The sequence below is a fragment of the Canis lupus genome, chromosome 24 (genome assembly GCF_048164855.1).
Source record: "Canis lupus baileyi chromosome 24, mCanLup2.hap1, whole genome shotgun sequence".
NCBI classification, from domain to species: Eukaryota; Metazoa; Chordata; class Mammalia; order Carnivora; family Canidae; genus Canis; species Canis lupus.
The window spans coordinates 37,533,789-37,605,877 of NC_132861.1; the positions used below are offsets into that span (position 1 = coordinate 37,533,789).

Here is a 72,089-nt window from a genome sequence, read left to right on the forward strand (position 1 = left end):
TCTCACGAGATGGGTTTTGTGGTGAAACACGCAGGAGGACTTTCCGAAAGTTAAACACTTTATAAATTGAAGTCATTTATCTTTACCATACACATATACCCAGATATCAACTGGTACAATTTCATGCCTTGTGACTGGATAGCCAGGGAAAAATTGGGTGGCAGGAGGTCTTACTAAGGTCTCTCAATTCACCTCATGTACCTGGCCAGCTGCTTTGCTCGTGTATGCGACTGACTCTGCTTTCACTGGAGGCAGTATGCTCTGGGGTGAACTGCCCTTGCGTTGGTTGTCATGAGACCTAGTTTTATCTCTGCAAATAGCTGTGTGACCTGAGCAAGTTAAATAACCTCTCTGAGCCACAGATGCCTCCTCTGGAACATAGGAATAATAGCCTGTTTCTTCTCTGCGCACTTGCCAGCATCAAATGATGGAGCACATAGTTTTCAAAGGACATGACAGGAAGGTGATGGTGATTGCTATGGATTGCCATCTTGTATCTCCATCAAATTCCTATCTTGAAGCCCAACTCCTAACGTGGTGGTATTAGGAGGTGGGGGCCTTTGGGAGGTAGAGCTCTCATGAGTGGGATGAGTGCCTTTATGAAAGAGACTCCAGTAAGCTCCTTACTCCTTCCACCATGTGAGGACACAGAGAAAAGATGGTCATCTCTGGACCAGGAAGTGGAGCCTTGGGTTCTGCTGGTGCCTTGATCTTGGACTTCCCTGCCTCCAGAACTATGAGAAATAAATGTTGTTTGAAAGTCCTCTAGTCTGAGGTATCTCTGTTACAGCAGCCCAAATGGAAGGAGGCAGTGGTGATGGTAATGATGGCGATAGGGACACAGAACATGAAGACTCCTAACTCTGGGAAACGAACTTCGGGTGGTGGAAGGGGAGGGGGGTGGGGGGTGGGGGTGACTGGGTGACGGGCACTGAGGGGAGCACTTGACGGGATGAGCACTGGGTGTTATTCTGTACGTTGGCAAATTGAACACCAATAAAAAATAGATTTATTATTTAAAAAAATGATGGTGATAGTGAACGTGACAAAGATGAGTCTGCTCCACCTGGCCATCAGTAGAATTCTGAAAAATCACAGTAGAGAGGGTGGCAGGTGGATGGAAGAGGATAATGGTACAGGTGGGAAATCTGTGAACCCTGAGGTATGTAACTTATGAGGGGGTAGATGTCAATGCAGCTGAGAGGAGCGCTCAGAGAGCTATGGGTAGCCGTTTCCTCAGCGCCCTACTGCACACCTCCTGAGTGGACACAAGACCTCGTCACATGCTTTGCTCTGATGCATTCAGAAAGGGTTTCAGTTCAAGTGGATTTTTTTCTCTTAACCCAAATCCGATCTGAGTTGCCCTAAGCATTCAATTCCAATCCTCCCTTTCCTGGATCTGCCCGTATGGCAGCAGAGCACTGGACTTGAGCCGAGCATTGCGTATTTCTGTATTCTGTGTGAACACCCGGACATAAAAACTCTTTCCTGACAAGTGTACCTTTCTCCACAAAATCAATGTTCCTCTTAACTTTTTGTAAATTGAGTCATATTATTAATATGGTAGGAGAGCTTGCTAGCTGCATGAATCCCACGGTGACCTCTCAGGTACAATAGCTAAGCGGGTGAGGAATAAAGGTTGGAGTGTGGCTAAATCAGATTCTTCAGTGTAGAGCATGCTATCTGTCCAAAATATTTCCTTCCATTTCTCATGATCCTTCCCTCACTAGTCCTGTGTGTTCTATAGGTAGGAACATTAGTTCCTCATCATGCTGGGCACAGCCATGGTCCAGCCCAGTAAACTCCTACTCAAACTTAAAAGCCCACTCCAATTGTCCCCTCTTTTCTGCAGCTTTCCTGGACTATTCTATGATTAATGAATCGTTAGGTTTATTTTGATCCCCTGGAAGTTTTCACTGCATGACTTAGAGTTATTTGTTTACTTTTCTGTCTCCCTTCCTTTGAATATGAGTTTCTTAAGGGCAAGGATCATGTCTTAAATATCTTTGTTATCACCTGCACTGGCAGGATGCCCTGCATACGGGAAAAGTAATCAATAAACATTTGTTGAATTAAATTGAATTTGTAAGTTAGATTTGCTTAAGGGAGAACACACCTGTATTCATTTCACAAAAGGATTCTTGGCTATGATTATGCCAAAAGATCTCTTTAAAGGGTAAGCCCCCTGGTGTATTTACAGCAGGATGTAATTTCAAATTCCGCATCACTTTTTTGCAGGAACACATTTCCTGTTTAAAGTGGGATGGGCCAACATTCACACTTTGAGCCCACAATCAGCGCCTTGCTCACACGCAGGCACAGCTTTCACAAGATTAATAGTTCATAGATTGATAGTTTTTTCCCTCTACCCTCCAGCCTCTGAAGGGAACTCCTGGGCCTGCAACCCTGGTGGGTGGGGGCATCCAGGGCACAGCCTGAGCTCCTGCCTACAGTGTGCTGAAGACAGGGGCAGTGGTGGCAGGCCGATCCTCTGGAGTGGAAGTGCATGTGCTGCCTCCGATCTCTCAGCTCCCATAGCAGCCCATTTCGATTCACCCCAAAACTGCCAGTCTGTCATCACCCATTAAAGGTGTTTGTAAGGAACTGCAAAATATTGAGGTTGATGCTTTTTGGCACTAATATTGCTGTTCATGCTAATATCCCCTGTAATGCCAGCATCATATTAATATTTCTTGTAGACACCCAGACTTGTCCTCATCTCCACTCTTCTGATCCCTCGTCTTGCCCTGCAGCTTATTTTTAAGGATTTTAAGAAGTTATTGATCACATGATAAAGGGGAGCAAGAAATCAAACTTGGCCTTTACTCGGCTGTAATATGGCATGTGGTGGAATGGTCCTTCTCTAAACGAAGCTGGAGGATGGCTTTCCTCTTTGACCAAGGCACAATCTGGTGGATCTTTATTTACTCATTTATGCCCTGGAAAGTTACTGGGCTCAGCTGTTGCTCAGGTTCTGTGCAAGGGGCTGGGGGCCAGAGACAAGAGTCAGGATCCTGCCCTTCTGACGGTGGTGGTGGTGGTGGTGGTGGTGGGGTAGTTAGGTGAGCCGTAAGGCGGTGCAGGGGAGTCCCCCCCCCCGCCCCCCGCCTCCCCTGACACAGAAGGCTGCCCTCGGCAAAGATTGCCTGGGGTTACTGACAGCAGACAGCAGGCCTGTTATGCACTGAATTATGTCTCCTCCATCCCTGGCTTCAAACCCCAATGCTTCAGAATGTGACCATATTTGGAGATAGAGTCTTCAAGGATGGGATTACAATAAAATGAGTTCACTAGGGTGGGCCCTGATTTATGTGACTGGTATCTTTTTTTTTTTAAGATTTTATTTATTTATTCATGAAAGACATACAGAGAAGAGAGAGAGGAGAGACATAGGCAGAGGGAGAAGCAGGCTCCATGCAGGGAGCCCGATGCGGGACTCGATCCCAGACTCCCTGGGCCAAAAGCAGGTGCTAAACTGCGGATCCACCCAGGCATCCCAATGTGATTGGTATTTTTATAGAAAGAAGGCATTAGAAGAGAGACACACACAGGGAAGGCCGTGTGAGGATCCAGGGAGGAGACAGCCATCACTAAGCCAAGGACAGAGGCCTCGGGAAAACCAACCTTGCAGAGCCTTGATTTTGGACTTTCAGCCTCCTGAACTGTGAGAGAAACCCCCCTTCCGTAGCACTTTGTTATGGCAGCTGTAGCTGACTAATACAGGCCTTAAGGCCTGTGTCTTCCCAGCTGCATCAACTAGACAGTCCCTATCTGGGGGTGATTTGGAAGCCAGAAGGGTGATCGAGATCCCACAGGGAGAGGATGTTAGTGGAGAAGAGAATAAGGGAACACTAATACCCCTTGTGAACTGGGCATCTCAGGCTTCTCTTTCTTTACAAAATCTAGCGTAGGGTGCAAAAACACAGTCAAAGCTATGCACAGAAGGCATGATGGATCTTTACTTGCAGGCCTGTGCTAAGTGAGTGCTGGTGTCACCGAGTGGGCTTTCTGGTGGGCACAGACAGAAAGCAGGCAGTTAGTGTGTTGTGTGATTTTTCCAATTATTTGTTAATGCCTTTATGTTTATAAAGTTCTTCCTTGTATCTTAATCACGTGCACCCTACACTTTGTGTGCATAGAGTATGTTATTTATCATCCAGAATTTATGAAGGGGGAAACGTAAGTTCAGAGATGTCCCTTGGAAGACCCCTGCCTGCCTTCTTAGCTGGGAGGATTGCTTGTAGGGACACCTTCTGTCCAGAGAGCAGCAATGGGTCAGGCCTATGTCCATCAGATGACCTGGAGCAGGTTACTCCTGTCCAAATTCTACCCCATATGGCCTCCCCAAGCAGGGTGTATCCTGGCCTCCAGTGGAAACCGAAGCAGTTATTTTATTATAGTAGATTTTAGGATATAATTTGCTCCATTATTTGGTAAAAGGTGGGATTTTCTTGTAAAAATGTCCTTATTCCAGCAGGCTCTTCCCCCTACCCCCCGCCACCAGCCACCCCTATTTTATATTTCTATTCTTACATTCCTCCCCATTTGGGTCCTGGCCTTCTATGCCATCATCTCCACCTTTACCAAGCACCACCAACCAGATCCCAGCCCCAAGCCCTGTGTGTTGTATGTGCTGCAGTCCTGGGCTTGGGCAAACACTAGCAGGTCTTCCGTGGCTCAGCCTTTGCTTACTTTAGAATGGGGAGAGATGAAGAAGCCAGAGAGAAGCCTCAGAAGCTTCAACTTCAGAGCTGCGTCTCTACTACAGAACCACTGCTGGTGTCCTTCCGGGAATTCCTGAAGGCAAATGGAACTTGAAAATAAATCCTCTTGCTAGACCCTCTGGTCTAAGCTACATGAGGACTCCTCCCTCTGGTCTAGGAGGAAACCAGCTAATGTGTACCTACTTCTTGATGAATAATAACCTCGACCTTGTTTTGCTCAAGGCACATTCTCCTTTCATCCTGGCCTGGTTTTCATTGCAGAATGTTCTTGGATGAACTCTGGGCCATCTGGGGTGAATGGCATCATGTGCAGAATTTTTCTCTGATCTCCAGATTTCTCTCCTGATAGCAGGGGAGGAGATTTCAGTGCACACTCCCCTACGTGCTTTGTCTAGGAAACTGTTACTCTGCTGGGGCTGGAAGCCAGGCCTTCAGGTTCCAATCCCACATCCTTCCTTGCCTATACATTTTGAAAGGATGTCTAGCAGGCAGTATGATTCTGGGTGAGCTTTGACTTGGTGGTAGCTTTCTTTTTTTTTTAAGATTTTATTTATTTATTCATCACACACACACACACACACACACACACACACACAGAGGCAGAGACATAGGCAGAGGGACAAGTAGGCTCCTTGTGGCAAGCCCCATCCGGGACTCAATCCCAGGATCCTGGAATCATGACCTGAGCCAAAGGCAGACACTCAACCACTGAGCCACCCAGGTGCCCCGGTGGTAGCTTTTTAAATCCTGGCATACAGGGGGTACTCTTTTGTTAATCCAGACTGCAGCACCTTTGTATCATGGTTACCAGATGATGATCTAAGTGTAGGCAGTATCGAGATAAATAAAACAAAATTCTTCCTCTCATTGAAAATAAATTAGGGATGAGGAACGTGTAAATTAAAAATTGCAATAGAAAGCTCATGGTTCTGCCCTTTGAGAATACCACCTTCCTCGGTGAACCTCAGGACGAACATTCTGAAGGAGCTCAGACATAGAAAGGAATAATCCCTTCATTTTAAAACTGCAAGGTCTGAGGCCCAGAGAAGAGAAGAAAGAAGGAAACTCATACCTGGAGAGCTAGTGTGGCTGGCAGTGTGCTGGGCTCTTACTTGCACAGTGACATGTGGGGAGTGGCTGGTGTCAGGGCAAAGCAGAGACTGGACTGCAGGCTCAGTGCTCCCCTCAGGGCTTGGGGTAGACTCTGTGTTTTCCAGGGGGACCCTTCCCTGCAGGCCCTCCAGTAGTCTCCAACACCTGCAAGGTCCATTACAACGCCTCAGGGGGCAAACGAGCTGCTCTCATTTACCAGGGAGCCCTACTCTCCTAATTTCTCCTTCTGGGAGCAGTCCCGCCTGGCCAGCTCAGCTGGAGTCCTCTTCAGGCGCTGCCACCCTTCAGGATGAGGAGTTCACCTTTCTGCCTTCTCCCACGCTGCACGTCCTGGAGGCAGGGCTGGAGCCGCTCCTTCCATCAGGCAGATGGGGAAACAGCGGTCTGGCACAGGCTCTCGGCCGGTAGGGTCAGAGCTGACAGCCGCCTTCTATTTTGGTTCCATTCCTGGGCTTGCTCTTTCACCCCTGGGTTTGTTTCCTAAGAACTGCTTGGTGTGGCCAGACTGAGGCTTGGTGTCCAGCACCCATGAGCCATGTGTGTCTCCCAGTGCCTGGGCAGGGAGGGTGGCTGTTCCTGGGCAGCAGGGGCAGTTGTGAGCAGCATGTGACAGTCAGCAGCTCCCATGTCCACTTCCTCCGCCCTTTTTGGGAGATGTGTCTGCACCTCCCCACCCCACACCACCACCACCAGCCAGGGCTCAGCTCTCTGCACCCCCAGCATGACATTTCCGCAGTGGTGCGGCTGGTGCTGATGCTGAGCAGGCTACAGTGGGCTGGATGCGAGGGCCTCTCCCCGGTCCTACCCCGTGGGGAAGGCCGGGGCCTGCGGGTCACAGCGGCTCCAGGCCAGTGCATGTGGCCGGACCCTCTGCTTGGATCCCACCTCAGACTCCGGCTTTATTATTTTTCCAGGCACCGTGATTATCCCCCTAATCGTGCCAGGAAATGAAAAGCCACAGACGCTCTCTGTTCGGCGGCCCTGTAGAGCTCTGTTGTATTATGAATGTGAAAGTTGATTGAACCTGGGGAACAATTTGAGGGCAGAGTTTCTGAAGCGACCTTGATAAGAGGAGGCCTCACCCGAGGTGGATGGCTGCTCAGACCGGCTCCGAGCGCCAGGCCGAGATGCGGAGCTGCCCAGTGTTGCCCCCCGCGGCCCCGCCTCAGCCCCTGCAGGCCCGAGTGGCACAGAAGAGGAAGAACACGGATCCCCCAAGACCGACTCACATGTTCGGGCCTCTGCAGAGTTAGGGGCCCCCTGCTCCGACTCCTACCTCCCAGCTCACCTGTCTGGTGATTGACTCATGTCCACAGTTTTCTTCCCCCATCGTGGGGAGGGGGCTTTCTCTGCTTACTTGCGTTCCCCAGTGCCGGCTTTCCAGGGTGAACGAGTGTCCCCTTTATAAGTGCAGTGATGATGATGACCAGAACGGGGAAATAACACTGACCATGTGCTTTGGGTGTTTTCAATATCACAACTAATTTAGTCTTTGTAACAATTTCAAGGGAACTCAGGTTCATTGCTTCCCAGTTTGTCACCTGCCCACCACCTCCTTTCCCACACTCAGGTCATACCGTATCTTTTTTTTTTTTTTTAAAGTATTTATTTATTTATTTATTTATTTATTTATTTATTTAAAAGATTTTATTTATTTATTCATGAGAGACACACAGAGAGAGGCAGAGACACAGGCAGAGGGAGAAGCAGGCTCCTTGCAGGGAGCCTGACGTGGGACTCAATCCCAGGTCTCCAGGATCTTGCCCTGGGCCGAAGGCAGGTGCAAACTGCTGAGCCACCCAGGGATGCCCAAGATTTTATTTATTTATTCATGAGAGACACACAGAGAGAGGCAGACACACAAGCAGAGGGAGAAGCAGGCTCCCTGCAAGGAGCCCGATGTGGGACTCGATTCCAGACCCTGGGATCACGCCCTGAGCTGAAAGCAGATGCTCAACCGCTGAGCCACCCAGGCGTCCCTCTACAGCACCTGGTACTCCCAGGTGGTCTCCCATCCAAGTAGTAACCAGGCCCAACTCTGCTTAGTTTTTGAGATCAGATGAGATGGGGTGCATTCAGGGTGGTATGGCCGTACAGGACTCTATCCTATCAAGACCTAATTGCAAGGGAATGGAAAGAAGGGGGAAGGTTCTTCCCTTCTGACCTTTAATCTAAAACACAAATTTCTGCCGGAGAATTTCTGCTTATCTCCCCTCTTTTCCTGTCTCTCTCTGCTCGCCCTCCTCCCTCACCTCATGTCCCCAGTGTGTCTGCAGGCGCTCCTGGACTGCCTCTGCAGCCAGCCGATCCCCTGCGATGTGTACTTGCTGGAGAGCTCAGACAGACCGGCCGGGCGAGCCCCGCTGCAGCCTGTGTGCACTGCTCCACGCTTTCTCTGCTCTTTGGCTCCCGCCATGAATATCTTTAATTTCATCATTTACCTCCTGCCTCCTCTACTGAATGTCATGAATATTGTTTCCACAGATAGCCTGCTCATTTTTAAAAGTGTGTTTGCTATTCTGTGGGCTTGAGATGGGACAGCCCAGGTGCACACAGAGAAAACAACTTATAAAATGAATATTGTGAGGACCATCCTTCCTCCCTGAGGCAGAGAAGGGCTACCAGGCAGAAAGGGGAAGGGGAGTTAGGCTGGATCATTTGGGCCTGGGTCTGCAAGGGCTCCCATACTACAGCAAACCCTATGTCCATGGCTTCTTTAAAAAAAAAATTTATTGGAGTTCAATTTGCCAACATATACCATAACACTGTGGCTTCTTAAAGCTATTTTCCCAAGTATACAGCAGATGCTCATTCACAAACATGTATTGAGCATGCATTGCAGGGGACATGCTAACTGTCTTATATGCCATATGTGCTAAGTACTGTTCTGAGTGTCTGACCAGCAGTCACTTACTGAATCCTGGTAACAACCTGAGCAGCTGGGTAATGGTGTATCATCCTCAGCATGTTACAGATGAGGAAACTGAGGCACAATGAGGTTAAGTAAATTGCCCAAGTGTGCAAAGCTATCAAAAGGCAGAGCCGGGAGTCAAACCCAACTGGTGGGACCGCATGTTGCCTGTCAAGGCTCTCTTGCTTCTTACCGGCCACATAACAGTCCTGGAAAAACCAACACGGCGAGGCATGTGTGAGGGGTACACACATGAGGTGCAGCTGGTGTTCTGAAGAATAAAGCTCTCCTGGGCTTGGGGAGGCAGAGGAAACTTCTTGCAGAAAGTAGCACTGGATCTGGGTGTTCGTGGAGGGATGGGATTCAAAGGGGTAAAGGAGACGGGCATTTTAGACAGGAAGAATGGAAACATCAGGGACAAGGTTTGAGGGGCCAGAGAGAGAGAGAGAGGAGGGGATGGGGAAAGAGAACTTGTGTGTGTTGACCTATGAGGAAGGGACAAGGATGAAATCCATCCAATCTATCTCCTGACATTCTGTTGGCAGAAGGTCTGAGATTCCTATTTGGGGGATCTGAGCTGAGGTGGTGAGGAGGAGCTCTGGGCTGATAGGGGCTGACAGGGAGAGTGACCATGAGCCTTCTCTAACCTTATCATAGATTTGCTACAATGTGTTTTCTGCTTTCTCCCCTGCCTTTCCAGATGGAAAGCACCTGCCTGGTGCAGACTGCCATTTCCAGCTTTCTTCACCTGTCATGGTATTAAGTGTAAAAAAACATAACATATATTTATTTTATGTTATTTACAAACTATAATGTTCGGAGGGAAAACAAATTGAGATTTCTGGGCAAAGAGGAGGCATCTGATGTTCTGATTCACTCAGCTAGCAGTTGCAGATGCCTTTGGAGGAGAATGGTCCCACCTGGGGGTAGGAGGGAAGGCTGTGAGGGACAATGGTGAAGGATGGGGCACCCAGAAGGAGGAGAGTGGGCAGTGAAGCCTTTAGTGTGGTGTTCCTGGGATCCAGCCCTCCCAGGTCGGAAGCACACCATTTGGTTGCAGTAATGAACAATGATGAGTAATGGCAGTGCTCTTGTTGGTGAGCCTGGCTGGGCAGCATGTACTCTGTAGTGTGTGTGTGGGTGTGTGTGCGTGCACGTGCACATGCACACATGTGTATGCTCTTTGGTGTTGTTGTGTGTGCCTACTCCCATATTTCTTCCTGAGAAATTCCAACCTACTCCCTGTAGCACAAATCAAGTAGACCTCTCATTTTCCAAGCCTCATTTGGTAGCTATGACACCTTTCCCTGATGGAGGAGACAAAGAAGGGGGAGAAAGTAGAGGCAGGACATTTCACTTTATATTGATGCAAGATTGTATTAACTAAAATTGCAGAAAAATGGTCTTCATATCTCCTTTCAGTGGTTGCTTGTTTACACTGGGTTCCCAGCTCTCCTGAGGTATTAGGAAACACAGCATCCACCTCTACCCAAACTTTGCTACATCCTCCGTCTTCCCTCTCATGAGGGCTGGACTCCTGATCTCGGCTGATCTGCACAGCTCAAATCTATGGTCTTTGTGGGAACTCTTGGAAGAAAAACCCTGGATAGCCACCTAGAATTGAGGCAGTAAGAACAGAAGAGTTGTAGTGACCTATTAGCCCCCAGACGAAAGAGCCTATGTGCAGGTGGCCCCTGAACAAGGGAAGGTTAGGGTGGTGAATGATGAATAGGGTCCTCATAAAGTCACCGGAGCCTCTGGATGAGTCCAGGCATGAAGCTAGTCAACTCTCGGACTTGGCAGGTGAGGAAGGAAATAGATAGTGTTTTTCTCCTTTCCATCACAGTTTATGTCACTTGCAGCTGTCCTAAATGGTGCTGTGCTGACCACAGTTTGGTGAATTGAGCAACTGAGTTGGAGGAGAAAAGGTATCAAAGGAGGCCTAGGAGAGAGACCCATGCTTGCTAACCTGAGGCTGTTTCTGAATGACTTCAGAAAGTTGCTCATCAGCTAATATGGGGCTGGGGGAGCAGGGGATGGAGCATAGTGCGTAGCTCCTCTCTGTGCACCTGTCAACATACTACTGATGATTTAAAAAGCGAAAGAGTGTAAAAACTGGCAGGAACCTTGCAAACTGCTTGTCCCGTTTTGTGGCTGGAGAACTAGAGACCCAGGAAAAAAGCATGACTTATCCAAGACCACACAGTGTGTCAGTGATGAATTCTTTATTTTAATTGGATTTTTCCAGGGCATGGAGTTGTTGGGGGTACTGAGGCTGCAAAACCCACTAGCGTTGGTGCCTTTCTAATAGAGCAGCAGACAGTCCTGGGGGTGGAGTTGGGCTCAGGGGTGTGGAATTTAAACGAAAGATTTGGGGGCTTAGGGATCCTACCCAGTCACAACTGTGTTCCCTCCTAGGATTTCACTTAAAAAAAAAAGATTATTTATTTATTTGATAGAGAGAGAGAGAGAGAGAGAGAGAGTGCAAGAGAGAGCGAGGTGGGTGGGGGGATGGAGAGAGAGGGAGGCAGAAGGAGTCTGGTTGAGCAGCCCTGTTACAGGGCTCAATGCGGGGCTCAATCTTACGGCCCTGAGATCATGACCTGGGCTGAAACCAAGAGTCAGATGCTCAACCAACTGAGCCTCCCAGGCACCCCACCTGGGGTCCACTTTTAAAGCAAGCCACTGCCAGCTCTACTTTTCTTCTGTCACTTGCTTCCCAGCTCCATCTGGAACTCGCCCCCTCCTCTTGGCCTCTCATCCTTCCCTCTGGGTGAAGTGGAGCTTCATTAGTGGCTGAGTGTGAGGATGGCCCAGGTATAGATCTGGAAGGAAATTGGCTATAGGTTGGTGGTCAGGACGGACAGAGCCAGTCAGGGGAGTGACATGAGAGAGGGCTCTGCTTGGGGTGGCTTCCAACCCCCAAATGGCAAAAATGAGCATTCACGTAGATCAATCCATTGATCTAAGCTCAGAATCACTCTTGGAGGAAGACAGTTTCTGCCCCCTGAGGTCTGATTTAGTTGTCTCTGACCTTCTGAAAGAAATGACCAAAGATACAAATACATACACACGTACACACATGTATATACACACATTCACACACACACACATACACACACAGAGCAGGCTGTCTTTTTTCTCCTCTGACTCTGGAGCTGAAGCTGAAGTCCAAGCTCTCCCACAGGACACAGGAAAGCCTGCTGCTAGGGCTCCACAGTGTACAGCAGTTCCCCCCCGCCCCCCGCTTCTTCGTGGCTTCACTTTCTGCGCTTCCAGTTACTGACCATCAACTGAAGTCCAGAAGCGAATGATCCTCCTTTTGACGCGTCATCAGAAAGTCAGTAGTTGCCTGCCAGGAAGTCACAGTGCCTGTGTCATTCCCCTGCCCTCATCTCACCACAGAGGTATTTTATCATCTTGTGTCATTACAAGAAGGATATGTACAGTGCAATAAGATATTTGGGGAGAAGGAGCAACCACATTCATGTAACTTTATCACAGTATATTGTTATAATTGTTCTATTTTATTATTAGTTGTTAGTCTCTTATTAAACCTCATTTATAAATGAAACTTTATCACATGTTTAGGAAAAAACTCTATATAGGGTGTAGTACGGTCATAGTTTCAGGCCTCCACCAAGGTCTTGAAATGTATCCCCCATGGGTGAGGGCACTACTGTGCTCAAGAGGTCAGCAGTTCCATTCCTCCTGATGCTTCCAAGCCTCTCCTGTTTGGGTCTCCCAGTTTGCAGAGGGTGTGTGAGTCCATTTGCCTGGAAGGTCTGAGGAAGTCGAGCTGCAGCACCACTCTATTGTCATTGCTGCATCTCAGGCAAGTCACTGTCCTTCTCCTGATCCCAGGCTTCTTACCAGCCACTGTTGACTTCTCTGCCTATCTTTAAGGTTCTCTGTCTTGACCCCTGGCTTCCTTTCTGGTTACTGATTTGATTTTCACAGCCTGGCTCCTCTCAGCTCTTCTGGCTGCTTCAGGGCTGGGGAGAGTGGCCCCCGTGAGGTCTGAGGGGCAGGGGGCACACCTGACAGCACCTCACCACAGGAAGGGCCTTCCGGGCCTGTGCAGTGACCCAGGAACCTGAGGGCCCCTGGGGGGGGGTGAGTCGAGCAGGGCCGAGTGGAGGGGGGCAGAGAGCATTCAAGTTAGTTGCATCTGATTCCAAATCCTGCAAAGATAAAATTCAGATGATTTCAAATTGTCACATACAAGCGTTGTTAGATTCTGAACTTTTGCAATAAGAGTAGTGCGTGCATGTGTGTGTGTGTGTGTGTGTGTTGTGTGTACATGTTTTTAATCTACTCACTCAAAAAGTTATTCACTCCTTCTAAAAGTAGAGGCCAAGCCGGTGATAAATTGCTGACTCTTCGACATGAATATTGTTCAATTATTCACAGATGTGTTTGGCCTGACAAAAGCCTTTGCTTCAGCACATTTCTCCTGTTAACCAAAAGCATTCATGTTAATGTAGAATCAGCTATCATTAGCACAGACTTTCAGCAGCTTTCAGCTACTCCAGTGTCTTCTTTCTTCACTCTATCATTTTCTCTTATGATTTAATTAGTGTGAGGCTGGAATCCTGGATCTGAATTTATCCAGAAAGTTGCACGGACTGAATTTTGACACCTGCTGATTCCCCAAGCTGGGCTGTCTGCTCCATTCCTCACCCACTAAACTAAATTGTGGGATATTGGCTTTGCAGTTCTCCCACACTGGCCTTTGGGGAGACCAGCTGGCCAGGCCAGAATTTTGGGTTCAAGACAGAGGCTTCTTTCTGTAGGTGTGGCCTCTCTCCTTCCCCTTTGGATTAGATTGACCCGAAGGGCTCTGCTTCATGAAGGGTGTGCCTTTCACCACCCTTATCCTATTGCTTCAACTGTCTGCATGGTCTCCTCATGTCCCAGGATGATCAGGTGCCTCAGAGATCACCAAGGGCAATGGTTTTCAAGCCTTTCATTTTCAGCAGCGCAGCTCTTTCAAAGGAAATTTTGTACAGAATGTTAAATGTCTGAGACAGAAGAGAAAAGCTATCCTGGAGGAAATAAGGTGATGCCATGTGCTCCCTCTTCTCCCCAGACCCAGAAGCCTCTGTCAGGAACTCCAGGGCTCTGCAAGTCACAGGCCTGAAATCTATGACCAAGCAAAGCCCAACTGAGGAAGGCTGAGACTTGCCCAAGGTAAGACACTGGTCACTGGCAGAGCTGAACCAGGATACAATTGCTTTGAGAGCTCGGTCGGTATTCTCTCTCAGTTCCTTCTTCCAAGACTCTTCCTAAATACCATGTCCTTCATTAGGGAGATCCTTCAACACTTAAAATAGGTTTTGTTCATTTTTTACTCAACAAGTATTGAGCTCCTCCTGTGTATGAGGCACTGTTTTATGTTCTAAGGAAGCAACAGGAGAGAAAATATGTGAAGATATTTGCTCTCAGGAAGCTTATATTCTACTGGGGAGAGAGAAAAAAATGAACAAATGAATAATTAGATAAATGAGGAAAAATAAAACCAGGAAAGAAATGCCAAGGATCAAGTGGAGATTACAATTAGAAACAGGTGTTCTTTTACTGGAAGATGGCATTTCAATGCTGACTTGAAGGAGGTGCAAGAGTAAGAACATATGAGTATCTGACTGAAAAATGGCCCAAAGAGAGGAGACAGTTCACACAATGGTGCAGAGGTAAGAATGTACCTAGAGAGTCGAAGGAAGTGTGAGGGGGCCAGTGTGTCTAAAATAAGAGATTCAGGGGATCCTTGGGTGGCTCAGCAGTTTGGCGCCTGCCTTTGGCCCAGGCGTGATCCTGGAGTTACGGGATCGAGTCCCACGTCAGGCTCCCAGCATGGAGCCTGCTCCTCCCTCCTCCTGTGTCTCTGCCTCTCTCTCTCTCTCTCTCTCTCTATGTCTATCATCAATCAATCAATCAATCAATCTTTAAAAAAATAAAATAAAATAAGAGATTCAAGGGGAGGCCAGTAATAGAAAGCCAGAGAGGTAATGGGGCCAAATTATTTATGACCTCACAGGTCATCGTAAAGTTTGTGCTAGCACTTGGATGAATGGCAGACCACTATAATGGTTTGAGCCAAGGGACTTAGGTTTTGACGGGATTATACCTGCTGCAGTGTTGCATGAAGATATAGGGGTGCTACAGGTGGAAGTAGGGAGACTTCACTATGGCAGTAATCTAGGGGAGGCATGATGATAGTTTAGCTTGTGTGGTGGTGACTGTTAACAATCCAAATATTTTTGAGGGTAGAGCAACAAATTTTCTGAAAGATTAGTTGTGAGGTGTGATGGCAAGAGAATGGTCGAGGGTGATTATGCAGTTTTTAGCCCGAGCAAATGAAAAGATGATCAAGATGGGAAAGACTGTGAAAAAAAGTGGTTGAGGGTTATATTAGAAGCTCAGTTTTGAAGAACTTCCCTTTAGTACCTGTCAGACATCTAAGAGATGAAGTGATTTGAAGATTCTGTCCACTTGTGATGTTTGTAACCCCCAGGCCCCAAAACAATGCTGCAAGTTTCAAAAGCAATTTGATCATATTCTGTGCAGGATAGCAATTAATTTTGCATGTATATGACTGTTGTTAGGACAATATAAGCATCCTGGTGTTGGTTGGGAACCTTATTCATCCTGGTATCCTCTGCTGCTTCAGCACGATGCTGGGCACATGGCCTGTGCTTAATAAATACTTATTGCTGTGAATTCAACCAACCTTGTGGAAGAGCTACAGAATTTAAGAGCAGCATGACATAGTCTAACATCTTCCAAATTGTTTTCTGCTGAGCACTAATCTCTTAGGATGTTCAATTAAAAAACCAAGTCTGTAGTCATATAAGTTTAGGAGACTCTATATTCTACACCCTTGTCTTTGAGCATCACAAAACAGAGTTGCATATTAAAAGGGATTAAAAATCCTTCAAAAAATCCTTTGAAATATATCTAACACACTGTCCACGTCAGTGTCTCCCAATCATATCTGGCTATTGATCTCTCTCCTCATGTAGCCCTTGCAGTGTCTTCTGGAACTGGTTGAATAGAACATGTCTTGGAATATGTTGGGAGACAAAAAGAATGCTGGAATTAGGACGCTGAAGACCTAGGCTTTGAGCTCTTACAGTGTGATCTTAGACAAACATTATTACCTGTCTGGGCTCTGCTTCTTCATCAGATAGACTCAGACTAGTTAATTCTATGGCTGAAATGTGTAACATGCAAATTTTATTCATTTCTTTTATTTATATTTCTCCTAAGTGCAGGGCTGGGTTTTAGCAAATTAGTAAAGACCCCCCATGGTTTATATTTAGCATCTAACTTATCTCTTCTTTCTGCTTTCCCCAGTCTCCTCTCAGTTTCTCTAGGAGAGCTCATGCTACCTGTTAGCCATCCAGCCTCCTAACATTAACATGTGTCTTTCTCCTTAATCTCCCACCCTTACTTGCTCTCTAGGCACTGCATTAGGTTCCAGAGCTTTCCTGCCTTCTCCTTGCCTCCTCTAATCTAAATATTGTGGGGAGATCTGGCTAGTAGGAGCTACCTAATGTTTGCTGAGTGAACAGGTATCAATGGTTCAGACATTGCTCCTCCCAGGAAACCCCATTTTCTGCAGCTCTTCTGGAGATTAGTGCCTGATTTTAAAGAAGAATGTCTCTGATGGTAAGAACTTTAGGACTGGGGGGTAGCTTGGGTGCACATGGGTCCTGTGACCCTCGATAGCACACTAGAAAGAATATTACTTTTTTGGTTTCTGTATAGGAGTCTTGTTGGTGTGTTAAGAAACTTGGCACATGATGTCTGTAGAGAGCAAGAATGGAAAAAAGATGTTCAGAACTCCCCTGAGTATAGCTTACCTAAACATGCTGGATTTAAAAAGTGTCTTTCAAATGCATGAATGAGCTGGTAGGAAAGTAAGGGAATTCTTTAGAGACCAAATGCAAGAAAGTCTGAATTAATCTAGGCTCTGGAGCAGGCATATGTTCTTTTAGATTACACATATAGGAAATAAGAAAAAGGGACTGGGATCTAAACAAAGTGGGAATACCCATACGTAAAGCTGGGGTATCTCAGTGGGTGACCTAAAAAATCACACACCCCACAAAGGGAGACGATAAGAAAGTATGCCCTTAGGCTCTGGATATTACAGAATAAAAGAACATATATCCCCAGAGAACTCTTATCCACAAACTCTCCATCATGTAGACTTGGTGTCTGGATTTATATTACAGGTGACCTAAAAAACTGTGTTCTGAAAATTTAGTTTTAAATAGTCCCAGGTTAGCAGTGCCCCTAGGCATTTGGAAGAAACAAATATAAACACTCTCTGGAGAAAAACTCTAAATGCAGGGCTGGAGAATTCTCTCAGATAAAGGTCTTAGGAACATGAACTCACAATGAGAAATCAATAAACACATGGGTTCACAAACCACCATTAGCAAGAGTCAGCAGAAACAACCAACTACAAAATTAGAGCTGCAAAGACTGCAGATATTGGAATTGGCAGATAGAGAATTTAAAGCCAGGATGTTTAATACATCCTTGGAATTAAATAAAAGTTTGTTGAAAAACAAATCATGAAATTATAAAAATATATCAGAAAGATTTTAAAAAGGAGCCAAATAGATATTCTACAAATGAAAAACATTTATAAATTAAGTTAAAACTTAGTGGATAGTCACAGAGAGGGTTAATGAACAGAAAGATAGGTCTGGGAGAGAGTTTGAGAATATCAATGGCACAGTGACAACATCCAGCATTTCTATTATTGGAATTAAAAAAAAAAGAGGCAAAGAGAGAATAAGGGAGAGGCTACACTGGGGTATAAAATGACTGAGAACTTTGCAAATTTGACAAGAGACACTAAGGCTTAAATTCATTAAGTCCATGAAACACAGTGAAACTTCAGGACACCAAGAAAAAGAGATCTTAACAACAGCCAGGAACAAAGGACAAACTATTGCAGAGAAAAGAAAATGAGGCTAATAGATAACTTCTCTTGCTAACAATCAAAGAGGAAACTAGGAGAATGAGCTCTTCACCTTTTGGAAAGAACATGACTGTCACATAGAACACTATATTTAACAAAACTTCTTTTAAGAATGAGGAGAACAAAAAAAAAAAAAAAGAATGAGGAGAACAAAAATATATTTTCAGACAACCAAAAAGTAGGAGTGTTTACTGACAACTTTCACTTAGGGAATTTCTGAGAGTTCCTAGGAAGAAGGAAATCTTGAAGTCCTTAAAATCTCAAAAGGAGGGCCTAAAATATTACAAGAATGGTGACCAAAGGAAATAATAAGTGGATAGATCGAAATGAACATTGTGTAAAGTAATATTAATCATGCCTAATTTGTGGAATAAAAAAATTTAAAAAATCCTGGACCATTACATATAAGTCAGGATGGAAGTGATGGGATTTAAAACATTCCAAGATCTTTGTTTTTTAGGAGGATTAGTAAAGATGATTTATGTAATAGATACTATAGTTGTACTGCACGGTCATCCGTGACCTCAAACTCATGCTGACAGTATCCTCCCCTGATGCACCATGCTCCTTCTCTCTCTGGGCTGCAAGGATTTCTCCAAACCTATGGGTGACCACCAGGTTCATGTGCAAAAGCAGGACGGAGGTTTGGGTGAGTTATTGTCCCTGGGGGCAATTCTCAACTAATGAAGAATGGAAGGTTATAGATAACTGCCCACATTTCCCATCTTTCAGATGGTTAATTGTAGAATTCATTTCTCATGCTCCTCAGAAAACTTGGTAGAATCAATACCCCATTGGCCATGTCACTGGCCTTGATAAAGACCCTTATCAGGGCTTTCTCTCTTCCCTATATCCTCATTCTCTTACTTCTGCTTCTTTAGGTTGCCTGCTAAATATCCAAGTCCTTGTCTTATATTCTGTTAATCAAGGAGCTCAAACTAAGACAATTAAGTTATCACTTTAATTTAATATCTAATTTAATTTAATTTAATTTGTTAAAGTTAATTTAACAACTATTAAAAGTATAAAAATAGCGTGAATAACTTTTAAAACCAGCATAAGAAAAGATGGAATGGAAGGGAAACTCGGTTAATCTAAAAGAAGGGAGAAATAGGTTTTTTTTTTTAAGTTTATAATAAGATGGTAGAGATGAACCCAAATGTATGAGCAATCACAATCAATGTAAATGGGCTAAATGCTCCAATTAAAAGATAAAGATTACTAAACTCGATTGAAAAGCATAGCATAGGGGGAAAAAAAGAGACAGGCAGACCAAGAAATAGACTTTTAACTATAGGGAACAAACTGATGGTTACCTGAAGGGAAGTAGGTGGAGGATGCATGAGATAGGTGATGGAGATTAAGGAGTGCACTTGTGATGACCACTGTGCGTTACATGTAAGTGTTGAATCAGTATATTGTACACCTGAAACTAATATCGCTCTGTATGTTAGCTACTAGAATTGAAATAAAATCTTTCTAAAAACCCCCAAAAACAAAACAAAAATAAAAGCATAGCAAAACAAAGCAAAGTCTAGATATATGCCAGTTATTAAGATCAAAACCCAGAGATACAGAAAGGTTGAATAGGCTAGGAAAAAATCTTACACCAGGCAAATGCTAAAAGGAAAGCTAGAATAATATTTTTAGAGATTAAAAAACCCCACTGTCTTAGGGTGCCTGGGTTAAGCACCTGACCCTTGATTTTGGCTTGGGTCATGATCTCAGGGTCTTGGGATTGAGCGCCATGTCCTGCCCCATGTCCAGCCCCAAGTCAAGCTCTGTGCCTTACTTGAGATTCTCCCTCTTTCTCTCTCTGCCCCTCCTCCAGCTCTCTTTCTCTCTCAAATAAATAAATAAATCTTTAAAAAAATGCAAATCCTCTCAGTATCCATTGGTAAAAGCTTCAATTTGCTATAAATATGTAACAATACTAAGTCTGAGTGTATCTAATAGTATAACTTCAAAATATATAAAACAAAAATTGATCCAACTATAAGGACAAATTGACAAATTTACCACCTAAGTGGGAGATTTTAACATCCTGCTCTCAGAGACTGATAGGTCAAGCAGATCAAAATCAATAATAGCAGAGAAGGTCTGTATAACACATTTAACAAGCATGATTTAAGGGATGTATGTAGAACACTGCACCAATAATTGGAGAATATACATTTTTTTCAAACACTCATAGAACAATTTTACAAAAAAATTGATTGATTACTAGGTTGAATGCATTTAAAAGAGTCTATCTAACAGATATTCTTAGGCAATGATGCAATTGCATTAAATAAAAATAAGACAATATAACAGAAATTAATGAAATTCTATAATGAATATATAGTGGAAAAACAATAATGAAAATAATATAAATCAAAGCTTGTGGGACACAGCTAAATTGGTACCCACAGATGAAATTATGGCCTCAAATGCTTTTATTATAAAGAAAGAGAAGCTGAAAAAAAATGAGCAGCTAAGCATCCAACTTTAAAAGGTAGAAAATAATAATAGAAAAAGTCCAAAGAAAGAAGTAAGGATATAATAAAGGAAAGGTCAGGAATTAAAGAAATGAGAAACAAAAGTCCAATAGAAAGGAGCAACAAGGGTACACATTTCTTCTTTGAATGTCCAAATAAAATTGACACACCTCTGCAAGACTGACCAAGCATGACAGTGAGAAGAAACAAATAAACATTAGGAATGAAAAGGAGCTCAACTATGCATTGAGGCAGCAGAGATTAAAAAGTAATAAGAGGGTATCATAAAAAATTCATGCTAATAATTTCAAAACTCATACAAATTGCATAAATTTGTATAAATTCTTAGGAAAATTAAAAAAATCACTAAAATCACCTTAAGAAGAAATGATTCTGTAGAAAGGTATTGACTCAATATTTAGAAATGTCTTCAAAGAAGGCACCAGTCATAGACAGCTCTATCAATAAGGTGAGTTCTACAAAGCTTTCAAGGAACAAATAACTCCAAACCTACATAATGTCTCAGAGAGCCGAAAAGAGACAAGCATATCCTCATTATGAAATCCTGACAAAGCTAGTAGAAGAAAGGAAAGTTATGGGGCAATTTAACTCATGGCTTTTTCTGTAAACATCCTAAACAAAATACTAGAAAAGTGAATCCAAAACCAATGATAACTTTATGACCAAGTTTATATTGTTCCAGGAAGACAAGGTTAGTTTGACATTTTAAAAAAGTAGATTTAATTTACCACAATGGCAAATTGAAACATCTGATAAAAACAATCAATTATTTATGGTAAATGTCTTAAGTGAACTCAGAACAGAGGAATATTCCTTAGCCAGATACCTACGTCAACCTGAAGTTTATAGCCAACATTATATTTAGTGGCCAAAACATTAAAAGCATTCCCTTTAAGGTTAAGAACAAGAAAGGATCCTTGCCACAACTACATCAATAATACACTGCAAGTCCTAGCCAATGCAATAAATTAAGAAAAAAATCCATTAGGACTAGAAAGAAAGAGATAGTATTATTTGCAAATAATACAATAAAAAACTCAAAATGATCTGTAAAAAAGGATTCAAAATAATAAAAGAATTTAGTAGGTTGTCATGTTTTAATACAAATATCAGTTGTATCTGTATACTTTGGAAAGAATCAGAAAATGCAATTAAAAATGCTTGTCATGGTAGGAAAACAAAATATAATGTATCTAGGGACAATAAGAACAGAGATTTACATAGTAGTTATCATGGACTATGCACTATTCTAAGCATTCTTTTTATATTAACCTATGTAATCCGATCACAATGCCATGATGTAAGTGCTATAAATTAGTCTCATTTTATGGCTGTGGAAACTGATAACCAAAGAGATTATGTAAGTTGTCCATATTGTATGGTTAGTAAATTGCAGAGTAGGAATTCAAATGCAGCATCTGTTTTCAGAGTATGTGCTCTTAACTACTATTCTACAATTTTCTTTTGGAAAAAATAGCAAAACTTCATTGAAAGACATAAAAAAATTAAATAGAAAGGCATACCATGCTTATGGATAAGATAACTTAATATTATAAAGATCCCGATTCTCCCAAAATTGATCTATATATTCATTGGAATTCCAATCAAAATCCTAACAGGATTTTCGTGGAACTTGACCAGTTAACTATAAAATTTATATAGATGAACAAAGGGTCAAGAAGAGTCAGTGCATTCCCCAAAAGTAAAAACAAGGCAGAAGAATGATATTTGCACTATCAGATAACAACATAAAATGCTAGTACTATAAAAATAAAGAATGTGCTTTTGGCGCAGGGATAGACACAATAAAAATCTTATAAACTGACCCATGCATGTACGGAAACTGAGAGGTGACAGAGTGAGTCAGTGGGGAAAAGATGAGCTCTTCAATATGTGGTAGTCTATCCAGATGGAAAACAATGAGAATGGATTCCCACTTCACACTATACACAAAAATTAATTCCCGATGGACTAAGGTCTTATATGTGAAAGGCAAAACTTTAAGACTTTTAGAAGAAAATGTGAAAGAATATTTTTATGACCTAAGGGTGGTGTTTATTTAAAACAACACAAAAAACCCTAATGATAAATAAAAAGATTGCAAAAACAGGGTAGACTGAAATTAATAATTTCTAGTTATCAGAAAACAACAGAAACCGGACAGATAAGCAACAAACTGAGAGAAGAGATTTGCAGTATACATAACTGGCACTGGTTCAGGGTCCAGAATATAATAAACAACTTCTCTAAATAAATAAGGAAACGACTAACAGCTCCAAGGAAAGTGGAACAAAAGATATGAGCAGAAATTTCAGCATAGAGTGTGAATGGCTAATAAGCATATAAAAAGGTGCTCAGGGGGAAAAAAAAAAAAAAGTGCTCAGGGGATCCCTGGGTGGCGCAGCGGTTTAGCGCCTGCCTTTGGCCCAGGGCGTGATCCTGGAGACCCGGGATCGAATCCCACGTCGGGCTCCCGGTGCATGGAGCCTGCTTCTCCCTCTGCCTGTGTCTCTGCCTTTCTCTCTCTCTCTGTGTGACTGTAATAAATAAATTAAAAAATTTTTAAAAAAAGTGCTCAAACTCTTTAGGAATCAAGGAATTCACATTAAAATCATGTTGTGGTATAGTTTCTTACTGCCTAAATAAACAATAATCAGAGAGTCTGAAAAATACCAAATGGAATTAGTAAGAGTGTAGAGCCAAGGAAACTTTCTTCCACTGCTGGTGGGAGTATTAATGGCTACGGTTGATTTGGGAAACAACTTGTTACCTAGTAAAGTTGAAAGTAGGGTATCCAACATTTCCACTCATACATACATAGTCTAGAGAAATTCTTGCAAATGTGCATCAGGACAAAGGTACAAGGATGTTAACGGCAGCATTGTTCTTAATGTTACAAAACTGGAAACAACCCAAATGTGCATTGACAGCAAGATGAATAAATACATTTTTGATGTGCTCATAAAAGGAGTACTATACAGTGATGGGAATGAGTGAATTATGGCTCAGAGTTCCCTATGCAGGAATCTCAGAATGATAATATTGAGCCTAAGAAACATTTGCAGAAGAATAAATAGGGTATAATTCTACTTATATGGAGTGAAATCAGGAAAAACTAAATACTATTTTGTTCAGGAATTAAAGATATATCTAGTAACACTATAAAGCAAGGCAAGGTAATGGTGAATATAATTCAAAGTAGTAGTCTCCCTAGGGAGTAGGTAAGAGACTATGAATTCAAGAGGGACATACATGGGGATCCCCATGATACCAATTACATTCTATTTCTTAATTTAGGTAATAGCTACAGGTTGCTGCATTTTGTTATTATATATTTTTTTAAAGATTTTATTTATTTATTCATGAGAGAGACAGAGAGAGGCATAGACATAGGCCGAGGGAGAAGCAGGCTCCTGGTAGGGAGCCCGATGCAGGATTCCATCCCTAGACCCAGGATCACTCCCTGAGCCAAAGGCAGCCGCTCAATTGCTGAGCCACCCAGGTGTCCCTATCATATTATTTTTATACTTTAAACTTTATATATACTTTGTAAGTGATACATTTTCCAATTAAAAAAAGAGGAAAAATGTTTACGGAGAAACCTCCTCTTTCAAATTGTGAAGTGTTACCATTCACTTCCCCAGGCTCCTGATGACATTACAAAAAGGAAAATAGAAAAAAAGAAAAAGACCACATTTACTAAAACAAGGAACTTCCCAACCCCTCACAACAAAGTATGAAGTATCAGTATCAAAAAATGGACACTGAACTGAGCAGAGGAAGTACCTGAAAGCGGACACTTGCCACCTTGGGCTATGAGCAGGATGCAGACTTCCCTGAAGACCAGTGTCTCCATCCTGAAAGATAATGATCCTTTGGTTGGAACAGTGAGCCCCAGGGGTGTGACTCGGCCCCAGGAGATGTAGGATGTTCCTGGAGAGCATACTGCATGACTTTGCAGAAAGAGAAGACAAGGGGAGCGGAAGGAGGAGTTGATGCTGGTCATTTCCATGACGGGCTTATTGATGATCTGGCTGTCTATTCCAGCCTACTGCTTAAACCCCAGCGGGCTGAAAGGGAGAGGAGATGGTCCACAGGTCCCAGATTCCTGTTAGTGGGACCATGCTTCCATTCTGCAACTGCTGGGAGTGTTGGGTGCTATGACCCACAGCTGCCCTTCTCCAGAGAACTTCGCACAACATAAGAGGAGCTGCCTCATCCAGAGATGCTTGGGAGGTTACACCGGAACCCTGGGTGGAGCTCCCAGCTCCCAACCAACCGACTAATGTGAGGGAACCTTGTGCTGGGCCATTCTGTGTACCAGTCCTGCCCCAGGATCAGGCTGACAGTGGGATTCCAGCCGAAACTCCATCCTCTGCTCTATCCAACCTCCTCCACTCCTTTACAGGTCCTTTGCTTGAGAATTGCCTTTCTTGTCTCTGCTTTGAGGGCACCTGCTGTGTATAAATTCTGCTGATTTTTTTAAAAGCTCTTTTTCCCACTTCCTCTTACCTTACTCTTCAGAAGGTAATTAACTTCATTTACGTATACTTTATTATTTTATTTAAAAGGCAAATACAAAATCTTTGTATAGGAATAATAAATGAAGATTGAGTAGGGTGGACAGGAATAAAAAAGCTACAGGTAGATGAAAAACATATCCAGAGGAATGAGCAAAAAACTACAAAAAATTTCAGATGACTATTAGGTCCAAGTGCATGAAATTTTTGATTTTGACCATTATTGACTCACAAAAACACAAATTCATGTGGTCCCATCTGAATAGGTTTCCAAATTCTTACAGAAGTTACAGGCAAGGGATCCCTGGGTGGCGCAGCAGTTTGGCGCCTGCCTTTGGCCCAGGGCGCGATCCTGGAGACCCGGGATCGAGTCCCACATCAGGCTCCCGGTGCATGGAGCCTGCTTCTCCCTCTGCCTGTGTCTCTGCCTCTCTCTCTCTCTCTCTGTGTGACTATCATAAATTAAAAAATATATAAAATAAAAAAGATTAAAAAAAAAAGAAGTTACAGGCAATATAATCTCTCAAAAGTCGCGCTCAAAAGGAAGTAGATGGTTTGAAGAAAAAAAAAAAAAAAACAAGACAACAGAAAGAAATGGCATGTAAGTTAGCGGAGCTCCTGAAGAAAAATGGAAGATAAAACAGAAACATTATGGAGATGAAAGCCACATTAAAAGCAATAAAAATAAGATGAAACTAACTGAAAACAATGACACAGTGGCTTCAAGAAATCATAGTAAACAAAATGGGAAGTGGAGTGATATAATCATGATTATAGAGAAGGTAATAGACACTGCTGTCTTTGACAGGGTTCCCTATAAATAGGCTCTGAGGTGGAGTGATGCATGCAGAAGGTTTACTGGCATATTCTCAAGCAACACCTCTTAGGGAGACAGGCAGGATTGGGCAGAGGGAAGCTGACCTGCGATGTGGGTGCAGCTGAGGTCTGAGCAGATTCCACGTGGAGCTCTGGAATAGGGTGGCCCTACAAAAGTGAAAGAAAAGAGCTAAGCCTTTGCTTCCCCTCATTAGTGCAGCCCATCATCAGCCCTGGGTTGGTCTCTGGATGAGTCCGTTTCCTATGGCTGAAGGCTAGTCTCAGTGAGCAATGCGGCAACTGATATATCTCGCAGCTGGGGGGTAGGCACCTTGGCCTGAACAAGGAAGCTGGTACCTTGACATTTTTGTAGAGTCCCTTCCTGTTCTCAGCACCGCTGGGCTGGCAGCCTTCTGTGTCACCCAGTAAATGGGCTGTATAGGCGGTCTCCTGAACTCAGAGAAGTCTTTCTTTTTTTTTTTTTTAAGATTTTATTTATTTATTCATGATAGACATAGAGAGAGAGGGGGGCGGTGGGCAGAGACACAGGCAGAGGGAGAAGCAGACTCCATGCCGGGAGCCCCACAGGGGACTCGATCCCAGGACTCCAGGACCACGCCCTGGGCTGAAGGCAGGCGCCAAATCGCCGAGTCACCCAGGGATCCCCAGAGAAGTCTTTCTTAATTAGGGACATTTATGTAACACAATAATCTGCCCTTTACTTTTGAGGGAGTGAAGCATGTCCCAAATCCCTGGGCCCTAAAAGCTTTACTGAATCTCAGAAGGGTGTATGTGTCTGCAGAAGACCTCCAGTGTGCTGGCCTCGGCCTACTCATCCACATCATCAGTAGAATGGGTGTCTAATTGGTGTGTTACCTGTTGTGTGATCTGATCCTTGTTACTGGTCTGCTTAGTAGGAGGGAGGGTAATGGGAGGTTCCAAGAGGGACACACATTACCTTGTAAGGCACCAGTCTCATTTAAGGTTCCTGAGTGATTTTCAAGCAAGGGGGTTTCATTTTGTTCTGGTAGAGTGGACTACTTCTGCATGCCTAGCAAGTTCTGGGGAATCTGGGGGTTCAAAATTCTCAAATGTAAATATTCAGATACCCCAAATCTCAAGTTTCAGGGTTCTCTGCCTTCCCTGTTAGGGCTTTCTTTTGCTGAGCTCATGAGCATGGTTCTCCCTGCTGTTTGCCCAGCTGCTGCAGTCAATTACGGTGTTCTTAAATGCTACCAAGGAAACCCTCTGGTTTTCTTTCTTTCTTTCTTTCTTTTTTTTTTTTTTTTGTGAATGGGAGGTGACGCTTGCTGAGCTATCACTGTTCTTTAACACATCAGTGGCACTCAGCTACCCATTCCATTGTCCTGATAGTCACATCATACCTTCAAGCTTTTCCATCTACCAGGATCATTCCCTCAGGTAACTCATTAAACCATATCCCTGACATGTTGCTCTGTGTATCTTATCTTTGAAAGCTAAAGGAAGCCTGTTAATTTTATCATGTTGGTTTTGGCCCATTATACGAAACTGACAAGATCTTGAATCTTGATTTCTCATTCGCCGCATTATCCTCCAGTTTTATATTATGTTTATTCAATTTATTGATAAAAATATTAAATAGGACTGGGTCAATGTTGATAAAACTGTTGAGCAGGACAAGGGTAGAGACAGGCTGTTGAGGCATGCCATTAGGAGCCGTGCCTCATTAGTCTCACTAATTCAACAAATATTTATTGAATACCTAATATCTGCTGGGCAACCTGTCTTACATTGGGGACATAAATGATGAACAAGAAATGTCTCCTGACCATAAGCTCCTTATGCTTCTCCATCTAGGTTTACATAAATCAATTTATTTACTGTTGTATGCTATGGCATTCAGCTAGATTATATTTATACCAAAATGTACTATAATCTAGCCTTCTGGTTCTTGGAAATTTTAATTTAATGGATCAGTAAAAGTCCTAATACAAATAATAAGGGGTGATACAAACAGAGTTCTTTTAATTTTGTAAAAGAAAGATATTTAAAAAGTGCTAATAACTGTTATTTCATAACATATAGGTCAGTTCCTGCCCTCATGGAGCTTACAGTCTATTGAGAGCCAGACTTTGAACAGAGAAACAAAGGAATAAAATGCAAAGTGCAAGTTATGAAACTTGTTAAGAAGGAAACAAATAAGGCACAGGAGTGCAAATAATGGAAGCAACCAGAAAAGGCCAGAAAAGAAGTGACAGGTTCTTCAAGAAGCGATAGCAAGGAGCTGGCCATCTGGAAAGTCCAGGAGGGCACAGCATGTGTGAAACTCCTGCTGGGCAACTTGGTGGATTTGAAGAAGTGAAAGGAGGCTAGGTGAGCTGGGGCAGTAGGAGCAAGGAGGAGCATCCAAGGGTAAAAGTGGAAGAGTGTGGGAGAGACAAGCAGGATTAACTCTGAGTGACCATCAGGGCACTCTGCATGCTGCCTGCAACCACCTGGTGGGTGACTTTGTTCCCCTCAGTAGGAAGGCTGTGCTGACCCCCAGGTGCCATCAACACTCAGCTGCTGGCTTTCTCAGCAGTAGCATGCAACTCCCCTGAGCATCTAGCATCCAACCTCCTTCAAAGATACTTTCACAAGAGCCTTAAAAAAAGGGGGTGGAGTTCACAGGGGGTGGCATCTCTCTCTTAGACTCGGCACAGCTGCAGAAACTCTGGCTTGCACTCTATGGTTTGCCTGAGCCCTTCCCTCCACCAAGAGGTTGGCTAAGTCAGAGCATGTGGGGCTTGCTAAGCCACAATAAGGAGTTCGGATTTTATTCAAGATACAAAGGAAATCGTTGAAAGGTTTTGAGCAAGGAAGTAAAGCAATCTGATTTACATTTAAAAAACCTCACTCTGCTTGCTGTGCAGGGAATGGATTATATGAAGACTTGGGTTGGAGCAGGGGAACCAGTTGGCACCTGTTGAATTAACCTGGATGAAAGAAAGTGGCTTGAGTAAGAGTTCACATGGGGAATTGAAAGAAGTAAACAGATTCCAAATACATTTAGGAAGTAAAATGATAAGACTTACTAATTGATTAGATGTCAGTGTAATGGGCCAGAAGAACTCAAACATGGTGCCCAGATATGTTGCTTTAGCCACTGGGTAAATGGGGTTCCATTTACAACAATGGGAGAGAAGGAAAAATATATGATTTTAGGGGAGAAAAGAATGGCTCTCCTTCATAAATGTGAGGTTTGAGATATTTGTGAGGCATTCAAATGACATGTCAACTGGACTATTGGGTGTATTGATCTGGAGTCTAAAACAGGGGTTTGGGCTAGAGCTACAAATTTTTTGTCATATTTATTGTATAGATGTGATTGAAGAGAATATGGAGAGATAAAAGTGGGCAACAGTATGGAATCCTAGAGAATGTCAATATAGGACGTCAGAAGAGAGGGAGGGTGGGGGGCAGGGAGAGGAAGGAGGGGGGAAAGAGAAGGGAAGAGATTGGAGGAGAAAGGAGAGAGGGCCAGGGTGGTGAAAGGGGAAAGGAGAGGGAGACAGGAGAGGACAGAAGAGAAGAGAGAAGACCAAATGAGGGTTTTTAAGGAACAGCAGATTCTAGGGAATTTTTGTAAGCCAATGGGGATGATGTAGAGGGAGGGGTGTTTGCTGGTGAAGGAGAGAACTACGGCCAGAGTGGAGCTGGAGCTGATGGTCCACGTAAATGGGTCAAGTCTTTTCCTGAAGTTTTTAGGAAAATAGACAATGTGTCCTTCTATTCTTTGAATCTTTAAATATACAAGTAGAGGCCGTATCCTCCCAATTAGACGTTTCTTTCAGTGTTCTGTGATGAAACAGCCTGGATGTAACCCCCAGAGCTCACTGGGAGTGTCTGGGGATGCTTTTCTCATGTCACGCTATCTTTTGACAGATGTCCTCTGAACCATAATTGCTCCATCTTTCTGATGAAGACAGAGGCAAAGCAGAGACTGAGTGGCAATGCCCCCCGTCCTGCGTCTTTGGCTGACGTTGCACTGTTTACCTCGAGCAGGGTCCTTCCTTGTCCTATTCATACAAATGTATCTGAGAGAACACTGGTGTTGTCCTTTCCATTATCACCTCAGCTCGTTATTAGCTGTGACCTCTAGATAGTGTTCTTATCAGTACATACCACGGTGGCGTTTCTCCCTGGCAATGTGCCCATCCGTACTGATTATTCTGGTGGATTCCTCAACATTCATTATATCCTAGGTGATGATTCTACTATAATTTTATGAAACAATTCTTCACTAGTGATTGGTGTAGGGAGGACCCAATTTCACCCAGCAGGAGGGTAAAGCTAGCACAAAGGGGATGGCAGGACTGAGGAAGTCCTGGAAAAGTCTCTCTCAGACATGCCTGTAGCCAACCCACTTTGAAAAGTGAGTTTTTCTAATATGTTTCTCCCCTTTAAGTTAATTTGAGTTGCTGCTTCCTCTGGGTTTCCAAGTCATCCTTTTTCTAACACCTTCCTTTGTCCCCTTACCCCGACATTCTTTTGAAATCTGTATTCATCAAAGAGCTCCCTGTGCAGATGTGTTGACTTCTGTAGATGTCTCCATGTCTTTTTAAATGGTATTAACTATAATTGTATCCCAAGAATTTCTTGTTGTATGGCCTTCCAACATCTTTCAGTGTTCCAGTGTTATAAAATTTCAGGCATCCAGTATTTTAGATAACCTGTCCTGTTATTCCCATAGACTATTGAAATGTGTGCTACAATCATCGTTTTGGCATCTAGGTTTCTTTTCCTCAGAGTTGCCTGTTGCACCAGCTGCCATATAAAATCTCTTGGCCTGTGACGTGTCCTGATTTTTGGTTTGGAAATACAGTCACCGTTCTTTTAGAGTCTGTCCATGGCACTAGCCCGATTTGAATGTTTTGAAACCTACATTTCAAAAGTGACATGTCTGACTATATCTAATGCTTCTTTCATTCACAATAATAACCTCCAACATGACACGGTCCCTTTCTCCCAAGGTTCCCGTCACTTCTACTTTACCAATTTGTTCTTCCTTGTTGGTCAGAATTAAGTCCAGAGTAGCAGCTCCATTCTTACATCCTTTTCTTTCTAAGAGACGAAGCTGTCAGCGTGGAGCGTCAGGTAGCTCAATTGGGATGAACCCAAGGGACGTATTTGTGGTAATTCACATGCCTGGAAGAAAAGAGTTTGATGTGAGCTTCAGATCAGCAGAGAAATTGGATTTATTTTGGACACTGTATCAGGAGGAAAAGGACCAAGCCACTGGGAGAAATTGAGGTGATTGAATAGACTGGACCAAGGCTAAAGGCTGTGTTCATTCTCTTCAAGAAATGAAACGCTGGCTCTGGGAGATAGTGTGTCTGTATAGTGTGTATAGTGTGTATAGGAAGACACTGTATAGTGTGTGCAGATCTGAGAAAAAATGCAGATCACTCGGGGTTTGGACAGGCAGATGTCAGAGTAAGATGGAGATGTGGTAGGAGTACAGGTTGCTGGCCACTCACTAGATGTTTTCATAGCAAGCCAGGTAGATCTTTTCTCACAGAGGAGATAGTTGTATAGGGCCAGCAGGTGCAGAGGCAGGAGTGTTGGGGGCACAGCACCACTTTCTGTACAAGTGGCGAGAAGCAGGAGAGTGACGTGGATTCTAGGATTAGTTAGCTCTGGGTTAGAAAATGCCATAGGTGGATAAATTACTATACACTTTTGCATGTTAATACCCTCTTCTGCAAGGTGTGGATAATAACACCTGCTCTGTGGGTTGATGAGAATTGAATTTTAAGGCATGGAAAGCACTTCATACAGAACTGGCACAGAGTAAGACTCAATAAATGAGAGGGGCAGACTCCACTCAGGGTCAGAAAATTGCTGATAAGGTCCACAGGAAGTGGGAAAATGAAACGAGGGGAAACAAGGGAGAGAAAAAATAGGCAGGAGTGAGAAGAAGGGCTTCAAAGAGAGTAGAGGACAATAAAGTCACCCAGAAATAGGCCTAGGAGACTGTTGCACCACCAGACAGGCAGTGAAGAGCGCCATTGTGCAGAACCACACCTGTGTTAGACCAGAGGTGCAAATATAAAGACAACAGTGCCAGTCCTCAATGAGCTGTTCTCTGGCTACCTGTGGGTATCTTATTGCAAAGAGAAAGTATAGAACCACGGGAAATGGAAGAAATGAACATGAGTTTATTATGTATATTAGTATGACTGGCTTAAGTCAGCAGTACCTGCCCTTGGAGGGAAAAGATGTCTGAGAGTCCTGAGTCTGTCCCCTGCTGGCAATGCATGTGGACCTTGGGGCCCCTTACGCACATGGATGGCTGTCTAAGCAGCTATGCAGACCAGGGTTCCTGTAACTGTGAAGGTCTCTCATGTGTACAGTGAACTTATAGAACTGCTATTTTCTTGGTTATTCTTAGGGTTTCCTTCCTCATACACCCCAGAGTGTGAGCTGTGCCTTGTTTGCAGGTTATTCTAGTGTGTAAAAATAGTCTTGTAAAGTTGGAGCTTATATGGAAGCATTGTTATGCGTTGCTATATATGTTATATTGTAAAATATGTCAGAGTATAGAGGCTAGCACACACATTCACACACACACGTACACACAACTTAAAGAAGAAGAAAAAAAGCATCTCATGAAGTCTCCCTCCCCAAAACATTCCGTCCTTTCCCCCAGGGCAAACACTATCCTGACTTTCGTAATAACATTACCTTGGTTTCCTTTATAGTCTTTCTGTCTATTCAGATATCCTTAAATATTATATTGTTAGGTTTTGTGTGTCTTTGAACCTTATATAAATGGGGTTATAAGTATTTTTTGTGATTTTTCTCTTTTGCTTCTCAATGGGTTTGTGAGCTATAGTCAGTTCATTTTATTGCTGCCTACTATTCCATTACATGAGTACTCCACCATTTACTCACTGACTTTACTGTTGACAGACATTTGTGTGTCTTACATTTTTTTTTTTTTACCACCATGAGCAGTGCTAGTGTGGACACTCTTTCATGGCTCCTGGTGTAGAAGTACAAGGTTTATCTAGGGCTTGTGCTTAGAAGGGGTCTTTCTGGGACATAGGATATGTTCCTATTCAACTTTACTGGGTAATACCAAACTGTCACAATGGCTGTACCAATTTATGGTGCCATCAACAAGGTATGAGAATTTCCACTGCTCCACATCCTCTGCACCATCACTTTGTATTGTATATATAAAGTTTTATATGTGATTTATACATAATATATATGTATGTGATGTACATATACACATATGTATAAAAATGATGTGTAGATTTATTATCCATTTGTAACAATGTAGTAATGTACAGAGCTACATTCTCTAAACACTGTACAATGTAGAAAATTTAAGGAATTTGCAATAGTAATATTGCCCATATTCAATTTCTGCTCTCTCATTTGATTTTAGAATATACCTGTGACACACACACACACACACACACACCCCCCAACAAGCCAGCTCTTCTGTTTGGGAGCTTAAATTTTCAATAGGTCATGGGAGATTTCTGAGAGAGGAGACCCCCAAAATTTGGTTGAGGACTGCTTTTACCCCTTTTTGATCTATGATCAATGCATCCCCAAAGCACTGAGTTAGTGCTGTTAGCTGAAACAGGTTTTCTCAGCCAGGAGGGCTCATCTTTCCTGGTAAGAAGTTCTGGAAGTGTGGGACTCAGTAGTTGTCCTTGCCAAGGCATTCAGGGACTCCTCAGGTTCTAAATGACTGGCATTGAATGACTTAATAAAGGATCCAAGGACACAAGAACCATACAAACTGATTGGGATTCCAGGGGCCTCCTGGAGCATTTGCCACTTCGTGTTCTATAATTGAATTACATGGTAAGGTAGAGTGTGCATAAGTATAGAAGTGTTTTTATCTGGTTGATGGTTGATCAGAGAATTGCAAGCATAAAGAGAATGAATATATTTTTTTACAGCAAATCAGAGTGGACTGAATAACACAGTAGTCTCTGCATATCTATATTTTTTTAGATTTCTTAAAAATTGTTTTCTTTGTTTTAATAACAGACTTTAAGATAAATAAAGTACAGTAGGAAGTTATGATATATACAAAGTATAAAGTACTGCTTTATTGGAAAATGTTAATCATTTACTTATAAAATTGGTAAATGGGAATAGTTATAAAATCTATGTTTACATGAATACATGCTTGCAAATGGTAATGGTTGCATTTGTTTATTTATTTTTAAAATATTTTATTTATTTATTTGAGAGAGAGAAAGAGAGAGAGAGAATGAGTAGGGCAGGAAGGACAGAGGGAGAGGGAGAAGCAGACTCCCCCCTGAGCAAGGAGCTGGGGGCCAGCTGATCCCAAGACCCTGGGGTTATGACCTGAGGTGAAGGCAGATGTTTAACTGACTGAGCCACCCAGGTGCCCCTATTTTATTTATTTTTAAATATAGACTTTATTTTTTAGCAATGGTCTAAGATTCACAGCAAAACTTAGCTGAAAGTACAGAGTTCCCATACATCCCTTGGCCCCCTCCCAGCAGCCTACCTCATTATCAATAACCCCACCAGAGAGGTCCATTTGTTACAATCCATGAACCTACACTGACATATTATTACTGCCCATAGTCCATAGTTTATAGTAGGGTTCACTCCTAGTGTTGTACATTCTATGGGTTTTGATACAAGTTTAACGACATGTATCCACCATTATATCATAGAGTAGTTTCACTGCATTAAAGATCCTCTGTGCTCTGACTATTCATCTTCCTCTCCTTCTCCCAATGCCTGACTTTATTTACTTTTTTAAAAAAAAGAAGGTGGAGTGTAGGAAGTTGTTATATCAAAGTGAAATACTAACAGTATATAACACAATTTGCATATTTCAAAATAAAAAGCCCCTGAACATTCCATTAAGAAGGCAAGACTGGGAGAAAATTTTCATAAAACACATATCTGGCAAAGAACTTGTATCCAGAATAAAAAAAAAAACAACCCAATAGATCAAGAGTAAAAAGACAAGCAAGACTCCAAGAAATGAATAAAAGACTCAAGCAGAAACTTGATAAAGGAAGATATGGAAAATAAGCAAAGAAAAAATATGCCCCACAACCAAAAACCAAAACCATCAAATGTATCTAGTAGCCTCTTCATACATAGGAGAAAAGATAAAAGAGATATTTGACAACACCGAATGCTCACAAGGATGTGGACTGACTTGAATTATCATACTTTGCCAGTGTAGTGTTCCAACTGGTTTTGAAAAAATGGGAGTTTCTTATAGGGTTAAACTCTCACCTTACCTATGACCCGGAAATTCCATTTCTAGATATTTATCCAAAAAAATGAGAACACATGTCTGTAAAAAGACTTATACGTGAATAATAGCTTTATTCATAGTAGTCCCAAACTGAAGGCAACCCGTAAGTACCCCCATCTACATGTGAATGGATAAAGAAAAAGTGACACATTCACATAATGGAATACTGGTCAGCATTGAAAAAGAAATGCTCATAGGCCTATATTAATAACATGGGTGGGTCTCAAAAATATATTGAGTGAAAGAAGGCAGACACAAACAAGTACAAATTGTGTGATTCCATCTAAATGCAGTTCAAGAACAGAAAAAAAAAACCCAACACTAATTTACCATAATAGAAATCAGGCATGTGGAGATGGAGATCCACTAGAGGAGGGCATGAGAGAAATTGAGTATAGACAGAAATCTTCTATACTTAATTTGGGTTTCCCAAGGCCTATGTTTCCACAGGCCTGTGTATGTTTGTCAAAACTATCAATTAAACTGTTAAGATCTGTGCATTTCATTGTATGCAAATTTCACCTCCATAAAAACGACCCAAAATACCAATTAAGAATCACACATAAATTATTGTAAGCACTTCAACTATCACCACATGACGCTGTGAGTCTCTTTTCACTGGTGATTGCATGAAGATTGTGTGGGGAGAGGGAGAGGACACTCCCGATAGCACACTCTGAGCCTTGCCCTGTGTTGAACTGGTCACTGCCCACCTATGCACCCACAACATGTTTTCTCTGACGGCCTCACACAATGACACATGTGGAGATCTAAGTTAAAAAAAAAACAAAAAACAAAAAATAACACGAGAAAAGACCCCAGAGCAAAACCACATTCCTAATCAATGACACATTCACCAGAAGTTTAAATATTTGCCACAGATGGCAGAAATTATTCTGAGGTCTAAACAAAGATGATTTAACCTGGCATCACAAATTTACTTGGTGGAGGTCTTCTGTGTGCTAAAATTTATTATGTTGCACATTTTAATGCTCTTGCTATTTTGCATTATGCATTTAACGTATTAATATATACGTATATATATTTATAACAAGAATCAAATGTTTGCAAAGCCTCTGAAGTCCATGTGAGGTTGGAAACCACTGGTCTAGCTATACTAACTCCAGGTTGGGGGCCGGATGCTGCCTTCTGTTTATGCTAAATAGCTTCATTAATGGCTGGACTGAAGTGTTAACAGTTTAAGGGTAATGAGTAAGCAGGCAGTCTGGGAGACTAAATGACTCCTGTTAAAAAATTGATAATGGCTCTTCCTGAGCAGGCACAAAGGACAGATAAATAAAGAGAATCTGTAAGCTGTCCACTGAATCTAAATCAGACAATGTGATTTCAACCCATTCTTGGCCATGTGAACGTTTTCTGGACCTCAGGGTCCTCATGAGCGCTGTCTAACTTAAAAGTCACTTGGAGTTCTTGTTAAAATCCAGATTATGACACAGTAGGTATAGGGTGGGGTCTGTGATCCGCCTTTCCATAAGCTCCAGGTGATGCTGCTGCTGCTAGTCTGAGGACCATACTTGGTGTAGCCAGGGGCTAGGGAACTCTGTTGGCCCTGGGAGTAAGGACTGGGGGACAGCACCGAAATTACTATTTTCCAAGTGGGGTTCTCAGTGATAATTTGACTTAGATTAGGTGGGGAGAAGGTGGAATTGAAAAGGAGATACAGATCCTTCAGGGTTACACTGTCTAATATCGCGGACATTAGCTTCATGTGGCTGTTTATATTTAAATGAAATGAGATTAAAAAAATCAAATTCCTAAGTCAAAATAGCCACATTTTAAGTGCTCAATAGCAATATACGGTGAAGGATGGCTAAATGTGTTGTATTTCACAGCACAGAATCAGAATATTTCCTTCACCAAAGAAAGTTATATTGTACAGCACTGCTCTGGGGTAGTTGAAGAGAACCTGACACAGTAGCAGGCTAGGACCTGGGAGCAAGGACAGTCTTCCAAAATGGGAAATCTCTCACCCACAGATTTATCAACTAAGCTGGGTGAAGCTGGAAAGCTGGATACTGCATCTATTGGTAATTGGTTAGTGCCGTTCTAAATCTTTGGACCTGGAACAGAATATTGTTCTGCTCAGCTTGTTTGCAGGTTAGATCGCTGACCTTATGTAGTACCCCCAGGCTATTCCATGTACTTAGCACATGCGTTTTGCATTATAGCAAGCCTGGTGGACCTACAGACCACTCAGAGCTGTGAGGAACCCTATTTCAGTGTTTTCCAAACCATATTCTGGGGAGACTGTGGCATCCCAGCTCTGGGCTCCTTCTGCTGCTTCAAACAGATCAGCTTCACTTCTCTCTGTTTTTTTTTTTTTTTAAATATTGCTTTCCTGGAAAACATCCCTTTGGGGGAAAAAATGGTCCTACTTTTAAACAAAGTCTCAAAACCAATGATTCTAGTTAAGCCATCATACTTTATAAATAATGAAACTGAGGTCCAGGGAGGTGGAGGGTCTGACCTTTCCAAGATCATATGGCCAATTAGCAACAGAGCTAGATGAGAAGTCATGTCTCCTGACCTGGGCAGTGTTACTTCCACTGGCTCACTCTTAATTATCTTTGCACATTATGTGTCTGGCTGCCCCAGCTGGACTGCTGGCTCCTGGAAGGGAAGATGAGGCCTGAAGCCTTTCTAGTAGCCCTCCTGGTTCATTGTCTGGCTTGCAGCTGGGCAAGTAGTACTATTTAGTTGATGGTAGGTTATGGCAGCTTCCTGAGAGTGGAGGTACTGAGGGGAATTGAGAGGCAGGACACCTGCATGCCTCAAGACATCCAAGTTTATAATTTAGAAGTGATACTCTCTACACAGCCAGATTTTCCAGGTGACTGTGACTTATCAACTCCAAGGGCCAGAAAAGGGTCCTCAGAAGATATGGTGGTTCTTTATTCTCCTGGACCTGAGCCTCTGTCCCAGAACTGGCCTCCAAGTCAGGCCTGAGCTCCCTGGGCTGGAACATGGCTAATTTCTAGTCTTCATCCAGAGCTCAGTGCTTTTTCATTGTTGGCCTCATTAACTATACAATGATGATTGCTGGCTCCCTAGCCGGCTGTCTTCTTCCTTTTTTGTTTTTATAGTAGATCTTTCTTCAGCTTCTATCTGTCCCTCCGGTAACACTTCATCTCTATATTCACACATGTTAACCATATGCCAAGGAACAGAAGTTTCTGAGCTTCTCCTAAACGGCACTGATGGGGGATTGGATCCAGTTAGGCCACTGGATGCTGAATAGGGATTGTTAGAGAATGATGTGAGGAACAAAGCTCTGACGATGGAGTGTTCCTTTTAAATTGTATTCCGCCCCAGAGACCTGGGCTGAATGTTCCAGATAGACACAGCTTCTTGCTTCACAAAAGGGTCCCATTTGCCAGGCATGTATAATTTAGGTTAATTTGAAATTTATTCTAAATTTAGCGTTCTCTTTGCTTACTCCCAACATAATGATGATTTATTGGCATATGCATAATGCATCGGATTTCATGAATCCACAAGGGCATTAATATTGTACATCCTAGAGGCCTTTCTCAGATGTCTGTGCCTCTGGATGTTTCTATGTGTATCCTCCCCTCCCTTTTGGAGACTGGCCATTCTAGTCATCCAAAGAGCCTGGCCAGCCACAGGTGGGTTCCATAATGAGAAAGAAATGAAGATATAGAGGATTAGGGTAGTAGCACCATACCTGTTCTTCTCCCTGGTTTGTTTGTTTGGGCTCCCTCTTTTGGAACATATATGACAGTTACTGGTTGGTTCACTCAAGACCCGTTTTACCTTTCTTCCTTGTCTGATAGACTCTAGAAAGCAAAATACCTAAATTTCTAGCCTCTCTTGTCATCAGGTGGCCATGCGACATCATTCTGGACAACTGGGTGTTGGCAGAAGTCCCAGGGAGAGCTTCCATTCTTGGTTAAAAACAGCAAGTCTTGTAAGAAGAAAGATTTTGTCTTATATTTTATCCTATCCCTTTAATTTCTGCTTTGTGATGGTGAAACAGTATCAAAAGTGTGGCCATTTTTGCAGAGAAGGAGAATGAAAGCTCTACATTAAGTATGACAAAGCAAAAAGGAGGAAGAATTTTAGTTTCCTGGAGACAATTTCTAGCAGCTGCACTTGCCCTGCACTGCCTCCTCTGAACATCTTATTACCTGAAGAAATGAACCCCACTTCTTTAAACCAATGTTTGTTGGATTTTAGATGAGCTTCAGTCAAATATATTTTGAAGTGGTGAAGGATGTATGGACAATCTTTCAATACTCCACTTTTCCCGTGGAGGAATTTCTTGGCTAAGACCATGTGGTTACCAAGAAGAGTCCTTGATTAGAAGTTAGAATCTGAGGTTCTAGTCCTGGATTTGCCATAAACTTGGGCCCATAAGTTATTAGAGTAAAAAATCCTTCAGATATATTTTCTGTATCTGTTTCCTCATCTGTAAAATGAGAGTGTTGGACTATTTCTGACTTTACTGGGACTATGTGGAGTCTTCCCAGTCCACCAGGAAGAGATAAATTATGAAATCTTCTCTGTTAGTACGTGAGTCCCTTTCCACTAATGGCATTCTGTATCTACTATTTTTCTGCCTCATCCACAGAGTTGCACTCTAAAACGGGCAGGAGAATTGTGTAAGTACTATGTGATAAACCACCCCCAAAACTTGGTGGCTTATACCAAAACAACAACTATTTTGTATTTCCTATGATTCTGTGGATTGGCTGGCAGGTCTCTGGTCTTGCCTACACTGACTCATGTAGCTGCATTCAACCTTCAAGATAGCCTCACTCTGACAGTGGAGTTTTCCTCTTAAACTGTGTTGGTGTTGGTTGGTGGCTGGGATTTTCACTGCTTGGCTTTTCCATCATGGTAGCTTGGATTTCTTTATATGAAGACTTGAGGTTCTGAGAGGATGAAATAGAAGCTGTGAGATGTTTTAAGGCCTGGACCCAGAAGCTCCCTAATGTCACTTCCACCACATTCCATTCAGAAAACTTCTAAAGCCTCATCCCATCATACTATCAGAGGAGTTGTCCTTGATCTTGTGTTTTGCATGAGATCCAGATGTAGATGAGGTCCCTGTGTTTTGCTGCACCCATGGGGCTACTAGTGATGAAGAGAACTACAAATTAAAAAGACAAGTTATCCGCCACTCACACACCCAGTATACAATGTGCCAACAAACAATAGAGAGGCAGAGAAAGGACAGTCATAGTAGACAGACATTCCAGACAAGAGATAGAGAATAGGAGGCTTACACTGGCTCACAGAAACCCTGAAACTCAGGTACAAACATGTTACCAATTCCCCCAGCTCCAGGAGCACAGGATTTCCTTTTAGTCAGGGCCCAACTTTGTTCCCCTGGAGTGGTCTTCTCATTCCTTGATCTTAGCTCTTGTCTCCATCCTTTGCATTTTGGTTCTGTCCTTTGGATTACTGGCTCAATGCTCTGAGATGTTCTTCCTTTTCTGGAAGAAGTGGCTCATGCTCTTAGTTGAGAAGCTTTTCAATCTGCTTCCTGCCTATAGAAAGTTAGAATAAGGGCAGAGGCCTCTTCTCATTCTGAACTGTCCCTTTATTTGTAAGAACCAATACAGTTCCTTTAAAGACTCTGTGAGCTTTCCGTGTATGAGATTATTGTCCACTCTATTTGGTAAATGCCACAACCAACATTTCTTCTGAGGCAGACCTCTCTCTTTCTCGGGCTGTGAGTCACAGTATTGTGAATTTTTGGAACTCATGGTACTGTGAGTTCTTAAAAATCCTTTAGTCATGCTGAAAAAGGTCTATGTAATGCATTGTCTTCAATCTTCCTATGTTCTAAACAAGGGGTTTTATGGATTTGATCTTTTGTCTAAGGATATTTCTCACTTCTAGAGTCTTTTTCTGGCTGAAGAGGCTACTTTGAGCTCTCTATATTTTACTTAAATTCTTCTTGAAAACAGAAAATTATTCCTTACTTAGCTCATTTCTCCCTTCATGTACTTCATGCAGTTAAAAAAAAGTTAAATGGCACTTTCTACCCTCTGCCCAGAAATTTCTTTAACTAGATCCACAAATTCATTAGTGTGATGGTCAGTATTATATATCAACTTGACTGGGCCAAGGGGTGCCCAGATTAAACATTATTTCTAGATATGTTTGTGAGGATGTTTCTGGATGAGATTAAAATTAATCGGTGAATTTAGTAAAGCATATTGTCCTCCCCAGTATTGGTAGGCCTCATCCAATCCACTGAGGGGCTAAATAGAACAAAAAAGTGGAGGAAGGAAGAATTCACCATTTTTTATTTTCTGCCTGTCTGCATGAGCTGGTACATCTGTCTTCTCTTTTCCTTGGTCTGGGATTTATACCACTGGCTTTGCTGGCTTGCAGGCCCTTAGGCTTGGACTAGAATTATACTATGGACTTTCCTGGGTCTCCAACTTGCAGACAGTGAATTGTTGGACTTCTCAGCCTCCATAATGGCATGAGCCAACTCCTAATAAATGTCTTCAAATATAGATATATATCTCCTATTATTTATGTTTCCTTAAGAACACTAATACAATTAGGAATCATTTCTATCTTCCACAGCATCATAGTACATGGTTTTGCCAAGCATTCTACTTCTACGTAACATGAATTACCAACTTTTTAGCCTCTAGAAATTGGTACCTAGAATGAATAATTATCATAACTAATCTTAAAACTTGTGACTGGCAGAGGCTGGAAGGATAGCAAAGAGATTATTAGTAGATGCTGGAAGAGAAAGGAAGTTGGTATTGGTGGCTGTCATCCCTGGGCACATTGTATGTTGGCAGTGTAGAAGCAAATAACTGGTCTTTTAGTTCCCATCTAAGGAATTGCATGTAAGGATTCTCATTCATATCTAGATCTGATTAAGATAATGATAAGATTCTGAACTTTAAGCATGTACTATAGTGGGATTAGGCTTTGGGGGTCAGAGGTATATGTGTTTTGCATGTTATGTTCAAGAAATATGAATCATTGGGGTCAAAGGTAGATTCTTTCTAAACATGGCCACAATAATCCTTCCATTGTGCATGATTTCTTACTGTCTTGCAATGGGACTTTGCCATTTCTTCCAATAAGAGGTGGAGTCTATTTCCCCTTTCCTTGAATCTAAGCTGGCCCTATGTCTTGTTGTGACCAATGGAGTAAGGTGGAAGAAAACTTGCAGCCTACTTCCCTCCTACCCTCCCTCACTTTGTGGGGGCATAAGTCACCTTGGAAAGAAGTATGGCTATCCTTCTGAGGAAGTTATGTGTGTGTGGGGGGCGGGGGGGGCTTACCTCACAGTAGAGCTAACCACCAGACAGGTGTGTGAGGCCACCTCGGATCATCCAGCAGGAGTTGAGCTGCCCTAGGACTACAGCTATGTGCATAACTCCAGCCAGCAACACAGGGAGCTAAGTCCAGCCAGTCCACAGAATCATGAAAAGTAACAGATTGTTGTTGTGTTAATCCTTTGGGTCTCAGAGTAGCTTGTTATGCAGCATTAAGTCATTCACACAGGGGTGGAACCCTTGTTTTCTGGGTTTCAGACTCTAGTTCTTGCAGTGGTTGTGAAAGCAGTAGTTTTCCTTGCAAGACCCAAATTACCTGGAAGCCCAGAAATGATCTTCCTAAACCTTGCTGATGGGGCCCAGCAGGTGTTTAATAGCTCTCCCTGGAGTCCCCCACCCCTCCCTTCCCAGAGCCTGTTCCCCATGGACTGGAGGGGTATAGTGAGAACAGTCACAACAGCTGGTGGGAACAGCTGCAAGACAGAAAGTCACTGGGAGTGTAATTACTTAGGAGTGAGCAGGGGTGCTGGCGATTGAAGGTGTACCCATAAGCAGTGCCTGGAAGGACTGGTGGCCCTGAGGAGGCCCCTACCCCTTCAGGGAATTCACCAGCATTCAGGTACTTCCCATTCCTTAAGGAAACACTGTGCTTTCCTGTCTCTGTACTTGCCTGATGCCGCTCCCCTACCTGGAGTGCTTCATCCTTCTTGTCTACCAGAGGAAGCCCTACTTCATTTTAGACTCACTCACACATCTTCTCTGTGATTCTTTTTTTAACCTGCATGGGCAGAGTCAATTGATCCTTGCTCTGCTCCCACTGTGCACTCCTGAGAAGGCTATTAGCCCTTACTAGAGTCTGACTTGTCTGTTGGGTGCTTGACTAATTAGGCTTACATTTCACTGAATATGACAGAAAGCTCTAAAGTAATAGTATCTTAAGCAGGTAGAACTTTTCCCCTCATACAGGAAACCTGGAGGTTGTGAGGGGATAGTGAGGGGTCCCCCCATCCCCACCTCAAGGCCTAGACTTGTTGGGTTTTGTGCACACATTCCATTCCAGAAGTCACCCCAAGGTCAAAGGTAGCTGCTGGAGGCCCAGCATTCACATCCACATTCCAGCCAGCTGGAAGGAGGAAGGACACATTCCTTTCTTTTCAGCATATTCTTTAGAAATTGCACACATCTCGTCAGCTTATTCCTTTGGCTCAAGTTTGCCATGAAGCTGGGAAATATGGTCTTTAATCCCAGCTAAAACCAAAATTGTACTTCTAAGAAAGAGGGAGATGATTAATATAAGGGGGACAATTAGTGGTTTTTTGTCTAAGTAGTATCTGTCTCCTTCTTTAGAATGACCTTGAGACAAGAAAATATACTCCATTCATCCATGTTTTCCCATATTGATCAACACTGGCCTGATACATGATAGATATTCAATGAACAATGACATAGAAAATTTACTTGCTGATTAGAAGCCAATGCCCCTGGGAGGAGTAGCATGATTCACCATTAATAACTCAGTAGGAATTTGTCTCTGATCTCCAAGTCCTGGTTTCCTATTTTCTTTTCTGTATTTCTCTCTGACTATCCGTATCTATTTTCTTTTGCCTCTGGATTTCTAGACCCAGACCACATACTGTCCCTTGGGCTGCCCAGGAGAGCTACAGACTGGAAAGTGAGTGTTGCTTTCATTGGCTGAGGAAGTGGTGAGGGTGTGTGTGTGTATTTACAGCGGAAACCAGGATACCTAGTTTGGCCATCAGGTAAATCTGTTACTTTGGTAAACCATGTTTATTATCTTTAGCTTGGTTTCTTTTACTGTAAAATAATAGAGATATATACTATCCTCATCCTAGAGGCTCAGAATGTGCAACAGCAGATTAAAGACCATGTCTATTTTATCTGTATGTGTATGTATATATGTGTATGTAAATATATATCATATATACACATTTACATATATAAAATAAAGTTGCAAGATATTATTATTATTATATGTAGATATGGAACAAGCAAATGACAACTACAAAGATTCTTTATATCCTCCCCCCCTGTAACTCGTTTCCAAAATAAATATTACACTGAAAGGGGTAGGAGGAGACTTGATCTCTTCCTTCTTCTTCTCCCCTCAGTGTTTTTTTTCCTGAGCTGCCTGTGCTGTGACGTAGAACCTAGAAGCCCTTCTCAGTCCTGAAACATGACTCCCAGTCATTTCCACGGATGGGCCTGGAATGACAGGGTGATGGATATTACTGTCACTGCACTGAGATGGGCAAATGTTTTCTCTGGCTGGCCATGGAAGCCTCCCTGACATAGATTTTTCTAGGGATTCAGAAGCTTGACAGATATGAACCAAAGGTGACCTGCAGGGCTCTATGAGTGGACCAGCTTAGTTATCCACCTTCGGGGTATTTTCAAGCACTGTTTGGCCTTTGAAGAATTTACTGTGTCATAAGACTTTAGAGAAGGGAAGAGGAAAATAAGTGGGGAAGGAGGTCTGAAGCCCCTGCAAGTAGATGGACTGGGCAGGCTCTCTGTCACCTCTTTGCCCACTGTCCTCCTCTGCCTGAGGGATGTGACAGGGTGGGAGAGAAAGGGATCCTTCTAGAAAGAATGGTCTCTTGAGCCCCCACCCCAGGATTTCTTGCAGGTGCAGAAGCCATGACTCTGTCACATGCTTCATCTATGTTTGTAGAGAAGCCAGTGGGAGTGAGGGAAAACAAGGAGGTGTCTCACATACACATATAAGATCATAATCCTACTCACGTCCTACATTATTAGAGCACAGCTTTTCTGCCTTGAAATGGATCCTTCTGAAGGGTTAACTTTGACATCTTCAAACTCACTGCTATTATGCATAGAGCACAGTATGCCTCCTGTTTTGTCTTTCGAAGGGCACGATAACAAAGTACAATTCCAATAAAAAAATAATGCAGAGAACAAAGCTGCATGATTTTAAACTGAAACAATCATAGCCCTTCATGGCTCTCCCCTTTCCCTAAACTTTTTTGCTCAGATCTTTACCCCCTGTTAGTCCTTGCACGTTCATATCGAGCCCTTAAGGCTAAAAAGAACAAAGAAATATTCCTAATCTAGGAAGTAGAGACCAAAAAGGGGGAATTGGTCTTCTTGGGAGCTCTGCAAGAGAAAAAATATAAGACTCCAAAGATTTCCATTTCTGAGATGTGCAGGGGCTTGCAGTGGGTGGGGTGGGAGTTCTGTGAGTTGAAGTCCTTTGTTTTCCTTCCTGCTCTCCACTACACTGTGCTGCTTCTGGCTGCCTCCTCTGTCTTGACTTGGGTAGAGGCCCTGGATGTAAGCTGGGGAAAAGTTGCTCCACTCAGGTGGGCTAGACCCTGGGGCAGGAAACTCTGGGTTAGGAAGAGCAGATACTGATTTCAAACCCTGGTCCTTCTGAGAGGTGGCAGGAATGTAGCTTGCACATGCTGCTGGAGCAGATGTGGGCTCTGGAACGTCCTTGAAATGTAAAATTCTGAGTATAAAGGGAGCTTGGGGACCAGTAGTTTCCATTGAGAGGAGTTAATTACATGGCCAGTTCCACTAGATGAAATAAGGAGACCAGGCTGCATAAACTGCTCCCTTGCAACACTGCCTGTGAACGGCCCCTCCCTCCCTGGCTGTACTCAGCTCTGGAAGGGGCAGCCATGGGATGGTGAAGTCACGGCCAGGGTTCTGGAGAGCAGATGGCTCCTTCAGGGTCAGGCAAATGCTAGGGCAGAACCAGAGGTTTTAAAAGGCAAACTTAGCCCAATGGGGGTAACTACACTAGAGAGGGACAGAGAGAAAAAAAGGGGGGGATGGGAAAGAGGACAAAAGGAAGCAAAAAGAGAAGGAGAAAGATCACGTGACACAGGCAGGTGTAGCTAACAGAGAAAGGAAATACTACTTGGGAAGAAGGAAGAAAACGGGGGTAAACTTAATGAAAATCCACCTGTTTTGGAAAAGGAACCCAAATATGTGATTAAGAAAAATCCTGGAAAAGCCTTTAATGTTTTTGGAATGTTCATGGCTCTGCCGTCTAGTCTCTAAAAGGAAAAGGCAGTAGTGGGCAGCCCAGAGATCCTGTCTCTCCTAAAATAGTTTGATCATGATGGATGCTGCATCTTCTGTGCAGAAGCTTGCTGGGAACCAGCCTTGGGTTGGTGGGCAGGTGCCAGGCCAGGGCCTGTGGCAGTTGCTTGCCTTCTGAGTCTCTCCTGCAGAGGGGCAGCATGTCTTCTGAGGAGGAATCCTGGGCAGGGACTCGGACAGAAACATGTGCAGGAGATTGGGCAAATCATTTGACTCCCTGAGCCTCAGTTTCCCTACCAGTAAAATGGGAACTACTCCCTTACTCATCTCCTTGCATTTCTGAAAAGACCAAATAAGACCACTGTCTCCATCCACCCATCCATCCATCCATCCATCCACCCATCCATCCATCCATCTATTGCATAAAAACCTTATTGCAAGCTCAATTGTACTGGGTGCTGGGCTGAGTGGTAGGGCAATAGGGTGACTAAGACAACTTCCTTGTTCCTAAGAAACTCATTCTCATGAGGAAGGCACTTAAATGGATAGATCCTAAAGTTCAGTAGGATAAATATTTAAACAACAGCGTGCATAAGGCCTTGCCCTTATCTGTGCTGGGAGAAAGGCCAGCCTCTTCTGGATGGCTTATAAGTGACTGCATGACCTGAGTCTAGCATCAACATCTGCCCCAAAAGCCTCTTTTATCCTGCCCTATATACTTGCTACACCTGTTTGTGCTTTTCTGCAGACAGGTGGGCTCATAACAAAGTTTGTGTTACTTGCCAAGTTTGAAATGCCAGTTTTGTTCCTACTCATTGTCCTTACTCTCACTTCCAGACTCGGGTCATTAATCTTCTCCTGCAGAGAGAGCCCTCCCCACTCACCTCATCAGGCTAGGCTAGATGACTCTCATTCATGACTTTTTCTTCTATTACTATAGACACAGAGGGAACAGGGGACCTATCTTAATTCATGCTTATTTCTCAGTCTACAACACATAGTGTAGGAAGTCTTTAATGAAGGCTTGTTGAACTGAACTTCGCTGTTCTGACATCACAGGGGCAAGACAGACTGATGAGCCAGGGAAGCCACTCATGGACCGGGTCTTGATGTATGTGTAGGAGTTCAATGGGGAGAGGATGGAGGGAAGAGTGTCCCAGATAGAGAAACATGTATGTAAAGACCAGAGGTCTGAGACCAGGTGCCTTGGTCAGGGGATGTGAGCTGTGGGAGTGGGAAGAGAGGCAGCTGCAAAGTTGGAGTGTGATGGTTAATTCTGTGTCAACTGGACTGTGCCACCAGGTGCCCAGATATTCGGTCAACACCCAGAGTGTGTCTGGGTGTTTCTGGATGAGATTAATGCTTGAATCAGCAGACTGAGGAAAACAGATGGCCCTCTTTAACATGGGTGAGACTCACCCAGTTGGCTGAAGGCCTGAATACAACAAAGAGGCTGACCTCCAGTGAGTATGGACAGTCCTCCTACCTCTGAGCTAGAGCTTTTTCTGCCTTTGGACTTGAACTGAAACACTGGCTCTCCTTGAATCTCCAGCCTGTTGGCTTCTAAACTGGAATTTGCACCTTTAGCTCTCCTGGTTCCCAGGCCTTTGACCTGGGACTAGAACTATACCTTTGGCTCTCCTGGGTCTCCGCCTGATGGCTACAGATAATGGAACTTCTCAGCCTCCATGATCACATGAGCCAATTCCTTGTAATGAATCTCTCTTGACCCACAGGTATGCATGTATGCACACATGTACACACATCCTACAGGTCCTGCTTCCCTGCTAATATGAAGAGGATATCCTAGGCTTCTAGGCACAGTAAGGTGATGAGGAAGGACAGAGGATGTTAAGTTCAGGGGGACATGATGAGGCCTGTGTTTTTGCATCATTGGCACCAGTCCTAAGGGCTTGGAGGGCCTTCATCAGCTGCTCTGACCCTGGGCCTTTCTCTCTGTTCCAGAGACTATTGCACTGGGCCTGCCTCATCCTTGAGCCGGATATGCTGTCCTCTGTGTTCTGGGGTGCTCCAGGTCATTCCCTTCTTCCCTGAGGCCCCCTGGCCTCTACTTGCCTGTAGGTGCTCCCTGGAATTCCCTTAAAGGGACAGATCTGTAAGCCATGATATGGACTCACTCTGGCAGAATTAGAAGCCGATGCCTTGGTCTCCACATGTTTTTATGCTTCCTGTTTTTCTTGGTTATTTTCCTGTACTAGCTGGCAAAGTCTTTTTGGATATTCCAATTGCCTCAGTTGTTCAAGGAGGAACTGAAGTCATCATTTGTACCATTGTTTGTACAGTGCTCTAAAGATGGGTAAGAGTTCCTTGGGGCCAGTGAAGTGGCAGCTGCAGGCCAAGGGATGCAAGAGCCTCTGCGGTGAGGGTCCTTGCGAGAATGATACCAAAGCCACTTGCTCCAGCTTGTTTTATCCACCTGGAGGCTGTCCTGGCTGAGACAAAACTCTGGGAAGTGCTATTGTATCTTAATAAAGGGTCCCTTTGCAGCCTGTCTCTTGGCAAAGCCATATTATTGGCAAGAAAAGATTCATTTTCCTTAGACTTTGGAGTTGCCCGTAGGTTTGAATTTTGGCGCTCCTGCTGCATAGTTGTGCCCCGAGATCATCTCCTGTGGATCACTGAGCCTCATCTTCCTCGTCTGTGAAAGAGAATTGGCTGCCTTCACAGGCTCGTGGTGAGGACTGTTTAATGAGGAACATACGTGAAGGCACTTGCCATGTGGGGAATGCTCCATCATGTCATAGTCCTTCCTTCTTCTCCTTCCAAATCTGGAGAAAAGCTCTCTAGATAAAGTGACCCATCCTTCCCTAAGGACCCCCTTAAGATTTCTTTTATTTCTCTATGTTATTTATTCTGAAAATGTTTGCATCCTTCTCCATAATAGAATCTGAGCTCAGTATTGCAGGCTTGGGGTCCTCTGCTAAGCCTGCAGGCAGCTAAGGCCAGTGGGAATAGACTGAGCATTCAAACTCATTTTTAGGATATAGTTTAGTACTTGAGCATCCAGGACTGGACTGAGGCTGAGGCAGAATGATGACTCTGTAATCCTTCTATTTCTGTTCACAAACACAAGAGTCCCCTGAGAGAGGCCAGAGAATGGGGCTGGGGGGTGGGGGGTGGGGGGAAGACATTTGGGTCCAGACATATGGGTGAGCAGTTTTGGCTTCTCTCATATGATACATGATTGTTGAACCTTGACTATTCAATACAGCTCAAGTTTGTGCAATTCATTCATTCATTCATTCATTCATCACCATGCTTATTCAGAGATGAAAGCCATAGCTCCAGTTGTTTTACTAAATCTGTGGAGGAAGAACAGATAAGAACACCACTGCTTGCTGCACAGGTTGATAAATAGTGTGATAGAGGCGTTTGTTGGACAGGAGTTAACAAAGCACAGCAGAGGATTCCCATGAGGTACCCTGTGACCTGGGTCTTTAAGGACAAGCAGGAATTTTTCAACACAATAAGGGTTGCTTGAGGGAGAGAGTCCCTGGCACAGAGAGATGATCTCATGCGAAGCTTGGAGGCATGAGAAATTGTGGCATGTCCAAGGTGGGGTCTTGACTGGAAGGTGTGGCTAGAGAGGGACTGTGTGTGGGCAGGAGGTGTCGGTATAACCATGTGTGCATGTTTGGGTGGGGGCGGGTAGGTCCAGGGTGGCAGCTGGGAGCACAATGCCCAAGAGGGGGGGTTTTGAGGCTGGAGAGACAGAATCCAGATGATTGCAGGGTGGTTCAACTTTGTTCTGTGAATAATGGGGAACTGCCGGAGGATTTTAAGCGGGAAGATGATGAGGTCACATCTCTTTATTGATTATTATTTTGTGCCTAGCAATATAGATATTCAAAGAGGTATAATAGGGCTGTTTCTTGTTTTTACGGAGTTTAAGGTTTGATTGAAACAATATGCACATTCAATGCCCTTTACCCTTTCCTCTCTGGGCCTGTCTACTCATTTGCAACATGAATGCCATAGCCAGGTTTTCCCAGGCCAGGAACCCCAGCCCATGGTGGGGGTGGTGGTCATGGCCTGCTGGATTTGTCCTGTGCTTCCCCAGAGCATAGACCTGGGATCCCATCCCTTGTCACTGGTTGGAGTTCTGCTGTGATGGACACACCTCTCCTCGAACCCCAACCAAAGGACCCCTGGCTCCTGTTGCACCCACATGTCAGTTAACTGGAAATGATGACTGCCTGTACTACCTCAATCCAAGTGTGCAGAAACATCTGGGAGGTCACATTCAGTCCTCACTGTCCCTCATATGCCCCAGGATAAATCATGGCCTCTTTCTCCCTATGGGGAGCTTTCGAGAGCCCAGCATATTTTCTGTTTGAACCATCCCTTCTCCCCAGTGCATAATCTGTCACAGACCCAACTCGGTGGTTTCCAGCATGCCACTGAATCTCTGGGTAAAGCCAAATTGAGAGGAAACCAAAGTATGGGGGTTGTTACAAACCTTTAGGTGAAGAAGTACCACAAGATGGAAGAGTTTGGAGATAGAGGAGAATGTTGGCCAGGTACAGAGATGGGCCAGTTCCCTTAAACTTTCATCCAAGACCTTTCCAAGGCCTTGCCTCTGCTTTTGTATTCTTTCTGCTTAGCTCTGAAGCGAGCCATCCACCTGCACTGCAGGTTGTGGGGGTGTGTTTTGCTCCTCTCACACCTCTGCCTGTGCTGGGCCATGGCTCATTCCTGTCCTTGGTGCCAGCCTCCCCTCTGACAACGCCCGGAGGTGGAGGTGAGGGGCTTCCTCCTTTACCTGCTCCGTGTCTGAATCTCTCACTTCTATAGGCTCCTTCAGCACATACGCACTTCTTGACCCTCTCATGCATGACACAGAATGGGGGCTTCATGATTGGTAGGACGATGTGATGGGCAAGTGGTTCATTTTCTGAGGGTTGAGAATATATCAGTTATCTGGAGTCACTTCTTTTGTGAAGGGGCTGAGAGAACCCAATCCACCTGAAGCAAGATTGTAGAGTAAATGAAGTTTATCTTCAGTGATGGCCCCAAAGCCTCTATTTTGATGAGCTTTCCCTTTCCTTCATCTATCCCTGCTTCTGGGTGTGATCTCCACCTGTCAAGTTGTCTTTCCAGACATTGTAATTTATATAAACACTCACGTGGGAAAGAGCCTTGCTTAATGCAAGAGGGTGAATTATGAGTCCTAGATCTCTAGGATTTATGAGATCCCTTTATAGCACTTCCCTCTGCCAAGAGCAGGCTGGTGGGGCAGACAGTGGACAATGCCTGTGAGCTCTCTGATGGCCGGCACTGCTGTATCTTAGTGCCTGCCTCAGGACTATGCCCTGGCTGGACAGGACAAGGCAAGACGTACAGCTTCTCGAGTGAATGAATGGAGATTTCGTTATTTAATAAACAGAGACTGAGTCCTCTACTACCTCCTGTGTTTTAACTGTAGCCAAAATGAAGTTCTTGGGTTTTTTTTTTCTCTCAAAAATGTAAATCCCTGAGATTCTTAGCATTCTTGAATGGTATTTTCCTTCTCCTAGTATTGGAAGAAAGGCGATCCATCCAGATATTTACAGAGGTACTCTCAGTTCTTGCTAGAAACCCCATATGGGATAAATGATGCTAATTTATGCATATTTACAGGCAACTAACTCCATACCCTAGTGAGCTACATAGCCTTGTAAGTTCAAAGTTAACCTTCCAACAATAGGAGCAGAATTTTAATTGAAAAAGGTAAGGCAGGCATCTGGCAGATGTGGTTTGTTTAGGGGGGCATTCTATTAAGGAGTCACTGAAATGGCTCTGTAGCTGTTGTAACAGATTCTTATTTAAATGAGATTTCACTTTTCTTTTTTTTTTAATAAAGAGAAAATCGCCTGTGTTTGCAATGTTTTTCAACAAACTGAGATTTCTTTCTCTTTTTAAAAAAATCATAATTGATTTATTTTGTAATGCAATATTGTCTAACATTCACAGGCTCATTTGAATAAATTATTCATCAGCTTTTTTCTTTCTTTCTTTTTTTCTCCTCCTTTTCTTCTTCTACTTTTTTTTTTTTTTTTTTTTTTTTAAGTGGCATACCAACCCATGCCTGCTGGAGCTCTTGTGGCTCCCTTCTTGCCACTGAGGTATAGGAAACAAGCACAGCCACAGCAAACACCATTAATCAAAAGCCAGAGCAAGTTGTTCTTAACTAAAGCCACAAAGGACTATGTTATTAAAGACACTTGATGGATTCCATTTCTAATGGGGAGGTGGGAAGGGTGGAGTCAAGAGGTGGTGCCCACTAATGTGCCTGTCACATGTTATTATCCTAAGGAATATTTCCTTGAAATCAGTTACGCATTGTGAAAGTAGGCACATCAAGTGCATACACAAGGGAGAGCATATTTATTATTTCTTTATATGGATGAAAATAACTTCTCTGCATGTCTTTGTCCAACTGGGTTGTTGTAACAAAATACCATAGCCTGGGTGACTTAAACAATGGAAATGTATTGCTCACAGTTCTGAAGGCAGGAAGTCCAAGATCAAGGCACTAGCAGATTTGGTGTCCGGTGAGGGTGTACTTCCCGGCTCGAAGATAGCTGTCCTTTTGCTGGCTCTTCACATGGTAGAGACAGAGAGCTCTCTGGGGGCTCTTTTATAAGGGCACTAATCTCATTTATAAGGGCTCCATCCTCTGACTTAGCCGTCTCTTCCAAAGGCCCTGCCTCCTAATATCAGCACACTGGGGGGTCAGTGCTTCAACATATGGATTTGTGGGGCGGGGGAAAGGAGTGCACAGACATTCAGACCATAGCACTTGGTCCTAGTCAGTGCTATGGTTTGTGATTCAGAATGTAGAGTGAAAGCTGATCACAGATTTGGGAGGCCTGTGAAAAAGGCAAGGATCTTATAAATATTAGTCTGAGAGCAAAAGGTGATATAAATACTACCCCCCCAAGGCTGAGGTCAGGAAGGTCTCTGTGGGGCCATGTGGTCCACCTCTGCCTCCAGTGCTCTCACCAATGTCAACAGGAAAGTATGAGCACAGGCAACTCCGCGCCCAGGAGCGAGCTGCCTGGCTCTTCGTGGCCCAGGTGTCCTCCAGGAGCCTGGGGCCTGGAGGTGTGAGAGGGCAGGCTCCAGGCTTTTTGTGACTCTGGGTCTTGCCCTCACACCAGTGGGCGCTTCAAGGAGGCTGTGACTTCTGCTGCATTCCCAGGGAGCTGAGATGTGCTTTCCCTCCTTCCCACTGAAGAAAAAGTTGAAAAGGCTGAAGGACTCTCTGGCAGAGTCCCTGTTCCAGAACAGCTGTCAATTGCTAGAACAATCCCCAGATCGGTATATCCCCCCTAGGGCTCTTTTATTATTTTTTAAAAATATTAATAGAACTAATTAAATATAGAGGTGTGCTCCAGCCCTAATCTGTGGCTTCTCATCTTTCCTCTCCTCCCTCCTTCTTTCCGCTGGGGCCCAGTGTGTATTGTCAAAGTGTCAAGTGAGAAGGGAAGGAGAAAACCAGGGAGATAACACAGAATTGGTATGCCGGGCGAAGGCTGCGGACACAAGGGACTTCTTTTAATCCAGTCCATTAATCAATTTCTCCGTAGAAATTGAATTAACTGTCTTTCATCAACATCACATCCCAGGACTTGAAAACACCGTATGCACCTAGGAATGTAAATGCAGCCGGGCGTGTGTCTCCCTCCCCGTGTAGGTGAACATGCGGGGCCCCTGTGCTGTGGTCCAGTACAGGGAGAGCGGAAAGCCTGGCCATGAAAGGGGCTGGTGGTGCTTGCTGGCCTTGAACCTGGGCCACCGAAGCAATCTGCCCTTTTGTTTTTCTTGCTCGTGGCCACTGGAAAGACTCCCTACTCCCATCCCTCTTTAACCTAAACACGCTCACAGTTGAGTATCAGTCTCACTGTAAGGTTTTTTCCTTTGGACTTGAGTTGCACCAAAAACAAACAGTCCGTGCCCCGCTGCACCCCCAGCTGTGTTGTTTATTCCTGCTAACATAAAGCTCTTTCTCTGGGTCAGCGGGCTCTGGCTTGCACTGGGAATCCATCAGTGCAGGTATGAAAGGATCTCCGTCAGTCTTTGAGATAAAAATTCAGACATTACTGTACGTGTATGAGGATGCAGCTCCAAAGAGAGGTCAACCACAGGAGACTCCATGGAGATTTGGGTATTTGATTCATTTAATCAGTTAACTAATAGATATTTATTGGCCGTCTGCCAGGTTCCAGGATCTCTGCTAAATCTCAAGGGCACAAAGATTTAGAAAAAAAAATAATAACAAAACAAAACCCCAAACAATGCAGTCTTTGTCCTGATAATCTATTGAGGAGAGACTGATAGAATAAGAATTCACAATACAATGTAATAGATATTAAAGTGGAATTTTCAGTTTGTGGGGTGAGGATGGGAAGCCAATGAAGGAGGGATACTTGGCCCGATGGGGGCAGGAAAAGTCCCCCTAATAGAGGTAGACTCTGGAAAGACAAACCATTTGCTATTTGGAGAGAGGTCTTGGGAGCAGGTTCCAAAAGAAAGAATTTTGTTCCCCCTCACATTTCTGTCTTCTTCTGTACAACAGTTGGACAGAGATATAATTGTGCCATTCCCGTGCTTACCCAACCCCAGGGGCATTTCATTGCCCTCAGAATAACACAGCCTGCTTTACCAGGGAGACCTCTGCAGCCACATCCAGCATGTGCCCTGATGCTCACTCCGGTGAAGGCTTGGGTGGCTTCATCAAACCCGGTCCAGTCTTCACACCTGCTCTTCCCCTTGGCTGGGATACTTCCCCTGCTGTCCCCCCTGCCTGTCCTTCCATTGCCTGGCTGAGTCCAAGTCACCCTCCAGGCACCTAGAGGGCAGCTTTCTTGGACCCTTCAATTGGGGTAGGCCCTTCAGTTACATCTCAGAGCCCACCTCAGCCTGTGCTTCTCCTCCTAGCGATGATCTCAGTTGTAATTATTGTTTGGAACCCATCTCCCTTTCCAGACTTCAAGTGCCAAGAAAAGGAGCACCATATTTGTTTTGATCACTTTGCAAATCGCAGGGCCTGGTCCATAGTAAATGCTTAATACATGCTGCATAAATCCCTGCTGGATGAATGAGTAAATAGTTTATGCTTGAAGAGGATTGTTTCAGAGAAACGGTAAATGGGGCTAGCAAGTAGCCTGCTTAGGGTGGGATGAGTAGCCTTGCCAGGTGGGACTGGGCAAGATTGCATGCCAAGTTAAGGAATTCAGACTTTATTCTGTAGGCAAAAGGAACCACAGAAGGCTTATGAGCAAAAGAATGACTTAATTTGATTTGTGTTTTCCAAATATAAGTCTAGGATGATTGATTCCCAAGTTAATTCTCCAGAGTTAGCTTTATTTGATTTTCTAGAATCTCATTCTTCTTAGTAAGCAAAGGTTAGGAAAACAAGTTTTGGGTTTCAGTGGTGGGCAGGTTTATAATTTGATAGGGGTGCCTTATCTGCTTGTCACCTCTCTCCACCCCCACTCTACTACACCAGAGAGACTGCCCATCACCCACCTGGCTTCCAAGGCACAGTTGAATTATGCCCCTGCTATTCCAATCTCATGGGCCCTCCTGCTTCCATGCCACTACTTTGCTGCTCTTTCTGCCTTTCCCTGTACCGCTCATTCTTCTTTGCCTGGTTTAAGGCCCATTCCCTGTATAGAGCCTTGCTGACCACTGCAGGCCATCTGCTCTGTGAGATTCACAGAATGCTCATATTTATTGCCCTTTGAGCACTGGTGGAACCCCAGAGCCAGGCCCACCTCCTCTCTTAACAGGAGGGAACACTGAGGAGGAATGAATTGTTAGGGTCATGCATGGGGGGGAGCAGCAGGACCAGGACTTCCCTCCAGGTGGCCCGACCCAACCAAGTCCGCTGCTTTTCCCCTACATAGCACTGCCTAACCGAGCCTTTCAGCTCTGGTCTCTTATATTCAGCTTTTCACACATGAACTCCTGAAAGACCTAGACCACAGACATCTCATTTATCTGAATATAAATGCCTGGCACATAGTAGTTACTCTATAAAGTGTTGTTGATGTGAGACATCGTAGATAAGAACCATTTCTTTGCCCTCCATTAGCTTTTGTTGTGCTTATTAGGGCAGTGGCAGCCTAGAGACAAGATAGTTGACTTAGAAGCCTGAGGTGAGAGAGCAGAGGGTCTTACTATTGAGGGTGTGCCTCCCAGAATGCAGGTCTGGAGCACCATTTGGGAATGTCTGAGAGTCCTCGAAACGAAGGGCCATGCTGGTTTTTCTCCACTAGCCAAATCCCTTCTCCTTCCTGATCTCTCTCTTTCTCGTCTGCTCTGTGTCCTGGAGGCTGGCTTCACCTGGACGGCATCACCTAGACACCTCTGTTGATTGGCTTCAGGTGGATTCATCCAGTGGCTAGAGAGGGTGTTTATTTCCAGGCTCTGTCCCTCCAAACCTGTCTGTGCTCCTGCAGGTGGCTAAATTCCATAGATGGCTCCTGCCAGGTGGCTGCTATCTCACAGCCACCTGTGAGAAGTCTTTTCCCTATCCCCCCAGGTGCCATGGCAATACTGGCTTCCTGCTGTTGTTGGTCCTAGGTGCATTCCACCCCCTGTTGTCACCCCACACCCTTTAATAGGCCCTATACCACATTTTCCTTTGAGTATGCCATCTGTTCTTCTAGGAATGGGTCTGATGTAAGGTCTTAAGGAAATTCACAGAACCAGACTTTTGGGGGAGGAAGATAATGTGGGACCAAGTATTTTTGGAAATGATGCCAAATGTTGAGGAACACCTGGGAGTACAAAGTGTCATTGAGCCTGCCCAAGTATTTGACATCAGGGAGAGTGTGGGGCAGAAGAGAACCTCCCTACCCCCTTCATTCTCAGCTGGCTCTATTGTGGTCACCTACCTTTTGGGGGGCTTTTATTTCATCAAAGACATTCATTCAAAAACTGAGTGACATGTCACTCTTCTCCGAGGAGCTCACAGCATTGTGGGAGAGACATACGAACAAATTCCACAGGGAGGTAGATGAAGGGGACAAAGCAAGTGTGTCAGCTGTGGCAGGATGTGGAAGCCACCAGCCATATACCAGGCCAAAATGTACCCTAATGCCAAAAGAATGCTGGCTTTGGAGGAAGAAGATGCTCTTGGGCCCTGGGGTCCTTAATTACCCTCTGAGCCCTGTTGGTGAACTAGGAAAAGTGACACCTCGCTTGAAGGCTATCTTCAAGACCTAAGTGAAACACCACGTGCAAGTGCTAGGGCCAGGGGCTCTTCAAGGATGTGTTTTGCATTTACGTTCCAGGGTGAGCAGGGTAAAAGCACCTGGTCCAATGGAGTTGATGTATTAGCATTTGATGAATGAATGCATGTTGAATGAGTGAATGAAAGGAGAGAAGACGGTATCAACTGCTGCCATGGTTGGGAGTTGGCTCCAAGGTGAGGGACTGGGGGGTCCGACTCTAGCCTGCGAGGGTACAACTCTCCTACGTACCAGGGTGTTGTTTAGTGTTCTTTGGTATAGATTGCTCCCCTACAAGGGAACTACAGGAAGAGGGGTGGGCCAAGGCAGAGGGGACTTCAAGTAGATGTTGACTCTTGGCCTCTTGGCTTGCACCTTTGACGCAAACTCAAAACCTACCAGTTCATTCATTTCCTTTGGTTAGGAACCAAGACAATGGAGGAGAGAAGATATCAATTTCATTAGAAATGTAACTTTTTCCCCTTCCCTTTTTTCTTCTTTTAAAACCCTGGGCAACTGACCTAGTTTTTCATTCCCTTTGAACTCAACTACGGCAGATCCTCTTCAAAGCAGGGTTGTAACATTCAGGTTCTTCACTTTATGTGGGTCAGGGTGACTCTTCCGGTTACTAAAAAAGAAGGAGCTGTGAGCGCCATCGTTTTAAGCTGCCTTCGTGCCTAGAACTCCTTTGGAATTCCCTGTTTTTAGCTTCCTTGCTAGGCCGAAGTGCTTTAAGTCATGGTAGTTAGCAGGAGAAGTGTGAAGGGGAAATGTTTACTATTTGATTTAGAGGGAAATGGGCAGAATAGACAAAGTTCTTCTTGGCATCTTTCCATTACTGCTGTCCCTGCTGCTGCAGGTGGTGTTACCCGTGTCTCACACTTTGTGGAAAGAACACCTGACCAAGAGTCAGGGCACCAGTTCGTGAACAATGTGATCTTGGATAAGTCACAACTTATTTGTGATTCTTCATCTGAAAAGGTCCCTTAAGCCCTTTGGTTCTCTGATAGCTCTGCAATTTTGATGTAGGCTGGGGGTGGAAGGGCATCTTGCAAGGCATTCTAAATATAGAAACATCCTCCCTTCTCCAAAATAGCACTAATATTTCCTCGCTGTGCCATCCCTGCAGGAACCAGAGCTGGGTGAACACACAGCAGGGATGAGCAGTCTCCTTCCAGTGTGATTTGAGCTATTCTTAACGGCTAATCTGCTTCCAAATTTCTTCTGGACTGGTGTGCTTCTGCTTAAAATTTCATCATTAGAAAGTCATTCCTTTGAGTAGGACATTACTGAATTCAGGAGTTACTACTTAAAATGAATTTTGGCACAGTTATTTGAAGAGTTTAGTTTATCAGACAGCTTTCCAAAGAAGCAGCTGGCTGATGACACAGCAAATCTGGTGGATATATTCTGAGGGAGCTGGAGGATGGGAAAGTCTGGAGCGCTGGTGGGCCAGGCAGGCCTAGGTGATGTTCGGGGCAAGACCTCTACTCCTGCAAATGAGCAATCTGGGCCAACATCCCAATTGCGCTGAAGCCTGGAAGGCCCTGCCTAGAGCTAAACTGGGAAGTTAAGCTCTCTGTTCGACTTCATACCTCCCCACCCACACCACTTTCTGCCCCCATTTCCAGGGCCCTAAACTCATGGCAGCAACTTAGGGAGCCCCAGAGCCCAGCATAGGGCTTGGTGTGCTCCTCACTCCTCCCCAACCTGCAGGCCTGTCCCCTGCTCCCTCACCTGAGCTCGAAGATGCCCTAATTCCTGCTGGTGGCCATGGGCCCAAGTATGTTCCCTCTGGCCTTATGCAAGGTTCTTAGAGATGCCTATTACGCATTTTAACAAGTAACAGGAGCACAGAGGCAGGACTTTTATCACAATATGAACACTGTAATTTCAACCTTTTAGGGCAATGGATCTATGGAATCAAAGTCAACAGAGAAGATGAAGAGTTGAGTTTCTGCCATGAGCTGCTGTTGCCTGGGTGGGGGAACACTCTGCAAACACTTGGCCTGGATGCGAGACGGGACCCTCCAGCTCTCTGTGCTGCTGGAAACACAAATGGCAGTTCCTGGAGCTGCGCCAGCGGAGAGCCCTGGGAGGCGAGGACTGTCTCACTCACTCAGTCACACATGGGTATCATTGACGGCTTACTGCGCCTGAGCCCTGCCAAGTGTTGGGAAAACCTCCGCTGCCACCAATGCTAATGCTATCTCCCAGATTACTAATACGGATTAATATTGACTGAGTGTTTACCAGGTGCTATGCTAAGTGCTTCACACAAATTGTTACAATTAATGCTCAAAACAGCCTCATGATGTAGATGCTCTCATTAATCCATTTTTCCATAAAAAGAAATTGAGGTTTAGGAGCCCCTGGGTGGCTCAGTCAGTGAAGCATCTACCTTTGGCTCAGGTCATGATCCCAGGGTCCTGGGATCCAGCTGGCTTTGGGCTCCCTGTTCAGCTGGGAGCCTGCTTCTCCCTCTCCCTCTGCCTGCCTCTCTGCCTGCTTGTGCTCTCTCTCTCCTTGTCAAATATATAAATAAAATCATTAAAAAGAAAAAAGAAGGAAATCAAGGCTTAGAGAGGTTTTCCTGCCTAAGGGTAAAAACTGAAAGTAGGAGAGGAGGGGTCTCAAAGTCAGGGAACCTGAGCCCAGAGCCAGTGTACTCTCTGTGCCTCTCTACTGTCTCTCTGCAAAGACAGCTAGCCCTGGGCTGCAGTGTTTAGTTTCTGGAGGAGTAGGGGGAGGTGAGTGTAAATAATAATTATAATACATGTTGTCCCAAGGTCCATGGGGGTACTCATCCATCCATTCAGCAAATACCTCTCTAGAGTTCCAGGCAGCATGCTGGAGGTATGCTGGTTATGGCAGTGAGTCCAAAGAATCGAGACACGCTGTCAGGCCTGGATTTCATGGAGATTAGAATGCAGACACAGAAGGCAGATATTAATATAAGAATCATATAAATCAATGTAGATTTAACACTAAGGAGATGCGAAAGAGAGGAGAGTGAATCACTAACTTCCCAAAAGATTCAAATAAGGCTTCAGGAAGGAGGATGCATTTGATCTGTTCCCAAGAATGGGGTAAGTTTTCCCAGTGGAGAGAGCAAGACCTTCAGGATATACAAGGCTCCAAGGTGTGGATGAGGAGAAGGTTTTAAGGACTGAGGACTTGCATGCCCTGGAGTAGGGGGCTCAAGAAGGGGAGAGGCTGGAGAGTTAATTTGGGATGAACATGCAACAGGCCCTTGTTTGTCAGCTAAGGAGTCATGGGAGCTTTGTCACAGAGGTGGGGGTCGAGAAGGGCGTGCGCCAAGGAAGGGGTACCACGTGTTGGAATTTGGGGGAGGATGAAGTTCCAGTTTTCCCCTTCAAGCTGAGAAGAATTTAAACTCTCAAGAGATGGTACAGAGAACATGACATTACTTACTCATTTAATAATAAATTAGACTAGATGGTTATTCTAAGAGTGCATATGTTGGGTAATTATGGTACCAATAGTGCAGGTGCAAGAAGAAACAAGAACTAGGCTCGGAAGGAAGAAGTTTATTATGCTCACAAGTCCTAGAGAAGGCCACAGGGGAGGTGCCAGGTTTTGGCCAAGAGGTAGAAGATAAGAGTCGGGGAAAATGTGAGCCGATGCTTTTACCAGGGTTTCTTTGGGAAAGACGGGGCAGGGCAGAGTAAACAGTTGAGGATCATCTAGTTTGAATAATTCTAGCTGGCTCTAGGCTATATGGGTGGTCCCTGGTTTCCTGGCACATCAGTGTGGTGTGTCAGATAAAGAAATGAGTTGGGGGCTATAGCCTTCATATGAAAGGGGTGTATGTTCCCAAAGAGTCCTTTGCAATCTAAGAATTGGTTAGCCCTGGGAGGGACAGCCTTGTCCTGCCAGTAAGTGTTTTAAGATGTCAAACTATCGTAAAATACGGAAAAAATAAACCCATGATTAATCCACTGATTAATCTTCCTTTCCCCTTCTCTACACCCAATACCTGGCCAGTTATTATCCTCCGTTCTCACACTATCTGATGTTATAGTCCTTGTGAGAATTCACTTCCTTCCCTGCAGAGTTGATGACGTGTGTCCAAACAAGCTCTGGCCAGATGCATAGGCTTGGGGTCATGGCTGCCCCACATGGTGCTGTGCCTCAGTTTTCCTTCTGCCCTCCTGCTCCCGGCTTGTCTTCTTCTTCTGGTGTTTCCAAGCCATCTTTGGAATCTAGTGCCAAGGCCTTCCTGGAAGTTGGTGGTATTTAGGATCCTCCACACCCTGAGCCCCACAGCCCATCCAGGCCCAGCCTCCCAGTTCCCTACCTAGGGATTCTTGTTGCCTAGGAGGACTTCTGCAGGCCGTATCTGGCTACAAATGCTGTCCCGACTTAGAGGCCTAGTCTACATTCATACAGCTATCCCAACCCCTTAAGCAGAAGTAGGTAACCCTATCCCTGGTGCCCCATGGTATGTTGCTTTGTTGGTTATCATCCTATTTGTCTTACATTTTGTGATGATTTCCTTGGGATGGGGCAAAGGCTGTATAACATAGACTGGGAAAACTGTTCTCTGTTTATCTCCGCTTCTAGTACTCTAAGTTCCCCCATACTAAGGTTGGCTGAAGTGTTTCTGGGTGGGGTGTCACAAGCCTGGACCAGGACCATGTGGTCCTCAGTCCTTTTATTTTCCCCTTGGTGCACTCTCTGGTCCTCTGTCCTCTCCATAGGGTTGAAACAATACCCAAGTAGCTTCGGGACTCCATAGCTATAGGGCTGTCCCAGGTCTCTGTAGCTGGCTCCAGAGGTCATCCTTGTGAGTAGATCTCTCCCATTGACCAGCATGGTGCTTCTTTCTTAAGATGCCATAATTTAGACCACTGGCTTTGGGATATTCTCTCTCCTGTCAGACATATGATGAGTTTTGGGTTCTGAGCTACCCGTGGTCCACCACCAACCCTTAGGCTTGGGTCACATGTGTGGGCCTGTGCACTGACCCTTGCCTAAACATATTCTGCTTATGGTGCTACTTCTGGTCTACAGCACTCAAAGGGGATGGGGGCCTTGGCAGGTATCTTTTACACTGTGCATCCCTGCTGTTGGCAGGCAAGGTGGTCCCCACCCCATCTGTGCCATATATCAGGCAGTTTTCTGGGGGTGGTTGTGCCTATCATCTCAGAGGGCTGTTGACACATAAGCTCCACAAAGCTAATGACCGTCCTGAGGATGTTCTCTCTTGCTCCAATCAACGTCCTGACGCTGTGCACTGTCATGTTACTTTTGAGCAATGCCTAATGAGCAACAATCTTGTGTAAAGGAGACCTCTTTACTCACCCTGTCCATGGCCCCTTTGCCTATCCTTGTCCCATGTGGTAATATAGAATGACAGGAGTGCAGGAAATGCTCAATGAGACCAAGAGATCCTGTAGGAGGAATTCAGTAATTATGGCTTCAAAAGTTCAAGAGAAGATAGAGTTGGAAGATGTGTGGTTTTGCATTTATGCTACAAAACTCCAAATGGTAAATCTAACATGACCAGAAAATGAACTAACATTTACATTTTCCTGTGTGCTCTGGGGAGACTTGCATCTGTGATTATCATTGCTGAAGCACTGCAACACTGAGAGTTATTGGGAGCTGGTGCTCAGGGAAGCACGTGGATGAAGCAGTGTCATAAGCAGTGATGTAACCAGCATTAAATACACAAATTTAGGGACCTACAGAGACAAGAAAATTTTTATTATTTCAATGCAAATGGGTTTCAAAGAACCACAGCATTGCGAGTAAATTACAACATGGCTATCTTTTTTCCAAGGTGGGAGATGTAAAATTAGCCAGGAATGGCACACGTGATAATAAAGTACAGGAGGAACTGGTTTCTAGACCTGAGAAGAACAGGAAGAGATGTTCCCCAGACTTTACGAAGAATCTTTCTTTTTTTAAGGCTTAATTTTTTTTTTTTTAGAGCGGTTTTGGGTTTGCAATTAACTTGAGGGAAAAGTGTAGAGATTTTCATGTCTGCCCCCTGCTCCCACACATGGGCAGCCTCCCCCACTATCAACATGTCCCCACCCCCAGTGGTACATTTGTTGCAATTGATGAATCTGCATTGACACACCATTATCACCCAAAGTCCACAGTTTTACACTAAGGTTAAGTCTTGGCATTGCACATTCTGTGGGTTTGAACAAATGTATAATGACGTGCATCACCACTATAGTATAAGAGTAGTTTTTTTGTTTTTGTTTTTTTAAGCATCTTCATGCACACTAATTGGGCAATAAAGAAACACCTGTTATACAAAACCAGAAGTTGGCAAACTCCAGCCTGTGTCCACCACAGGGCAAATCTGGCCACTCCTGCTTGTTTGCATATTTTGTCTTGCTGCTTTCTATGCTATAACTACAGAGCTGAGTGGTAGCAGCTGAGACCATATGGTCCACAAAGCTGGGAGAAATATTTATTATCTGGCCCTTGTCCTAAATCTTTATCAATAAATCACTATACCTGACATGAATCCATGGATTATTTTTAACTTTCTATTTAAAACAATTTTGAGCTTACGGGAAAAAAAGAACATGGAGAGTACTGATGACTCTCTCATATTCTTCACGTAGGAACTCCTTTCAAGTTTCTCCAACTGTTGCAAAAGGTCACAAGTTGTAGCTAGCTGCCATGTCTTGCTTGTCTTCTTCCATGTGTAACAGGTCCTCCATCCCTCGTTTACTTTCCTCATTCTCATCTTTTTTTTAAAGCTCTTATTTCAGGGAGTTTTGAAAATAGTACAGAGAAGGGCCCATGTACCCTTTGATCCATTTCCCCCTCTACTAGTAAGGGTCTTCCAGAGAAACAGAACCAATAGTGTGTGCATATGTATGTATGCATGTACATATGTTATGTATATACAATTTATTATATGGAATTGGCTTATATGATTACAGAGGACAGTGAGTCCAAAATCTGCAGTATGAGCTGGCAGGCTCGAGATACAGAAGAGCCAATGATGCAGACGAAGTCTGAAAGGAGTCTGCTGGAGAATTCTCTCTTGTTCCATAAGGCTGAGCTTTTCTTTCTAGTCATGCCTTCAACTGATTAGGTGAGGCCCCACCCACATTATGGAGAGCCATTTGGTTAACTCACAATTTACACACTGAGATTTTAATCTTATCCAAAAGCACTGTCCAAGTTGACATAACGAATTAACCATCACACTCCCTATGGTAGCTACTTTTATAGCTGTAGTATAATATCAAACCAGGAAAGTGACATAGGATCCATGGAGCTTTATAGCACATTTTATTTTTTATTTTTTTTTTAATTTTTTAAAATTTATTTATGATAGTCACAGAGAGAGAGAGAGAGAGAGAGAGAGAGAGAGAGAGGCAGAGACACAGGCAGAGGGAGAAGCAGGCTCCATGCACCGGGAACCCGATGTGGGATTCAATTCCGGGTCTCCAGGATCGCGTCTTGGGCCAAAGGTAGGCGCTAAACCACTGCGCCACCCAGGGATCCCTTTAGCACATTTTAGAATAAAAATTTTTTATAAATGTAAGACTCCATAAAAAAAATTGCTCAGGGTAGCCCTGCCTGTAGTTTTCAAACTTAGTTCTAGGAATCATAGAGGGTCAATGGAAGTAGCTTTGAGGCTACCCTGGATAGAAGAAAGTTCAAGTGGATGCATTCCAGGCTCCCACTCACCCTTAATAGAATTATTCTTTTAACTGGGGTGCTTGGGTGGCTCAGTCAGTTAAGCATCTAGCTCTTGGTTTAGGCTCAGGTCATGATCTCAGGGTCCTGGGACTGAGCCCCACATTGAGCTCTGTACTCAAAGTAGAGTCTGTTAGAGATTCTCTTCCTCTCCTTCTCCTACCTCCCACTATGCGTCTCCCCCAGCTCATGTATTCTCTCTCTCTCTCTCTCTCTCAAATAAATAAATAAAGTCTTTTAAAAAAGAATTCTTTATTTATTTATTCATGAGAGACAGATGGAAAGAGGCAGAGACATAGGCAGGGGAGAAGCAGGCCCCCTACAGGGACTCGATTCCAGGACCCCGGGATCATGACCTGAGCTGAAGGCGGACACTCAACTGCTAAGCCACCTAGGCATCCCCCCCTCAAAAAAAAAAAAAAAAAGAATTATTTTAATGGTGTTGCTATGGAACTTCCTTGGTGCAAAGGCTTCACTGCTAAAACCATTTGGATTTCATTGGTCTAGACCATTTTTAGGCCATGCCTGCTTATTCACCTCTTCCCAAAATTTACTTCAGACCTGCTTCTTATTCTTGCCTCTTCCTCCAAACAATTCTTTCAGCCTCTTGACTTTGACATCTCTCTCTGTACCCTCCCATTACATATGATCATTCTCATACTTTTAGATCTCAGGCCTTGGCCACCTACACTCCCCTCCCCACCTTCTGTTCTCCTCTAGGAGGTATCCTAGAGGTATCCTATACATCTATAGAGGAACTCTTTCTGTCCCATTGCTGAGCCATAGAGAGTTCCATTTCTTCCTTTGGCTATAGATCACCTTTCTTGAGAAATGAATGGCAGGTAGGTCAGATAGCCTCTCTTCGTTTTTGAAATACGTCTTCAAAAACACTTTCCAATAGATATCAGATATGCTTACATAAGACAGGACCACAATTATAATGGGATATTTTAATAAACCATTTTCAGTGTTTGATCAAGTAGATTAAATGACAAGAATTTAGAAGGCTTGAATGATAGATAAATAACTTTGTTTTAATAAGCATGTTAAACTTTGTATTCAAAGGTTTTTTAAATCATGCCTTTGTTAGATAGATTATGTATTGTTTGCTTTTATCATCTACAATGATTTAATAGAGTTAACATCCAGTTTTTTTTTTTTTTTAACATCCAGTTTTTAATTAAAGTATTGGATACCTTAAAGCTTAAAAAACCTTTACATTTCTAATAGTTTAAAGTCAAAGCAGAATAACAACTCTGACCTCCCTAAGCAATGTGGGGCTTTTGTTCCCTTGTCTTTTCTCTCTTTCTACTCTGTGTTACTTTAATCTCAATCTGTCTTTTTTCATCAATTTTATAACCGCACTGAAAGCAAATTATTTAGACCTATTTTTATTTCGTTTTGATGTTCATCTTTAGGAGTTCTGAATATTCCCTCCACCTCTACAACTGCACGATTATTGATTCCGGTGATGTGGAGAACATTTTAAATAAATATTTTTTTTGGAGGGAAGAGGTATTCAAATGTATTTTCTAAACTTGGAATATTTAAAGACTGATGTCTTTGTATATAAAATAATTGGGTCACATCCTTTTTCCTCTTTAGATTTTGTTTCTTTCTGCTTAGAGATTGTTACCAAGTCTGTCCTTTAACCAAAAAATGATTTTCTACAGTAGTGAATCAAGCGTGGAATATAATTTAGTTATTATGTTTCTTCATGTAGTTTCTAATTATTTTGTATAAAGTTGACAAAGCCCTCCCACATTTTCATTTCAAACATGAAAAAGGTATTTTCTACAATTTTCTTCTGTTCCATACAGTGAATCTACTTCCTAAGAAGGACTCTTCTCTGATAGCTGTACACTTTGCTCTCCTGTGCTACAGAATGTTTTTGAAGTTTTCATATTCACTCAATAATTCCTATAGCAAATATATATTGAGCATCACATGCCAGGCACTGTTCTAGGCACTAGGGACATATTACTTAACAAAACAAAGACAAGGCCCTCCTGGAGCTTATGTTCCAGTATCAGGGATTGGCATTAAACAAAATTAAATAAATATAGAATGTGTTAAAAACTGATGTATGTTAAGGAAAAAATAAAGCAGGAAAGAGCAGTAGGGAGTATTGGAAGGTATTGAAATTTTAAGTAAAATTTTAGGTCATTTGGGAGGAGCAGGTGATATTTGAATAAAGATGTGAAGGAAGCGAGGTCACCTGGATGACTCAACTGGTTAAGCATTTGACTCCTAATTTTGGCTCAGGTCATGATCTCAGGGTTGTGAGATTGAGCCCCACATTGGGCTCTGTGCTGAGCGTGGAGCCCACTTAAGATTTTCTCTTTTCCTCTCCTTCTGTCCCTAACCCCACCTCTCTCCCTCTCTTAAAAAAAAAAAAAAAAAGTTGTGAAAGAGAATCATCGACTATTTAAGGAATGAACTGAAAGACAGTCTATAGCATCTAGTGCAAAGACCCCGGGGCAGGAACTTGCCTGGAAAATGATAAGAGCAGCAAGGATGCCAACTGGAGCAGAGACTAGCAAAGGGGAGAGTGGGAGAAATTGAAGTTAGTGATGTACGAGGGGAAAATCATGTAGGGCTTGAATTCCATGGAAGGATATACAAATATCATGTCTTGTCTCTGCTTCAACTCTGAGCATGATGGATCAGTACTGGAGGAATTGGAGTAGAGATATGATATCATATTTTGATAGTTCATTCTGGCTGGTGTGTTGAGAATAGACCATGGTGGGGAAGGGCAAATGCTGAGGAACCACATCGAAACCTACTGCAGTAATCTGAGAGATAGTACTGTGGCTTAGGCAGAGGGATAGCAGTAGAGTTGTGAGGAATGATCAGATTTTAGATATATTTTGAAGGCAGTGTTGGTTCATAGGTTGAATATGGTATGTGAGATCAAGAAAAGGTTAAGACAGACTCCAGGGTATTTGGACTGAACCACTGAAAGGATAGAGTTGCCAGGATCAGAAAGGGGGGGGGGGCAACAGGTTTGGTGAGCAAGAATCTGGAGCTCCATTTTAGAATGTGAGGTACTGATGCGACTTGCAGGGGTGGTGCTGAGCTGGCAGTCAGATACCTGTGTCTGGAAATCCAGTGCAAGGCTTAGGCTGAGATGGACATTTGGGAGCCACCAACTTACAGATGGTACTTAAAGCCACAACACTGAATGAGATCAGTCTAGGGACTGAGGATGGGGCACTTCAGGGCTTACAGGATGGAGGAAAGCATGACAAGAGAAGGAGTAGGACAGGAGTGGTGGCAGAAAGATAAGAAGAAAATCAAGCAGCTGTGGTGTTACAGACATGAAGAACAAAAGAATTGACACACAGAGAGAGTGATCCACTAGTCAGAAGCCCCAAATGCTGCTGACGGATCCCGTCATTGAGAAGTGAGAATTTACCACTGGATTTGGCAACAGAGAGGTCACTGATGTCTTAGATAGGAGCAGTTCCTGAGGGGTGATGAGAGTGAGAGCCTGCTTGGGTTTGAGAGAGAGCTGGAGGAAATTCGAAACACAGGTCAGCCCACGCTTTCAAGGGCTTTTACTCTCCAAGGGAATAGAGAAAGGGGGGTGGTACCCAGGACAGACATGAGGTTAGGAGAGGGGAATGGAGGTAGTAACAGCACACATCTACCTCTGTGTGAGAAATTACCACAAACTTAACAGCTTAGACACATGCACATGTTACTGGAGGGTTTCCAGTTTCCGTGGGCACACATGACTGGGTACCTCTGGCTCAGAGTTTCTCACAGCTGCCCTCATGGGCTCATACCTTTTGGGAGCAGGGGTCCCCTTCCAAGCTCACATGGTGGTTGGCCAAGTTCAGTTCCCTGCAGGCAGAGGTCTCTGTTTCCTGGCTGTCAGCTGGGGCCACTTAGCTGCCATGTACCACTTGTGATTCTTTGCCATGTGGCCCCCTTACAGTTCCCTCTCACAAGGTGACAACTCACTTCAGGGCCAGTGGGAGAAACTCTCAGCTCAGTGAAGGCCTTCACTCTTTATATTTTTTATTTTATTTATTTATTTCTTCTTCTTCTTTTTTTTCTTCACCCTTTTTAAAGGGCTTCCCTCTGGTTAGGTGAGGACCACTCAGAATAACCTCCTTTTGACACTCAAAGTCAACAGGAGTATAGACCTGAATCACATATGCAAGACCTTTTCACCTTTGTCAGATAAGGTGATATAATCCAGGGATATATATCCCATCACCTTTGTCATATTCTATTGGCTACAATCAAGTCCACATTCTGCCTGCAGTCCACGTGTGGGATTACACAAGAAAGGACTCACTGGGGGTCACCGTGGGGTGTGTCTAACATGTATATCTATGAGAATAATCCAATGGAGAGAAAATGCTTTGATGATGTAGGAGAGAAAGGGACAGGGTGCTGGAGCACTGTCCTCAAGTCAATGAGAAGGGATGAGGCTCAGTGCAGAAGCAGCCACAGTAGATTGAGCTCCAAGAACAATGACAAGGCAGGGCAGGGGAGATGGGGGGTGGGTGGGGGGTGGGGGGGATGAGGGGAGGCTGGTAGCTGGGAAACCTGATGCTTGCAATTGTGTGTATGACAGGACAGAACTTGGGGAACGCCTCTCTTTCACCATGTCAGGGTTCTTAGCAAGATAAGGAGAAAGAGCAACAGTGGATGCTGATGCTGAAGATTTATTTGAACATATGTTCATATTTCTTGTCATATGGCAAATAGATATTTATATATTTATTATAATGTGTTTATATCATCACTTTAATTTGTTCTGTATTCTCATCCTTATGGAAAGGGAAAAGGGAACTAATAGAGTCAGTGTTGGACGGTGTTGGGGATGAACAGGTAGCCCAGAGCTTGAGCCTAGAGTGGCCAGATGCCAGACCGGAATGTTTCAGGTGAGGTCTAGATGATGCACTCAGGTCTGGACCAGGGGGAAAATCAAAACCTCAAATAAAATGCACACTGAAAGGAGGCCAGTGGTTCAGAATTGAGCAGAGGTGGGGCTGGTGGTCTAATCACCATGGATGGTGGCACTCATGTGTTAAGGGCACATTTAGCAAGTGATTCAGACTGTGGAGCCGCAAGGCTAATGGACATTGCATATTCAATATTTTCATTTATGGCTCATAAATGCAGGGCTTGTCCTGACTTATAAACTACATGTAACACCTGTATCACAGTGCATTTTCCCCACAAAATTTCCCAGGTAATTAGTTTTATGGAGTTTTGCCATTTGGCATACCTCCTCCCCCTTTCCAAGCAGTCCTGGGGAATGTCTGAACTGTGGGGGAAAAAAGATCTTACCACATAGCTATATTTAGAAGTTGAATTAACAGAAAACACCCCATAGTAGGAAAACCCAGCATTAGGTAGAGAAAGCAATTCCTGGCCATCACCAAGCTTAGAAATCCATTCATCTTACCCACAGACATTGATAACTGTTTATTCTATCCCCGGGATGTTACATTAAGACCTTGAGGGAGGCTTGCTTCTCTAGCCAGGCCATTCCCTTTCCAGTTTTTCTAGAATTCTATACATTCACTGATTTTCATTCATCCTGTCTCTAGACCCATTCTGGGTGCATTCCTACAAGACCCTGATCTTTGAGGTGGCAGGAGAACCCCTCTGGGAAGGACCATCTCTTCTCTTTGCAGAATCTGGCCTGGTCTCCTATGTGGTCTTCACTTTCCACCCTTAGTAAACCCAAAGATTGTTCAACCCATGGATTTGTAGTCTGGTATGTTCGGTGCCTGCACCTGGTGTATCACAGCATTTATGTTTTGTTGGGGAAAGGGTATTTAACTTGTTTTCCTGGTGGCTACCTTCCTGTTATTCTCAAAAGTTACTTTGGATCCTCTAGGGAGCCTCATAGCTAGGAAGGCCATGTGACATTGCTAGCAAGGAAGAGTGCTCCTGTGGATTGACCAATCCCAACAGCAGCCTGTGTGACACTGTCTACACATGGCTGGCGGGCTGCATAGGTTGACAACAGTTTCCTGTGAGTATCTGCACCCCTGTCCAATCCCCTGGGTCTGAGATCAGCTCTAAAGGTATCAATGTAAAGCTTAATCTTTGGGGATCTCTGGGTGGCTCAGCGATTTAGTACCTGCCTTTGGACCAGCGTGTGATCCTGGAGTCCCGGGATCAAGTCCCATGTCGGGCTCCCTGCATGGAGCCTGCTTCTCCCTCTGCCTGTGTCTCTGCCTCTCTCTCTCTCTCTCTGTGTGTGTCTCTCATGAATAAATAAATAAAATCCTAAAAAAGAAAACAACAACTTAACCTTCTTTAGTCGCTAAGCATTACTTGAGTGTCTCTACTGGTTTTGCAAAGATTAGTAGGCCTTCCTTACCCTGGAATTGTAGAACCCTGTGTAATGTAATCAATTCCCTGACTGCCACAGGAGAAGGTGGCTTGATTTGTGTAAGGAACTCCAGGATTCAGGGAAGGGGAAAGGAATGGAGAGTCCTCGTGGGAAGTGGACCTAGGGAACACTGCTGAGTGTGTTATAGGGTCTAGGAAGGGCCACACATACCTTCAAATGAAATAAAATCAAGGAAAAAGGTACCAAGGCTGGAACCCCAGGCCTGTCACAGAAGGAAGGATGCTTTAATACAGCATGCAGTTGAGGCTAGAAGTTCCTCTGGACCCTACTTTTCCACAAAGTGGTAAATTTATTCGACGAATACTGATTGAATATTTACTGAATATGCCAGGCACTGTGCTGGGCTTTGTGGGTACATTGATGGATAAAGCTGTTATGTTGCTATCTGGAGTGTTTATAACATGCCTGTGTTCACAGAACCACTGCTGAACATGAGAGCAAGGCTGTGGTCTTGGCCGGGGCTCCCCCCTCCATTGTGGTGGAGACCAGGAGCCTGGCTCCTCGCTGTGCTGTGTACACGTACCTTTGGCACTGTGCTGCATTAGT

The 72,089-nt window shown here is 43.8% G+C and overlaps 2 long non-coding RNA genes and 1 pseudogene across 3 annotated transcripts; 1 reads left to right on the top strand and 2 right to left on the bottom strand.

Annotated features, from left to right (window-relative positions):
• Positions 1-7,815: 7,815 nt before the first annotated feature.
• On the bottom strand, positions 7,816-7,934 carry LOC140616663 (5S ribosomal RNA; annotated as a pseudogene).
• Positions 7,935-12,258: 4,324 nt separating this feature from the next.
• LOC140616049 (uncharacterized) lies at positions 12,259-33,289 on the bottom strand. 2 transcript variants are annotated; one of them, XR_012016547.1, is made up of 5 exons: positions 33,142-33,289; positions 30,597-30,749; positions 25,686-25,748; positions 13,071-13,204; positions 12,259-12,932 (listed from the first exon to the last, which is right to left on the bottom strand). It is a non-coding gene; the product is annotated as an uncharacterized lncRNA (long non-coding RNA). The 2 variants fall into 2 exon arrangements; XR_012016548.1 differs by lacking the exon at positions 25,686-25,748 and having other exon boundaries at positions 12,260-12,932.
• A 4,899-nt stretch (positions 33,290-38,188) lies between these two features.
• On the top strand, positions 38,189-60,013 carry LOC140616050 (uncharacterized). Its single transcript, XR_012016549.1, has 3 exons — positions 38,189-38,276; positions 43,799-43,939; positions 59,357-60,013. It is a non-coding gene; the product is annotated as an uncharacterized lncRNA (long non-coding RNA).
• The last annotated feature ends 12,076 nt before the right edge of the window (positions 60,014-72,089 follow it).